Consider the following 72,089-nt stretch of genomic DNA (forward strand, 5'->3'; position numbering starts at 1 on the left):
AAATTTTAAACTTATTGAAATTGACACACATAATAATTAAGGATAGCTTGGTGCTACTGGGCCTCAAATATCGAGCCTGGAACCCATAGATAATTATTCTGTCCAATTATAAAATGAATTATTTAATTTATTATAACACACAAAATTCTAAAAATGTTGAAATTGACACACATAATAATTAAGGATATCTTAGTGCTAATGGGCCTCAAATATCGAGCCTGGAACCCATAAATAATTACTCTATCCAATTATAAAATTAACTATTTAATTTATTAAACTAACAAAATTTTAAAAATGTTGAAATTGACACACATAATAATTAAGGATAGCTTGGTGCTAATGAGCCTCAAATATCGAGTATGGAACCCATAGATAATTACTCTGTCCAATTATAAAATTAATTATTTAATTTATTATAACACACAAAATTCTAAAAATGTTGAAATTGACACACATAATAATTAAGGATAGCTTGGTGCTAATGGGCCTCAAATATCGATCCTGGAACCCATAGATAATTGCTCTGTCCAATTATAAAATTAATAATTTAATTTATTATAACACAAACACACAATTAATATTGTTTGAATTATAGTAGACGACATAGACTTGCCGACTATGCATCTTGGACCAGCCGCGGATCAGGTATTAGTGTTATAGGGCGAGCATAGGTCCTCCTATGTATGGGAGGGACATCTATTGGATCAGACTCTCCGCACTAGGAGACCGGACGACTTGTGGGACTTTTTGAGAGGGAGAGTTTTCCATGCCCGCGTAGTCCATCGCCTGCGTGCTACGGGCTTCCTTAGGATTTTTAAGATTGGGCGGATGCAGCTCGACTTGTCTCTCATCACGGCATTGATAGAGCGGTGGCGACCGGAGACGCACACTTTTCACCTGCCCACTAGAGAGGCCACCATCACGCTTCAGGATGTTCAGGTTTTATATGGGCTGCGTGTAGATGGACTGGTTGTTGCACTGCCCCAGAATATGAGAGTTATGACGCATCCCCAGTATTTAGATTTGCTGGGGTAGTACACTGGTTTCAGACCACAGGGTGAGGCTGCACTTAGAGGGGCAGTCGCATTTCTGTGACAGTTATCAGAGAGCATATGGAGGTATTGCACCCCGATATTACCGGCGAGACAGAGGATATCCATATTGACCGGTACACGAGATTGGCGTTGTTCCTTCTTTTTGGGGGTGTCTTGTTCCCGAACACTTCGGAAAATCTAGTGAGTATGCGCTTTCTACATCATCTGCAGCAGCTAGATAAGTTACCCCAGTACAGCTGGGGTGCTGCTGTTCTAGCATACCTGTACAGGAGTATGTGTCGGGCGATCATGGGCACCCAGGTGGACATATGTGGTTTTCTGCCGCTTCTACAAGTGACAGCATTTTCGAATACTCTGTTCATTACTCTGAATTCTATATAGTCAAAATGACTCTTAAATTTTACGTCAACCTTTTATCTTAGGTTTGGGCCTGGCAGCGGATCCTGCCATTGTAGCCACCTCTACCACCACTAGAGTCGGGTGTAGCACTTCCGTTTCTCCCTCTAGCTACGAGGTGGGTTCTTCGGCGTGGGAACTACCGAGGGACTCATGCTCATCATAATCGCCCCCTTGTCAGGGATGTGTTAAATATGTTGTGGCTGGACAGGTAAATATGTACCTAAACTTACTTGTTATAAATTCACTTGTGTTGCGCATACTCACTTTTATGTTATTATTTCATAGTTCATCTGGACGCCATACAGCGACGAGTTGCTAGCTCATCTGCCCGATTATTGCTCAGTCGACCGACTACTTTGGAGCACTTCCGTTCCGATGATGTATTCCGATATGGTGGAGCATCATGCCACAGAGCGTGTACTTTGCCAGTTTCACCATCCCCAGGGGATACCGGGGGAGCCTGCATGGGTGCCTACACATTATCAGCGGGATGATCGTACCAGGGTGGACGATTACTTTGTAGGATGGCTAGAGGAACATGTCCATATTTGGGACTAGAGAGAGGACTTGATTCCGCCACTATCTTCACAGATCCACGAGGCGACTATTGAGCTATATATGTCATGGTACTGCCGTCACACCCGACTGATGATTGGGAACCCCATTCATGTATTTGGCGATCGGTACAGACCATACGTCGGGAGGCACGAGGCACTGCTATGTTTTTGTAGCTTATTAATATCTTATAATTGTGATATAGCGTTATTTAATCAATATTATAAATGTTGCGCAGGCTATTGGGCATCACATGTTCTACCAGTTGGGACAGGAGATGCAGCAGCATGGCGACAATGCTGCAGTCGTTGAGTATGGCTGGCGGGTGGAAGAGCTGGCTCTCCAGACCCTACAGCGAGCCAGAGATGGCGCGAGGTTGGATCACAAGGCTGAGTATGCGGCGCCAGAGGAGTACCATCAGGGTAGGCCTGTCCCACAAGGTAGGGGTAGGGCACGAGCCAGGGCTGCCCCACGAGGCAAGGCTGTCCCACGATTCAGGGGTGCACCACGGGGTCGCGGGGGACGGCGAGGAGGTGGTCCCCAACAAGGGGGCGTTGAGGCACCTGTCGACCCACCTGTTGAGGCATATGATGAGGATCTTGGAGATGATCAGCTGGGTTATTTCCCTCAGCTAGATGAGCCTTCCAGCAGCATGTCGTCGTACAGCCTTCAGCTGTCTCTGCTAGCATCACAGGTCACCCTGTCAGATACATTGTTGATCAGGGGTACATTTGACGGAGATGTTGACCAGTTCTTTTCAGGCCCATTGACCACAGCTGAGGATCGGCCGACCCGAGACGTGGATGGCGGGCGCAGGTTGAGTTATGCCTCATCCCCGGCGATTGATGTGGATCTACCACAGGCACAGGTATGTTTGTATTACTGTAAAATTTCAATTGGTTTTCTTTTCCTTAATGATTTGCCATAAATTAAATTTTAATTTTCTTATTAAGGCTTCGTCGCAGCCCATCACGGAGGCCACTATATGCGATGATGAGGACACCACAGATGCGTATACTCAGAAGGCCGACGAGACCATGGTAAGAAAATGTTTTTGACTTAACACGTACAATACTAATATACATTTTCACATGCTATGGTTAGTAATTGTTTTGTAGCTTGCTGACGGCCCGATGGCCCCTTCTACCGATCCTGCCAGCTGTACTGTCGATGCTGCTGCACATCCTCACATAAAGAGGCGACTTGATGATGATGATCCTGATAGTGTACCCGGGCGACAGGGAATGCGACTCAGGCCAGCATTAGCACTGAAGCACACAGGATGCGGGACTCATTGATTTACTTTTGTTTGTATTTTGTGTAAATACTACATTATGTAAATAATGGCAACAATTCTATTTTAACAACAATTTTATTTTAATTGCATTTGAACAACAATTTTATTTTAACAGTACAACACAAATACAAACATAGAAAACCTAACACAACACAAACAGTACAACTAATGAAAATACTTGACAAGGGAAACATAAAGATACATTACGACGCTCAACACGTACATGCCATTATTTAGTCGCGACCGCCTAGTATTCTCTGCTCTAACCACTTGAGTTGGTCTTCCAACTTTTTTTTTCTTCTTCCACCTCCTTGAGTTTCGCCTTGAACTCCTCAACTTCTTGCTTGGATTGACATTCTCTTTCCCGGTACCTTGTACACAAATTATGAAGAAAATACAACTAGCCTTTGTAGTATTCCTGCTGACAGGGTTCATCAATCCATACCTCAAAATTGCATGTAGGCTCGTCGGGTTGCCTATAAAACTTGTTCATACACGCCCAGTAGCGGCGTCCAGCTTCTTCCCAACAATCGTACATCATGCATTTTTTTCCGCACTCGCACCTTGGGACATAAAGGGGTTGTTGAGACATTTCTTAAAGAGAAACTTTGTTTTTATGGAAATATTTGCTATTGGTTATTGTTAAGCATAGAAAATAACTAGAATGCGCCCGTTATTTATAGGCAAGATTTTGCATAAAACGTAGTATTATATCACGCTTTACATATACAAAAATATAGTATTATACTACGCTTTACATATTTAATTTTTTTGAAACGAAACAGCTTTTTCGCAGTCGTTTCAGCTTTTTTCAGAACGACAAGACAACTCACAAATGTAGTATTATACCACGCTTTACATATTTAATTTTTCTGGAACAAAACAGTTTTTTCACATGGTTTTCAGCTTTTTCAGAACGACAAGACAACTCACAAAATGTAGTATTATACCACGCTTTACATATTTAATTTTAAGAAGGATAATAAAGGATGTCTTGATTTTATAGTTTTTTTTTAATTTTTAGATTGGTCTTCTTTACTAACACCAATAAGTTTAATATTTGAACAACCATATCAACATCCCAATTCAAAAGGTCGTGTTAAAAAATAAGATGTAACAAGATTGTGGAACATAATTTTATTTGATAGATATTGCAACATACACAAGTACAGACACATATTACAAAAAACAATACGAAAACAAAAGACTAGGTGCTTCCTTGATAGTTGGGTACATTTGATGAACTTGCACCAGGAGCTGGATTACCACCGCCACATACACCACCTGAAGGACATTTACGACGGTCGTGTCCTGTTTGCGAGCATATGCCACATTTACGCGCATAAACGGTGTCACCAACATTCATTTGGTTTCGTATACGCGTTCTCTTTTGCACATGCAGCTTGCGCAAATAGTCCTTGTTACACACCATCTTAAAAGGTTCCGGCAACCAATAATGCTCAGCACCAAATGGCTGCAACTGCCCATTATACGTGTCTACTTATGTAGCAACACTATATTGCCTATCAATATAGTTGGTTGCCCCTAAACCAACTTGTTGAAAGCACTTCAAGGCATGTGCGCATGACATGTGTAGATGGTCCATTTCCCACATGAACACAACCTGTTGGCTTCATTCACCGTTTATAGATTATTCCCCCGGTGTCCGCGGATAGCGGTCTTAAGTTCAAAAACACCCTGGTCGTGATCGTACTGTAAAAATGAATGTCAATGTGCTCGCCTCATGTACCTTTCAAATCTTCTCATCGGTATTGACATAAATTGAACACCCCTGTCCATCAATGCCGATGCATCTCCATGCCTTTCAACAAACCTCTCCGCACTCTGTTTGAATTTCATGCGGACCATGGCAGTGACAGGAAATCCACGGGCAGATTTCAACAAGCCGTTGAATGACTCCGACACATTTGTAGTTAGGGCTCCCCATCGTCTACCGCCATTAACATGCAATGTCCACATGTGAAGCTCATGTCCCATCAGCCAAGTATAGGCTCATGGATCTAACTGCCAGATCGCTTCCATGCGCCTCATGAATTTGCACTGCTGGTGCTCAGTTGCAGCCATCCACATTAAATCATGCAAGGCCTTGTCAGGATATTTCTTCTAGAAATTGGCCTTCAGGTGCCTCACACAGTAAGGTGGTTGCATAGGGTTCCTGCCATTCAGGCAAGTGTCGTACAGAACTTAAAATACCATCATGTCGATTAGATATTAGACAAATACCTGAACGCTGTTTGACAACGTGCTGCTTCAAGTGGTTCAAAAAAGGCGTCCACGTCTCTTCACTTTCGTGGCACAAATGGCAAAAGTTAGTGGAAATATTTGTCCATTGGCATCTACTGCAACTGCAATCAAACGCTTAATATCATACTTTCCATAGACATGAGTACTGTCTATGGAAATTACAGGACGACAATGCACAAAACCATCAATTGCTGGTTTAAATGACCAGAACACATAGTTGAAAATATATTCGGGTCTATTCAGACTCCGCTCATGCCTCCATTCAACAACAGTTCCGGGGTTAAAGTGTTGCAGTGCGGCCATGTACCTGGGCAGATTTGAAAAAGACTTATCCCAATCGCCATAAATAAGTTCAAAGGCACGTTTGCGACCGAGATATGCCTTTCTTTTGGTTATAGTACAACCATACTCCTGGTGGACGGTTGTAATACACTCTTTAATCTTGAACCTAATGGTCACTTCCAAATATGGAATCAAGACAAGAGAAATCAAGTCTACATCCAGATTGAAATAATTCTCATTGAATGTGTCCATTTCACATCTGTGGGTGCTAATAAATTTACCCATTTTCCACAAACCTGATTTCTTCTTGCTGGCACGCAACATCCAGTGACAACCCATAAAGTCTCTATGGCATACAACCTTGTATACCTCCATAGTTGACTCACTTACTATCATCTCACGGCACTCTCTTATACTGTAGATTTTTACAGCCCTAATTAGGCGAGCTTTATCAGGAAAATACATGCCCTTTGCAAGCACCGCTAGTCTAGACTCATACCACATCACTGATCGAAATTCATCATCATCCCTTGTGAGGGCATCCACGTCTGGCATACTTGGCAAATTATCAAGATAGGGAATATTCCGCTCATGAAATGGTACGTGAGACTCGTATACTCTTGGTCTAACAGGAGGTGGAGGAGCATGTTCCCTCGTCAACTCAGGTTCGACATCCACTTCCTCCTCGTCATCATCCTCATCATGGAAGGGTGTGTCATCTCCAGACTCATCGGCATTGTTGTCATAATCACTATCATCTTCATGACTCTGCGCATCTTCCAAATCACGAGTCAGTACGTCGTCTTAGGACAACTGTGTGAGGTCAGGAAAATCAAGTTGCTCGTTTTTACTACACAAAAAGAACAAAATGATAAGATACCCAACCAGATAAATACTTTACATATAGCTATATCACTTTACTTACAAGTTGTACTATGTTGACGTTCCATGATGGATATTTTCTTGTTGGTGATGACTCCCGGATGGACCACCATGGTCCAATACGCCAGAACTACGCATATTCCAACTAGAGGTGGGGTCATAACTTGTAAAATTCATATATGGACGGTACCCCCTATGAAAAATAAGAGCGTTAATACAAATCCAATTAAAACATAAAATAAACATCGCTAAAGCGTAGAAAAATTGAAGTTTACCAGTCGTCTTGTGGATTATATAAAGTCGAAAAATTATTTTGTGGCTGCTCATTCGCCGGTGGTGACAAGTTTAAATTAAGGCAAGCTCTTTTATCAGCAATCTGTCTGGCAAAAACTGCTCCAGAATAACCATCCGATGACTGGGGGTTATCCCTACTATGCACACCCTCATTATTGGGAGCGTCTTCAACCTTGACGTATATTTCCAATAATTTTATTACAATAAATTCCCTGTATTCATCCAAAATCCGCAAAAAATCTCTAAGAGTTTCATCATCTTCGATGTTAAACTCAGAATAATAAGCAAACCCCTGCGGAGTCACTGAATATGGAAATCTACCGGTTACTTTAAGGTTCACCGAACGTTTCCTCACACTCATTTTTTTACGTAACAACGATACCAATTTATCGTACTCCATTGTAAGCGGCAATTTAACATGACACTGTGGAGGTGAGCTATACCTCACAGAGTTATTCTCCAGCACAACCTCACCCCCCCCCCCCCCCAATATAATGAAACTCTTATTTTTGGCTCTTCAGACATTATAAAAAAATGCTTGATAAGAAGAAGAGAGAAGTATGAACGGAACTTTGAAAGAAAGTTTTGAATGGATTTTCATAAAAATCAAACGCCTTTAAATAAGGCAAGTCCGAGCTTGGGGTGTAGAACTTTTTTTTATGTAAAATGCAGTATAATACCACGCTTTATGTATTTGAATTATTGTTATGTCAGTTATTCGCAGAGCACTTATTGGTGGGTCCAAAAATCAGTGTAAAATGCAGTATAATACTATATTTCAGTGCAAAACGTAGTATAATACTACGTTTTACACTAAAAACAAATATTCTCTGCAGTCCTGCAGAACTCTTATTATTGGTGGGCCCAATTTTATAGGGAAACACAGTATAATATTGTGTTTTTCTTAAACGCAGTATTATATTGTGTTTCCCTTAAAAAATAATTTTTTAATAAAACGCACTATAATACTACGTTTTACTTTAACGACTAACTTTTCGGTACAATATAAAATGTAATATTATACTACATTTTATGTAGAAATGTAACTTTTTTTAATTGTATAAACGTATTTTATGCCTAAAAAGACAATATTTCAGTTTTGGACTCGTGGTGTACACACGGTGTAAGTAAATTTTTACTTTGTTAAATTATGGTGACAAAAAGGACCATTGTTGGGGAGTGAAGGTGTTAATAATTGGAACAGGTCATAGGCGGCAGCTATGAGTCCGCCACATGGTGAGATGCTGAAGTGGTAGTTGGCCTATCCATGTTACAGTCGGTAATGGCACAACAATCAAATTTTGAATAAGATTTAAGCCATGGACCAAAGACTTCTAATTTGAGAGTAAGCACTGTATAATTTTCTTCCTTTTCTTCTTTAGTCTATTGTACAGAACATTTTAGTCTTTGGTTGTTGGTTACACGGATGGAACATGTGGTTAGTTGAGGAGGAAAATTAGATGATCTTTTTTTTATTTAAAAAAAACGAAGTATTAGAGGGGTTGACTGTTGAGGAAGTCAATCATAAATCTTTAAAATAATAATGTTTTACAAATATATTGAATTGTACGAATCGTCCGCATAAAAGTGCTAGAGTGGACACTTTTATTTATGTATACGGTGGAAATCGACGGTTCGATTTCACGGGCATCAAGGCATTTCGAGGGTTTCCAGTGACTGACTCCGAGAATTCTTCATGGTCGACTTCGAGACAGTTCGACTTCGAGGCAGTATAATTAATGACTGGTCCCGAGACATTGCGGATTACAGATCTCGTCAGATCAGGGTGGAGTTCCCAAGGCACGTGCATATGACTGGTCAAGTCTAGCAGACTAGTCCAACGAATCAAGGAATTTAATGGCTGTACCAGCCCCAAATCTTTGTAATTAATGCATTTGTACTATGTTGGGATTCTCCCTCTTATATAAAGGGGATCCTTATCATTTTGTAAATATCTGTTGCCCAATACTAAAGGCTCAAGAACATTCTCTCTGCTTTCTAACATATTCTCTTGATTTTGTTACTTCATTCATTGCTCGTATTTATTGTGTTCTATTCATTGTTCATCATTTATTGCTTATTATTGGCCATAAAGAGATGTCTTTGATTTATTTATAATTGTTATTCCCTGTCAACTACCCTCGATAGCTCCCAGCAGAGCCTCAGACTCGACCCCGAGGTCCCCGAATAGGCAAGTTCGAGGCCCCTATTGGCAGCGATTCGGTTTGATTAACACCTCGTTCTTAAGCTCTTATTTTGTTTCTAAGTCTTTCACATAGCATAAACTGCCTAACAACTAGCATAAAAATAGATCACGTATTTTTAGAACCACTAAATCAAATTTAACTATTATTACCATTTTTACGGTAAACAATTCACTTATTGTAATTTGATTTGAAAATAACACTTCATTCATTACAAGTTGCTTCATCATTAGAAGTCTGCTTTTATTTATTTATTTATTTATTTATTTATTTATTTATTTATTTATTTATTTATTTAGGTCTATAACATGGCTATGGCTTAAGGGCTTGATCGCCTATCTTGAGTTTGAATGTATTTTAATTCATGCACTTGAAATTTAATCTAGATTTTGAAATTGAGCTAGTGTGTGAGCCTTTGATTATGGCCAATATTTATGTATCGCCTCGCAAAATCTTGCCCATATGCGAGCTTGCCCCATGTTTAATTGCATGCTAATTCACTTGTATTACATGTTTATTATTGAGAATAATGCATTTGATATGTTGGAAAGGTGGTATGGAAAGAGTAAAGGGGAAAATGTCTAAAGTGAAATAAGACCTAACTTTATAACTCTCAATGTAGAAAGAATTTGGCTATAGTGTCTCAATAAAAATTGCATATAATTTCCACCACTAAACTGTTTGTCATTTGTACTTTCCTATATAAAGTTACTTGCTATTTTATTAGGGGTCGTTTGGTATGAGGTATAAGAAGGTATAGGGTAGTATAAAAATTTAATACCAACTTAATATTTTGTTTGGTTAGCAAATCAAGTATAAGTTATCCCGGTGTTAATTTTAACACCAGGATAATTTATACCTTATAGAGGGTGGGTAATTAGCATTGGTATAACTTATATCTTCTTCTTAGAAATTATGCAATTGTCATTCTTAATAAAACATACCAAACAATGAATAAACAACAATCCTAGCATAACTTATCCCGGCATAACTTATATCGGCATAAGCCGTATTCCAACCAAACGACCCCTTATAGTGTATCCAACTTACGTGAGAATCGAGAGCCGTGCAGTTGTGTACCATAGGGGTGTATAAAGGAAACCAACAAATTGCACCAACCCGATAATCTGAGTCAAACCGAGAAAAAAAAAATCGACTGTAGTTTGGTTTGATTTGGTTTGGTGTTGGAAGAAAAAAACCGACCATAATTGGTTTGGTTTGGTTTTAACTAAAGAAAGTCAAACTGAAACCAAACCAACTCGACATTATATATATAGAAATTTTAGATATATTTAATATATAAATATACTTATTGTGATGTAATTTATAAATATTTCTTAAAAAATTTCATAATTTTATCTTTTAAGGTATTATTTCAAGGTTGGACTTAGAACTTTTGAATGTTCCAATAAGTTTTATAGTCATTAACATTAGTATATTAAATAATGCTAGCAAAAGCCCAAACCAAAACCAAATCAATATTAATGCTAACAAAAAACATTCAATTCAATAATACGAACGGGAATGTATTAAATATCTATTTTGTTTTACAATAATTTAGATAAAAATGCATAACCTATTTTTATTTTTTCTTTAGCGTTTAGTCATGTAATTAATACTCCCTTATTAGTCTACTTATTTTAGCATGACTTAGTATTTTTAGATTATGTTTATTTTTATTATGGCTTTTTAATTAGCAATATTTATGTTACACAATTTTATTATCTTTATTATTGAATATTCTAGGATAATGCCATGAGACATCTCATATTTTGTATTATTTTCTTGTAAAATACTTTATATAGTTGTATCTTACTAGGATTAAAGAAATATTTTGAGCACAATTTATATGTTTTGTTCTACGAAGATTTTACCGGAAAAAAAATTCAAAAAAATCTGAATAACCCGAAAACCCGAGAAACCAAGAGCGAAAAACCCGAGTTTTATTAATTTGGTTTGGTCTTTAAATTTAATAACCCGACACAATTGATTTGGTTTGGTAATTGTAAAATCCGAACTAACCCGACCTATGTACACCCCTAGTGTACCAGATAGAGCCGGCGGCTGTTGGAAAAATAAACTCACATAAATAATATTCACGGTATATAATTATAATAAATGCGAAACACCAAGATACAATAATCAACAGTGAGATTAAAAAGAGTATGAAGGACGCCAAAATTTTTACGTGAAAACCCTTATGAATAAAAAAAATCATGGCCTGAAAGAAATAATTGATTTCACTATATCAAGAATTTTACACTTTTTGATACCTACTACACACTCAAAAAAAAATTACCACCGCATTACAGTACTGCTCAAACTCTCTAGTTTATTTCGTTGAATATTTTTCTTTTTACTTTGTAAATTGTTCTCTTACTCTTTGTATTTGGTGTGTATTATAACTGAGAGGACATGCACCTATTTATAGTGCTAAAATTGCTTCATTGATTTCAATAAAGACATTTAATGGCAAAAGTCAAATACCACATTATGGAACCAAAAAATGATTTGCCGTACAAATCTGATTTACTATTCACTTATTTGGCTTGACATTTCAAAATCAAAGGAAGTTGTCTTCCTTTCATATGGGCATGGGTCGGATCGACAAACCTTTCCCTCCACTCTCATGTTTCTGAAGGATGTATCTTTAATTTCTTGAGTCGAGAGTCTATTAAAAACAACCTTTCTATCTTCGGAGTAGGGACAAGGTCTGCGTACATATTACTGTCACGATCCAAAATACACTAGTCGTGATAGCACCTAACCCAACTCAACCCGCTAGATAAGCCAACTAATCACTATCCAGCCTCAATAACGTTAATAAGTCAATTAAACATAAATAAATTATCTGGATCTATTACATTTCCGAAGGACTGGTAGTACAAATCATGAGTTTCTAAGATTAGAGTTTACAAAACTGATATGAAGAAAATACATCTTCTGTTTGAAAACTACATAAACATAATTTTATAGTCTAAGGTTATCGTGAATAAGAGGCAACTACAGCAGGAACGCGGGTACGCCTTTAAATCCAGCAACCATCGAACGTAGCAACATCGCAATTGGGATCTGCACGCACTATGTAGGAAGTGCAGTATGAGTACAACCGACCCAATGTACTCAAAAAGTAACAAACTTAACCTCAGGTTGAAAGCAGTGACGAGCTGGTATATAGGTCGGGTCCAACACAAATAACCAACAGTAGTTCATATAGTGTACCACAGATAAACAAAGAAATAGCTCAGAAATAAAGTGCTAAGTCTTTTCATAGTTTTCCGAAAACAGTTTCACTTTGCAAGTATACCAATGAAAGTTCCAAATCCTCTACGACAATCGTTAAAGATTTGAGTAAGTTTTGAAAACTATAACTTTTTCCTGAAAATTTTTTCCACAATAGCTAAACATGTTTCATTCCCTTTTTTTTTTCAAATAACAAGTGTGAAATACTTCTCTATAACCACATATCGATGTATGTAAAAAGTCATGAATGATGTGATACCGTACAACACGAGGAAAAATGCATCTCTATGCATGTGTACCATATATGTACCTCAAAGATGAATCATGTACTCATACTTTCAGAGTACTCATCCTCACCACATCTCACTCAACCACTCGGTACTGTATATGGCCCATACGGCCTAGGAAAATCTATCCTGGAACATATACAACACTGACTATAAGTCGTCCAGTACCGAGGATAAAGGGTAATTCAACCCTATGGATAAATCCATCTCAAGGTATCAAGTACTTCGGATAAATCCATGCCCAGGGAAATCCATCCCTCAATAATATATAAATTCTCAACCACTCAGTACCGTAATGGCCCATGCGGCCCAAGGAAATCCATCCCGGAACATACTCAACAATGACTAAATGTCACTCGATACCGAGGAAAAAGGGTAATCCGTCCCTGTGGAGAAACCATCTCCATATATCAATACTTCGGACAAATCCATGTCCAGGGAAATCCATCCCTCAATAATATCATCTGCGGTCACTCGTGGTGTGTAGACTCCGGAGGGGCTCCTTTAGCCCAAGCGTTATAACAAGCCAACCAAGGCATAATCAATAATCTACTGCGGCGTGCAGCCCGATCCCATAACTGTCACTACTAATCAGGCTTTCGGCCTCACTCAGTCATCAATCTCTCCAGTCTCACCCACGGGCTCACAATGTCATAAAAACTAATCCGGAACAATGATATGATGTATCAATAAGAAACAACTGAGTCTGAGATATGATATGAATGCATGAATGTGATTGAGTACGAAATATCAATGAATTCAATAAGATGACAACAAGAAACGACCACTCTAGGTCCCAACATTATCAGCATAAAGCATAAACACAATATCTAGCATAATGTAAACTCATTTATCTTATCACATGGTGAAAATACAGATATCAATAAAAATAGGGCCACTATTCAGAGCCATGGAAACAACAGAGTCACAACTCACAGGGTGCACGCTCACACACCCGTCACCTAGCATGTGTATCACCTCAACACCAATCACATACCACATAATTCGGGGTTTTATACCCTCAGCACTAAGTTTAGAAGAGTTACTTATCTTAAACAAGCGAGTACCGACACCGAGCAAGCCAAACGATGCTCCAAAATTCCCATCACGCGCGTTCCATCCTCTGAATAGCTCTAAACTAATCAAAAACAAATCAAGTACATCAAACAATGCTAAAGGAACCAATCCCAATCGAAAAAGGTCGAATCTTTAATCAAAAGCCCAAAATCGGCCAAAAAGCCCAATCCGAGCCCGCACCTCGGAACCCGACAAAACTCATAAAATTCGTAAACCAATTCAATTACGAGTTCAACCATACTCGTTTCACTCAAATCCGACTCTGAATCGGTGTTCAAAACTCAAAAAATCATATTATGAAACTTAGGCCAAAACACCCAATTTCTTCTTTAAAATTCATCAACCAAAAGCTAAAATCGAAGATAGATTCATGAAATATAATAAAAACCGAGTATAGAATACTTACCCCATTTCATATGCTGAAAAGCACCTCAAAAATTGTCCAATTCCGAGCTCCCCAACTCAAAATATGTTAAATGTACAAAATTCTCGTTTTAACAATGTTCTGCCTCGTTTTCTATGCTAAAAGATCTCAAAACTTACTTTTGATACCTCCAATGAATTCCTTGTGAAATTTTAGTCAAGTTAGGCTCTTGAATCACTCCATTTGACCTTATATTGAAGGAGATATGTTGGTTTCAATATTTGGAAATAGTGCAGATTTTTAAATACGCAGCAGTGACAATTTCGTAATTAATCTGAAAAATCTGGCAACCCAATTCTTAGTAAAATGACCATAAAATCCTTATATGATGTCCAAATTTGACGATTCTTTTTGCTATGGCTCCGTAATTACAATACGGATCTAATGCTTTAATAAAAATAGAAATTTAAGCTCATTTGTTCAATGTGGTACCATTTATGGTTGAAGAAACGACGTCGAAACATAAGAAAAACAAGCGCAACACAACCCAAACCTATCCAAAACTCATCTAATCCCCTAGGGACCCCGTCTAAACATACCAATAAATTCCATATCATAATACGGACCTACTCGAGGCCTCAAACACATATAACAGTATCGAAACAACGAAATGCACCTCAAATCAAACTTAATGAACTTTCGACTTCCAAAAACTCACGCCGAAACATATCAAATCAACTCGGAATGAACCCAAATTTTGCACACAAGTCCTAATACATCATACAGAGCTACTCGTGCCCCCAAACTACCGAGCAAAGTGCAAATGCTCAAAACGAACGGTCGGGTCGTTACATTCTCCCCCACTTAAACATATGTTCGTCCTCGAACGTGCCCAGAGTTGTTTCAAAAGCCATCAAATCACTGTGCAGCCTTACTATGCACATACTCGGGGGTGATCCTACGTCACCCTATCCCATATAGATCTGATAACACAACTTGACTGAAATTTCTTAATCCAACCTAGCCCATAAGCCTTCGAATCCAATTTTCATATCCAAAATTTTCTATAAGATCAGAATCTCGCATCTACACACTGTATAAGTCTGAACAAGCTGTATCAAGCTATAGCTATAACTCAAGATGAAATCACATGATATATTATATAACTCAAACACTCATAGGATAACTCCTAATCACAATAGCTACTCAAAACAACACAATACTGGTAATAAACCTCTTATCAAACAAAGCCTCGTTCTAACACCTTCATATACTGACAATGATGAAAGAAACACACATAAACTCATAACCATTCGTAGACCAACAAGTTGTGGAACTCTTTATCCTTTGATAGGAACTATAGCAAATTTCTAAGCCGATCAACATCAATATCCTTCCAAATATGTCGCATTCTGATCCGATAGCACCCACTCTATGTACGATGACCTCGTCCCATCTAACATAATCACTATAGTGACATGACACATTAATACAGTCTATAGCCGCAACTCATGCAATCCGTTCACCAATAAGCAACATTCCAAATGTACTCAATCATGGAAAATGACTCAGATGAAGGAACTATCTCGCAAGCTCAACAGGTACCGCCACAAAGCAATGCTAAGAACCTATCACACACCGTATAACCAAAACATACGAATCTAACACAAAGGATCATGTCTCAACATAACTCGTCTACAATGCGTGACCCATCCAAATGCTGCTCCATATTATGTACCTCGAACCACCCTGCTCAAAATCAATAATCGCACAAAATTTGACATCAAGCACCCAAGGTGCATTACCATAACCACGGAGAGCAAATAGCACAATACCACAATCAGGAAAGAACATAGCCAACGCGCAATCAATCATGCAATACCCAAATACTCATCTCGCTCAAATTCCACTATAAAGCTCAAATAGAACCGCACCATATGTGCATATAACCAATGAATCAAAACTCCTCGTGGCATAGAAGAGTAACTCATAGATTTTCAGAATACGAATAAGCTCAACAACAACCAAATGGCACACCCCTCAGCAATAGCAGTATGGAGCCAACCAATCCGACTTGGTGTAGAATGCACATCCTAATTGGGCCTACCAATGGACCTCCAAATCAACTCTGGTCACCCACAAATAGATAAATAATCCTTCGAAAGTCCACAATGACTTAATTATAACACATACTATCACTTGTCTAGCTTTAGCCACACTTCACAGTCCACAACCATGCAATAATCTGCTCTTGAGAGCTCCCAGTCTCCAAATCCATAAAACACATGAATCACCATATCTGATCCTAACTCCACCGCCTGAATGTCTAACACATCTCTCATACACGATCATCCCGCGAGGAATACTTCTATAATTCTTCGGTGCCACAAAGCAAAATTTGAACACCAACAGTCGATCAACTAGGAGAGTGCCGCAATACCAATGAAGTATCCATAAATCAAAACACATCCCCTCTTCTGAAATGTATACTTTCATCAAGCCATACCAAATAGTAATGTTATTTACCTAGTTATCTGAAACTGTCTATGTTGCCTAAGGACTCATGACCTCCCCTTCAAAACTGAACCGTGATCTTACACATGAAAATCTCAATCCTACACAACACATTGATTATACTATGCCATCATACAAAAAATACGAGAACTTCGTAATCCATTCCGAGTCACAAGAAACTACTCACTCAATTAGCTAAGAACATTCCATTTGATTTCATCCGGAGAAAATCACTATACATAATATGCTCCTCACGCCAGTAGAAAATATACATCTTAAACCGTGGTAGAAACCATCGAGAACTCTCTGAAACCCATTTGCGCATAACCAAACGATCAGAACTGAATATCTCTAACTCAACCAAGCCACGCAGGCCACCAAAACACAAGAGTACCGCCACAAAACACCTGTAGAAACTCACTACCTCATAAGGACCAAAAGAGCCAATCGCATCCATTACCATGCCGGTCTAACCTACTACCAAGTTGTCCTATTTATCCTAGTTCCTTCGGAATTACCTTCAAATTGATACTTCTCCTTGCCATAATACCACAATCCTCAACCAAGACTCACCACATGAGACCCTAGCATAAACCACACCACCCTAAGGCTCAAAAGCCGCTGAATGCTCTCTTAATCACCATAAAAGTACCATAACCGAGATACCTACTCTGAAGTGACCGTCTGCGAATCTAAAGCCATTACCTTAGCCTTCCTGATACTAATATATAGAATCAATAATGATATAAAAATGCCACAAGTCCTGACATCCTCCATTAAAAATATCAGTTTCTAGCCAAATACACATCTTAAAAACTCCCAATTGCCACGCTAAAATCTTGGATTCATTTGAACCATTCTTGAGAGTCTTCCACTATACTCAAATCTCAATTAGACTAACCAAACAGACCGAACGACCGATGCCCCATTAGCACTCCAACACCCAAGAAAGTAATTCCACCTTAATCCAACCAAATAAATTCCTACTCCATACACATTACATCCTTTACCAATAACAACTCAAATCATTCCGTGATTCTTATATACTCATAAAGTTTACCTAGAATTTCCTTCACTCAAGTCATCCTCAATCTCACCCTCTGCAAAACATAACTCATTTACAAGTATACCTCAAACCGAAACCAATGCAACACATAACAGTGAAATCAACTTATCAATAGCGGACTCCTCCACTTGGCTCAAAGCCATAGATCAAAACACACCATAACTCCCAATGCCCATACTTTATTACACCCAAAATATCGTTGTGAGATTCAACTAAATCCTTCATAAGTTCATGCAACACAAACCATATAATACCTCAAATCATTTGCAAATCTCGTATTTATCCTCGTAACAGTCAAGCCCACTCTCATATGCGATCCAAACACAAATTGCAACACATATTTCACTGGTAAAAGAGAACTCCCAACAAACAATCATAGGGATCACACAAACCTCAGTATACCCGGCAGGATATAGCCCACATGCTTTGCCTCAAACCGACCTCTCTCTATACCCTTCCACGGTCATAAACATTACGCAATCACTTAATCTTCCTAAGTTTGAACTCATATCACGACATGAAATCTAGTTCATTCCTCAACTAATCAACATGAAAAGACCCTTCAACACACCCATAACTCGGGACTATACATTAAATCAAGATGGAAATCAAACAACAAATAGTTCTTTCTACACTCCAGGCAGACCCTTCTCGTCACATTCAACAATATGAACACATCTTGTAGTCACATCATACTCATCACATAGCCATCTAGCCATAAATTCTACGAATAGGGACACTGTCGGACATATAAATCCAAAAGTATGTGCTCACACAATCAACACCTCTATGCTCAAACCACAGTTAAAACCCGGCCTCAAGTCCTCCAGATTGGCCCATCATCAGCATACCAAAATTACATCTCGCACCTCTTCTATGGAATCACATGTCGTCGATGTACAACTGATACCGAGCGATCATATGCATATATGAATGCGTGAAAAGAATTCAAAGAGTTACGCTTCAAGCTGAATCAATGCCGAATGATAAGGAAAGAAATATGGGAAGTATATCCTAAATGTCTTGTAGCCTCTCGAAGATAGATATGGACGCCATCATATGGATCCGTAAGACTCTACTAGACACTTGCTCATGACTTGTAGAACCTATGAACCTAGAACTCTAATACCAATCTATCACGACCCAAAATCCACTAGTCGTGATGACACTTAACCCAACCCGCTAGGTAAGCCAACTAATCACTATCCAACCTCAATAATGTTAATAAGTCAATTAAACATAAATAAATTATCTAGATCTATTACATTTCCCAAGGACTGGTAGTGCAAATCACGAGCTTCTAAGATTAGAGTTTACAAAGCTGATATAAAGAAAACACATCTTCTGTTTTAAAAGTACATAAACAAAGTTTAATAGTCTAAGGCTACCATGAATAAGCAGCTACAGCAAGAACACGAGTATGCCTCCTTATCCAGCAACCATCGAACGTAGCAACATCAACAACCGGGATCTGAACACACTGTGTAGGAAGTGCAGTATGAGCACAACCGACCCCATGTACTCAAAAAGTAACAAACCTAACCTCAGGTTGAAAGCAGTAGCAAGCTGGTATATAGGTCGGGTCGAGCACAAATAACCAACAATAGTTCATACAGTGTACCGCAGATAAACAAAGAAATAGCTCAGAAATAAAGTGCTTAGTCTTTTCATAGTTTTCCGAAAATAGTTCCACTTTACAAGTATACCAATGAAAGCCCCAAATCTTCTACGACAATCGTTAAAGATATGAGTAAGTGTTGAAAACTGTAACTTTTTCCTGAAAATTCTTTCCACAATAGGTAAACATGTTTTATTCCCTTTTTTTTCAAATAACAAGTGTGAAATACCTCTCTATAACCACATATCGATGTATGTAAAAAGTCATGAATGACGTGATACCGTATAACATGAGGAAAAATGCATCTCTATGCATGGCATATGCATGCTAATGCCATGTATCTCAGAGATGAATCATGTACTCACACTCTCAAAGTACTCACCCTTACTACATCCCACTAAACTACTCGGTACTGTATATGGCCCCGGGAAATCCATCCCGGAATAGATACAACACTAACTATAAGTCGCCCAGTACCGAGGATAAAGGGTAATTCAACCCTATAGATAAATCCATCTCCAGGTATCAAGTACTTCGGAAAAATCCATGCCTAAGGAAATCCATCTCTCAATAATATATAAATTCTCAACCACCTGGTACCGTATATGGCCCATGCGACCCAGGGAAATTCATCATGGAACATACTCAACAATGACTAGACGTCACATGATACCGAGGAAAAAGGGAAATCCATCCCTATGGAGAATTCCATCTCCATATATCAATACTTCGGACAAATCCATGTTCAGGAATTTCCATCCCTCAATAATATCATCCGCGGTCACTGGGGGTGTGTAGACTCTGGAGGGGCTCCTTCAGCCCAAGCACTATAACAAGTCAACCAAGGCATAATCAATAATTTGATGCGGCATGCAGCCCGATCCCATAATTGTCACTCATAATTAGGCTCTCGGCCTCACTCAGTCATCAATCTCTCTAGTCTCACCCACGGGCTCACAATGTCATAAAAACTGACCTGGAACAATGATATGATGTATCAATAAGTAATAACTGAGACTGAGATATGATATGAATGCATGAATGTGGTACGAAATATCAACGAATTCAATGAGATGACAGCAAGAAACGACCACTATGTGTCCCAACATTATCAGCATAAAGCATAAATATGATATCTAGCATGATGTACAACTCATTTATCTTATCACATGGTGAAAACACAGATATCAATAAAATAGGGCCGCTATTTAGAGCCCTGAAAACAACAGTCACAACTCACAAGGTGCACGCCCACACGCCATTCACCTAGCATGTGCGTCACCTCAACACCAATCACATACCACATAATTCGGGGTTTTATACCCTTAGCACTAAGTTTAGAAGAGTTACTTATCTTAAACAAGCCAATTCCAACACCGAGCAAGCCAAGCAATGCTCCAAAAATCAAATTACGCGCGTTCCGACCTCTGAATGGCTCGAAACTAATCAAAAATAACTCAAATACAACAAACAATGCTAAAGGAACCAATCCTAATCAAAAAAGGTCAAATCTTTAATCAAAAGCCCAAAATCGGCCAAATAGCCCAACCCAGGCTCGCATCTCAGAACCCGACAAAACTCACAAAATCCTCCACTCAATTCAAATTCAACCATACTAGTTTCACTTAAATCCGACTCCGAATCGGTGTTCAAAACTCAAAAATTCATATTATGAAACTTTAGGCCAAAACCCCCACTTTCTTCTTTAAAATTCATCAACCAAAAGCTAAAATTGAAGATAGATTCATGAAATATAACCAAAACCAAGTACAGAACACTTACCCCAATTCATATGCTAAAAATCGCCCCGAAAAATTGTCCAATTCTGAGCTCCCAACTCAAAATATGTTAAATGTACAAAACCCTCGTTTTAACACTGTTCTGCCTTGTTTCTTGTGCCAAAAGATCTCAAAACTCACTTTGATACCTCCAATAGATTCCTTGTGAAATTCTAGTCAAGTTAGTCTCTTGAATCACTCCATTTGACCTTATATTGAAGGAGATATGTTGGTTTCGATATTTGAAAATAGTGTAGATTTTTAAATATGCAGCAGTGGTAATTTCGTAGTTAATCTGAAAAATCTGGCAACCCAATTCTTAGTAATATGACCATAAAATTCTCATACGATGTCCAAATTTGATGATTCTTTTTGCTATGGCTCTGTAATTATGATACGGATCTAATGCTTTAATAAAAATAGAAATAGAAGTTCATTTGTTCAATATGGTACCATTTATGGTTGAAGAAATAATGTCGAAACATAAGAAAAACTAGCGCAACACCACCAAAACCTATCCGAAGCTCACTTGAGCCCCTCGAGATCACATATAAACATACCAAAAAGTTCCATATCATAATATGGACCTACTTGAGGCCTCAAAACGCACATAACAATATCAAAACGACGAAATTCACCTCAAATCAACCTTAATGAACTTTCGAACTTTCGACTTCCAAAAACTCACGACGAAACATATCAAATCAACTCGGAATGAACCCAAATTTTGCACACAAGTCCTAATACATCATACAGAGCTACTCGTACCCCCAAAATATCGAGCGAAGTGCAAATGTTCAAAACGGCCGGTCAGGTCGTTATAATTACTCTCCAGACCCCACATGTGGGATTATACTGGGTTTGTTGTTATTGTTGTTAGAGATCATGTCGACAAGTTCTTTGTAGTTTACATAGCTCAAGCTTGTCTCTCAATATTACCTTGGTCAACATATATGCATAATTTTCACTCGTGACATCCATATGTTTTGTTCCTGCATGATACATTAAGTTCTTGCTCAAGTCTATTGCACTTTGACTGCACAATAGATAACAACTCCTTTTGATGCATTTCAAGTTCTTGAAGAAACCGCTTGAACTATATGGTTTGCTTGCTAGCTTCTGTATCAGTAATATACTTTGTTTCAGTGTTGAAAGTGCAACACATTTATACAATTTAGACTACTATGATATAACTCCCCCTAAAAACTTAATTAGATATCTAATAGTAGGTTTTCTATTATTAGGATCACCAACCATATCAGGAACTATATAGCCTTTCAAGACTGGATCTGATGTCCTAAAACACAAGCATTCGTCCGAGTTTCTTTTAGATACCTCAATATATATCGACTTTACAACTTCTTAATGTTCTTTCTCAGGATTATCAAGAAACCCGCTATAATATCGATATTATAAGTAATATTAGGTCTGGTACATACCATTGCATACATCAAATACCCGACGGCAGAGGAATATGGAGCTTTAGCCATGCTTTCTTTATCTTCCTTTGGTTTAGAACATATTATTTTCTTTAAATTCATATGACCAAGAATAGGTGTGATATTTAGTTTGGTATTCATCATGTTGGAGCATTTAAGCACACGTTAAATGTACCTCTTTTATGACAACAACCTTTTATTTGTCCTATCTCGAACAAATCTATTTTTAAAATTTATCGTGCCGAATCCAAGTCTTTCATTTCAAATGACTTGGATAAATATTCATTCAACTTAGCAATCGACATATTATCTTATTCTACAATCAGCATGTCATCTACATATAACAACAAGATGATAAAGTTATTGTTAGAAAAGTTCTTATAGTATACACATGGATCTGAAAAAGTCTTTGTATATGTTTGATTTTTCATGAATGAGTCAAACTTCTTGTACCACTATCTTGGCACTTGTTTCAACCTGTAAAGACTCTTTTTCAATTTGCACATCATATGTTTCTTCAACTTTACTTCAACACCTTTTGGCTGCTCTAGATAATTCAATTGTTTATGGCTTAAAATATAAATTCAATCGCATAGCCTATCAAAACAAAGATATACACCAAATTCAACCAAAGTCACGACCTTATTACGAGAATTGGCAAATGCAAGGACGTCCATAAACTGCTAAATACATACCCCGATGGATACTCTTTTGTAATATTAAGCGTTTTGAGGGCACTTTGATATTTAAATTTAAAATAGGAGATGTGGGAAGAGATGGCAGTAAGAGCAAACTAACTGCAAATTAAGGGCCACATAGTGTTGATCGAAGTTTAATTGCTATCAATTGTTGAAAATTCTTAATGTTAGTTTGACTGCCCGTATGTATTACTAAAGAACTAGGTTCTTTACCGTATTCTTTAAGTGTAAAGTAAACAAGGAATAAAATGAACACAATAATTTTTACGTGAAAAATCACCCGTCTTAAAAGGTGCAAAAATCACGACCTACCACGTAGGATTTTCAGGTCCAACTCCACTAGAACACTGAGCCAAAATGTATCAATTACAAGACTATAATTAAATACTCTCCAGTATTACTACCACTCCTTTTTGATTCACAAGTTACTATAACTTGTAAAGCAAAATACTTACTCCAACTCACTGATTATTTATGACACTTGATTACAACTCAGTTACCTACAACACATTTACTCGACTGACTCAGGAAGAATACAAGACCAGTACTTAGCACAAGTGAACAACTTATGACTTCTTAGTTGATGTGTAAAAGGATAGTTAGAAATCCAAAGTCAATCCTATTTAAAACACAACTTGAGATCTTTTAGGAGTCTTATTCATAGTCAGCTTCCTCTTTGATAGGACTCCTGCTATTCAAAGGATTCACGATTTTGGACTTTAGTCTCTAACTGAAGTATCTATATCTTCTTGAGAAACGACCCTTATCACTTATAGTAGCCATCTTCCACCAAACTCGGACCGGGTTAACTTTGAGATAAAGTTACTATATATTAAAGACGTACAAGTATCACTCAGGAGAAGCTGATTCTTCTTTCGAGGAACTGGTTCTTTAGAACAGTTAAGCAACTACATTGAGGACTTGGTTCTTTGAACATTTAGTCATACTTTGTTAATCATCAAAACTTCAATACTCAAAAAATTCCCCCTTTTTGATGATGACAAACTTTGTACACAACAGAACCAGATAATCACGTCAAAGAATCCGATAATCACAACAAGAATTATTGACAAACATGTATGTTCACAACATCTTCCAACCTTATCATCAAAGAACCAGATAATCACAACAAGCACTATTGACAGATATGTACATCTTCCAACCTTATTTTTACCGATTTTGTCATCATCAAAAACATATCAAAAAATGTTAGACATTAAGCACATATAGTATAAGATTCAAGGCCAAACAAGCGACAACACAAGCTTAAGAAAGGGCAAATGAACTAGGCTGATGAACCAATATAGTACAAAGCAATAAAGCAGAGCAATATGAGTCATTAAGTAGTGCCAAAAGAATCCCAAGGCCTTGTCTTCATCATTAGAACAAAATAAACTAAGCATACTGCAAACTACTCAAGCTAAGACAAATGGAACAAAAGATAAGACAACACTAGAATAGAAAAAGAACTAAGGACACTTGGAAGGAACAGGTTCAAGGATGAGAAGCGGGAGAGGTCAAAGCTTTCTCAAAGATGACAATCTGTTGAAAATGGGCCTCCCTATCTCTCCTGAGCTCTTCCCTGAGTTGCTTTGTTTTCTTTCTCAGCTCATTACTGTCATCACGAAGCTTGGCATTTTCTTCAACAACGAACTCCAACCTCTTATTGAGTTCTGCAACCCTACTGCTCCTAGGAAGAATAGCAGATCATGTGGGTCCTCTAGCCTTGACCTCCTCATAGTCACACTGCTTGAGGGTAACAACAACCAAAACATCATTGTAGGTTCCAAACTTAAGCTCGAGTAAGGAAATGTTAAGCTTGTCAAACAATTCAGTCACCATGAAACCATATGACAAAGCATGTTTGAGTTTGGAAGTATCTGCAGCTCTTCCCATGTGCTAAATCATCGGGCTAGGAAGATTAATAGATCTAACAGTGTCAAGCATCTCCATCACAGCCATGTCCAGTAGAGTAGCTTCATGCCTTCTCTTAGACCTCTGAAGAATGCAGGAGTTGACAAAATGAAATAATAACTTGTGGAAGGGAGTCATATCAATCTTGTACACTTTCTGGGAGCATCTAGTTCGAACTTTTGGGAGAACGTCCTGGTGACCACAATGCCAGTGTCAATATCATTGTCTATGGCTGGCCACTTCTTTTTCAAGTAATTGTCAAATCCCAATGATGAGGTATTCAGAAGCATCCCCAGCTCCTCAGCATCAAACTCCATGTCAAAGTCCTCTACCTTACTCTTGACTACCTTCCAATCAAATGTGAAATTTGCATAGAACTCCACCACAATAGGAACACATACCGGAGGGGGGGGGGGAATATTTGACAAACATGTGCTTACACCCCTGTAGCTCAAGTTTTTCAACCTATTGAGCCATCCCATTCTAATCACTGTTCACAAGATTCTTCCCATGCACTTTTCTATTCCTGAATTATGTGAGTCGATCAACTACAACTGGCACATTCTGTCTTGTCTTACCCCTAACGGCCCTTGCAGAAGAGGTAGCAGGTTTGGTAACTTTGGCACCCCTTTTCTTTGATGTAGTAGACTTTGCTAGCAAGGCAAAGTCAGATTCATCTTCTTCATCCACCTCAACAATAGGTTCAACAATTAAAACCTTCTTTTTTGGCTTCTTTACACTTCTGGACTTCTTAATGATTTATGCATCATCAATCTTTCTTTTACTCCTTGTGAGAGGATTTCTAGCAGGAAGAACCACTCCTTTCCTTGTTGAAACTACCGACTTTGTAGCTTTCAGAGTGGTTTTCCTGGACTTCTTTCATACCTCAGATAGTGGCATATCATCTTCATCACTACTAACTTCTTCATCTTCAGTGAAAGGAGTTAACAAAGACCTAGGGTCTTGAGCCCTTATCTCTTCACTAATTTCTTCTGAAGGGGCTATGACAGTGTTTCCAATTGTCATAGAACCTTCAGATTCCTCGCTCATATTCCCCTCTTCTTCCTCACCCTCGTCATCACCTCCTTCACTCTTTCTCACTTTTTCTTGATCCTCGCCCTCACTATTAGAAACCTCCTCTTCTTTACTCTGATTTTCTTCTTTTGCAGAATCATTAGCCTGTTTACCTGTCTTATCCTCTATATCACTCTCCTTGTCATCTCCAGATGCTTCCTCATTCTCACTCTTTTCTTCTTCATTGGCTATGTTTTGAGCATCATGTTCCTCATGACTGTTCACAACTCCTTCTTCTTTTTCACCTTCATCTTCTTTCTTGTCCTTATTCCAAATAAAATCAATGTCATCATAAGCCTCCTTTTGCACCGGTTCTGTACGTTTTCCCCCCTCAACCACAGGCTCCACAGCCATTGGATCTACCTTATTTCCCAGATCCCTGCACCCTTTTCTAAAGTAAATTTCTCTATGAGTGGCTTCTCACTCGTGGGTGGAAGAATATCTAGGGGTGCAACATCTATAGCAGACTCCAAAACATCTAATTTAGAAGTAGGATGTTGCACCTTATCAGTAGTGACTGGCACTGATTCCCTTGAACCACAGATTCCTTAGCTATAGTGTCACCCTATGTAGCAGCATCAGACACTTTCTTGATGGATTTTCTTGGAGTCACTTTGACCTTTGTTTTAGAGTTATTCTTCGCAGGAATCTCAAGTGCCTAGGTAGTTGTTTTTAAAGGAGGGATTATTGTGGAGGTAGGAATGATAGGAAAACATGAACAATAGGAACAAAGGATGATATAGTGGAGGATATTGAAGGATAAGGAACAAGTGTCATTATGGGTTCTCTTGAAGGCTTGGCCTCTTTCTTCGATTTGGGCTTCAAGATTTTGGGTTTTGCTTTAGCCTTGGTTGATGATTTAGCTTTAGAGGGTGTTTGACTGGCTTTAGGCATGATGATTAGATGGGAGACTCGAAGAAGAGAAGGAGAGGGTTAGTGCTTTATAATTACTTTCAATTCTTGCTTAGGATGTAAGAGAAATAATGAGGTTAGAGAAGCTGGTCATAAGAGCCTTTTAAAGGCATTACCCCCGATTTGATTAGAAGAGAGAAAGTGACCGAATTTGAGTTCTAACGGGACTTTTACAACAATTACTTTGACTTTTAAGATTTTTGAAGTAATTGATCTCTAATTGCACAAGGATTCCCCCTTACGCTTTGAGTAGAAGATGATTAGAAGTGATGAAAATGGAATTAAAAGTCTGAGTGTAGCAATATACGGTCCTAGTGACTTAAGATAGTATGGCACGTACCCGAGTCAAAGAACCAACTCTTTAGTAACTCCTCATTCATTTCTGCAATAAAGCTTTAGCACTTCATATTAGTATCATGCAATACAGTTATCAGCCAGATTTTCTAAGCAAGTGTGAGCTTAATACAAGCACAAAGCTAAATCAAACACATTGTACTTAATTATATACATCTTATTATGCCTTTTCTAGCCAATCATTGGGATTCAACTTAGTGGGAGGAGTTGACTAGACCTAGTTCTTGTCTCTTCCTTTTAAAGTGATCCCTACTCAGAGCTTCAGTAAAATTATTAGCAATTTGATCTTCTGTTTTACAAAAGTTAATTGAGATATTCCCCTTTTCAACATTGTCTCTGAGAAAGTGATGTCTAATGTCAATGTGCTTGGTTCTCTTGTGCTGACATAGATTTTTAGCAATGTCTATCGCATTGGTGTTATCACTGAAAATAGGAACACAATCAATAAATATACCATAGTCCCTTAGATATTGTCTTATCCATAGTAACTGAGCACAACAGGCTGTTGCTGCCACATATTAAGCCTCAACTGTAGATAAGGCCACTGAGTTTTGCTTCTTGGTTCCCCAAGACACCAGACAAGTACCTGGAACATGAGTTATTCCTGAAGTACTTTTCCTGTCAACTTGAAAACCTGCATAGTCAGCATCAGCATAACCAACTAGATCAAAGTTGTACCCTCTGAGATACCATAGACATAGGTCAAGAGTACCCTTGAGATATCTTAGTATCCTTTTGATAGCCTTCAGGTGAGATTCCTTGGGATTTTCCTGAAATCTTGCACATAATCTCACACTAAACATTATATCAGGCCTGCTTGATATGAGGTACAATAGTGACCCAATCATTCTTCTATATAGTTTCTCTTCCACACTTTTCCCTTCTAAGTTCAATGGGTGTGTCAATAGACTTAGAGGAATCCATGTTGAACTTCTTCAGCAGTTCTTTGATATATTTCTATTGATGTATCATGGTTCAGTAGGTGTTTGCTTGATTTGCAGCCTCAAAAAGAAGTTCAATTCACCTATCATGCTCATTTTGAACTCATTTCCCATCATCTCAGCAAATTCCTTGCACATTGCTTCATTGGTAGCCCCAAAATAATTCCATCCACATATACTTGCACAACATAATATTCTTCCCTCTGCTCCTAGAAATAGAGTGTTTTCCACCTTTCCTCTTACAAAGTTGTTGGCTAAGAAGAATTTTGAGAGCTTTTCATACCAAACTCTTGGAGCCCGTTTCAGTTCATAAAGAGCTTTATCCAGTTTGAACACATATTCAGGAAATTTTTTACTTTCAAATCCAAGTGGTTGTTTGACAAACACTTTCTGGGTAATCATTCAAAAAGGCACTCTTTACATCCATCTGATATAAAGTGAACTCCATGTGGCAGCAAAGGCTATCAGCATTCTTATAACCTCCATTCTAGCTACATGTGCAAATGTCTCATCATAGTCAATGCCCTGCTCTTGATCGTATCCCTGAACCACCAGTCTAGCCTTATTCCTTGTGATATTTTCTTGTTCATCCAACTTGTTTCTAAACACACATATGGTAGCTATGATAGTTCTGTTTTTGGGTTTCTATACTATGTGCCAGACCTTTCTTCCCTCAAACTGATTTATCTCCTCTTGTATGGCTATGAACCAGGTTAGATCATTTAGAGCTTCTTTGATGGTCTTAGGTTCAACCTGTGAGAGGAATGTTGTGAGTGCATATAGATTTCTTAGAGAAGACCTGGTTTGCACCCCTGCATTTGGATTAGAGATGATATTCTCAAGAGGATGTGAGCTTTGATGCTTCCATGGTCTGATCCGTATACCCAAATAAGATTCACCCAAGGAGTAACCCAATGGAGCAGATTCAGTAGGTGTGGCTTCATTAGTCTGGTGAGTAGTTAGAGTAGTTCATTCTTCTTCTTGTTCCTTATGATCACTGTCAGTTTCCTTGTAGTTTTCAGATCTATCTTCATCAGATTCCTTTGTATCTCCATCACGAGTGAACCCTATGTCATAATCTTCATCATGCAGACTTTTCTAAACAAAGTTTTTAGAATTATCAAAAATAACATTAATATATTCTTCCACGCATAGAGTTCTTTTATTAAAAACCTTATAGGCCTTACTATGTGGAGAGTAACCCAAGAAAATTCCCTCATCATTTCTGTCATAACTTACCTAGATCTTCTTTTCCATTATTATACACAAAATATTTGCACCCAAAGGCTCTCAATTGAGTGATGTTGGGTTTTCTTCCTTGAAGTAACTCATAGAGAGTTTTTTCAACAATGGGTTTGACCATACTATCTATTTAGCAGGTAGCAAACAGTATTGATTGCCTCAACCCAGAAATTCTTAGGCAGTCCAATGACAATCAACATGGTCCTTCCCATGTCTTCTAAGGATCTATTCTTTCTTTGTACAACTCCATTTAGTTGTCGAGTTCTAGGTGCAGAGAAATTATGGTCAATTCCATGTGAGTAACAAAACTCAAGGATTTTTGAATTTTCAAATTTAGTTCCATGGTCAGTTCTTATACTTAAAACGTTACATCCTAGATTTTGTTGAATCATTCTAACAAATACACAGAAAACATCAAGGTTTCATCTTTGGATCCCAAAAACAAAGTCCAGGTATACCTAGAAAAGTCATCAACAATCACAAACACATACCTCTTACCTCATATGCTCCTTATTCTCATTGGTCCACATAGGTCCATATGAAGGAGTTGCAGAGGTTTAGAGATACTTACTAATTTTTTAGATTTAAAGGATGACCTAACATATTTTCCTCTAACACAAGCATCACATACCTTGTCAGAAGTGAACTCAACTTTAGGTAGCCCAAGGACCAAGTCCTCTGCTGCTAACTTGTTGATTTAAGAGAGACCGGCATGTCCTGGTCTGCTATTCCATAGCAGTAGATCATCTTCCACTACACTCAAGCATGTGTGCTCACTCTAGGGAAGTGACAAAATCGATATCCTGTAGACATTTTTATGTATCTTACCCTTTAACACAATTTCATCAGTATCAAGCTTTGTGACAGTGCAAAATTTTTGAATTAAATTTTACCTCATTTCCTTTGTCGCACATTTTAGAGATGCTAAGAAGATTGTTTTTAAGACCTAACACATAATACACATATTTTATAGCATGATAGAGTGACTTGCCAACCTTGCCAATACCTGTTATCTAGTCCATTTTCCCATTTCCAAATGACATACTCCCTTCTTGGAAAGCTGTCAGTGAGAGGAAGTGTTTCTTTTCTCCAATCATATGTCTTGAGCATCCACTGTCTAGATACCAGTCCTGATTGTTCCTCTCACCTTATCCTGAACCAAAATTCATAAGTTAGTTTTGGGAACCCAGACAAGCTTGGGTCCTTTTTTGTTTGAGAAAGGATGAATCAGACCCCTTCTTGCTCAGAAGGCGTGAGGATTAGAAACTATTTTCTTGTTAACCTTGATCCACTTAGTATGGACAGGAGGATTAACCTTTGGCTCCTCTTCCTTCTTCACCTTTTTGGCAATACCAAAGATTTTTCTAAATTGAGCATAATTAATGCAGGACAAATGTCTCTAAAGTGTCCTACTCCTTCACAATGGGTGCACATGTTATTATCAGAAGTTCCTACATACTTTGGGTCAAAATCAGGGATAGATTTTCTGTAGCCGATTCCAAATTTGTTAGAGCTACAATTTTCATTCAGCCAATTCAAGGCATCAGAAGATTTATGCCATTTGCTTAGTCTAGAGAGTTCATAATTGGTCTTTTCTAGGTTTTCATGCAGGACTTTATTTTTACATTCAGCATCATAAAGATTATCATTTGCAATTTTTAATTCTTTTTCAAGTTTATCCTGTAGATCACTCATTTTCCTTTGCCATGTATATCAAGAGACTTTTCATTCTCAGAAGTAAGAGCAAGAACCTGGTTCTTAAGATCTTTGACATGTTTCTCTAAACTAGCTTTGTCAGACTCATGTTCTTTGATATTAAGTTTGACACAAGAAATGTTGTTTATTAGCTGATCATTTTCAGTACTCATTTTATCCATTTCATTCATTAAGGTCACAACTATGGCCATCAATTTTCTTTGACATAGCATGAATATTTTCATTCAAGTTAGATAGACTTACCTGGTTTTCTTCATCTTCAGCTTTTGAATCACTCATGACCATCATTCCTATCACTTCTTCCTCTGTTTTGGATTCTTCAATCACTATCAATGCTACTTCAATTTTTTTATTTCCAAAGTCAGTTTCTAAAGTCCTCAATATATCATGAACAGAGATGCAAGAGAACACTCTGAGGAAAGTGTTTCTAGATAGGCTCCTGTAGAGAAAGTCCTTTCCTTCAACATTTTCTGAACTAGCTAACGATCTTCCTCATCGTATTCCTCTTCTCTTTTGTTACACCTGTTTCCTTCACTGTCCTATTTGTTTGGGAGAATTGGTACATGACACCCATAGGTCAAATTTAGTATCCTGAAGAAATGTTTCCATACGTAGCTTCCATTCATCATAGTGGTGTTCATCAAACAAAGGGGGTTTTTCAATGTGCATTTCAAGATGTACTAGGGGTTTTGTCTTCACAGCTTGGTATTCATCAGTCACATCATAGAGACTTATTGCCTCATCCTCATTTTCTTCCTCTTGATCACTTCCACTGTCCTCGTATGCTGCCAAGAATATCTACTTCATTGCTTCAGTAAATCCTTTGCCTAGGATTTTTCCTTTGTTGGAACCCTTTTCTCTTATCTTCTCCCGTTTCTTTTTTTTTAGCTCGTTCTTTCCTCTGCTCAATTTTCTACTTTGGCAGACCTTGGCCATGTGATCTAGCTTGCAACACTTGTAGCACCCATCATAGTTAGCTTTGTCGATCTACTTGGGCTTATTAATGGTCTGTCTCTTAGATGCATTTTTGAATTCTTCATGAACCTCTTGAACTTGGTAAACATTGCTAGATCAGGATCATCATAGTCAGATTCATCATCCTCAGAGACTTTATGAACCAAGGCCTTATCCTTCTTTGGTTCTTCCTTGCGCATTTTTATCTTTCTCATTTCAAGAGTTTTAAGTTTCCAACCAATTCATCAAGTGAGATTTTGACCAATCCTTGGCTTCCTGAATTGTAGTGACTTTTGATTCCCATGAAGCTGGAAAGATTCTTAGAATTTTTCTAACCAACTCTTCTGAGTTAAACACCCTTCCAAGTGATTTCAGTTCATTGGTTATTATAGTGAACCTAGTCATCATATCCTGGATGGGCTCAGACTCTTTCATGGAGAAAAGCTCATAGTTTCTCAATCCTTGATCTCTTTAATTGGTTTGTTTCTTCATGAACAGTTTGGAGTGCATCCCATATTTGCTTCGCATTAGAGCACACAAAAATTCTATTGTACTCATCAGGACCAAGTCCATAGATAATGATTTTCTTAGCATTTGTATTCTTCTCCATTATTCTGAAATCTGCTGCAACAAATTCGGAAGGGTCCTTATGAACTGTTTCATTTTTTACATTTTTTTTTGTAGGAATCAAAGTACCTTGGTTCACTATGGTCCATAGCTCATAGTCTTCAGCTGTCAGGAAGTTTTTCATTCTTGCTTTCCACCAACCGTAATATTTTCTAGTGAATAGGGGTGGCTTGGTAGTTGATTGTCCTTTATTAATTCCGAGTGGAACACTCATCTTACTTCTTTGATCTCTTTAGATGTTAACCATGTAAATGAGAGAACCTGCTTTGATACCAATTGTTAGTTTGAGTGCCCGTATGAATTACTAAAGAACTGGGTTCCTTACCGTGTTCATTAAGCGTAAAGTAAATAATTAATAAAATGAACACAACGATTTTTACGTAAAAAATCACCCGGCTCAAAAGGTGCAAAACCACAACCTACCACGTAAGATTTTCAGCTCCAACTCCACTAGAACACTGACCCAAAATATATTAATTATAGGACTGTAATTAAATACTCTTCAGTACTCCTACCACTCCTATTTGATTCACAAGCTACTCTAACTTGTAAAGTAAAATACTCACTCCAACTCACTAATTGTTTATGATACTTGATTACAACTCAATTACCTAAAACACATTCACTGACTCAGGAAGAATACAAGACCAGTACTCAACATAAGCGAACAACTTATGACTCTTCTATTGATGTGTAAAAGGATAATTCAGAAATTCAAAGTCGATCCTATTTAAAACACAACTTGAGATCTCATCACAAAAATTGGAAATTATTGTGGCGGTTATATTACGATTGTTCCAAATAATCGCCACAAAATCTAATAAAATGGCGTTTTAGCAGTCGCTGGATTAGAAGTTTTTTTATAACGGCGATTATTTCATATTGCGCCGGTTAGAACCACCAAAATGTTTTAATCACAACATTTTAATTATTCCCTCAACAGGTTTTAGTATTTCCCCCCTTACAATTTGAGACCCTCTCCAGAATATTCCAAGTCTCTCGTATCTTTTCCCCCAATAGGCAACGAACTCCTAATTTTTCAACTTCAGATTCTTCTATTTCTCCCAATTACTTTCTCCGGCTAGAAGAATCGAGATTCAAAACACAAAAAGTACATAAAATTCGTGTAGCAACTTCAATAATCTTCAGGTAATGATGCATATTTAGTAACAAAAGTTCTTTTCTCTTTATTAGGGTTCATGCATGTTTGGAAGTGTAGCGATTTTCCCCAATTCTGTTCTATTTTTTTTTGTTCAGTCCGATAATCTATGATTTATTCAGTTAATTGAATATATAACATCAAAATAGTAATCTATTACTAGAAAAATGGGCAACAGAACGAAAATTACTATTATTAGAAAACATTATTGTTCTAATGGTTTCAGTACTTCTTTCTTTTATTTTTAGTTCATTTTTTTGTTATTTTCTGTTCAATTTGTTTGGTGTTTCTTCAAAGATTTTGCTACTTTATTTTATATTTCGATGGCATGCACTTAATTTTGATATTTTAAGTTGTTGTTCTTGCTAATATTAACCTCAATATTATATATGGGCTTGATAGGAAGCCGAGGGATCAAAAACTGCTGGTGAAGCTATTGGGATCAACGTCGATAGTAAAATATTTGATAGGTATAGCTTGTTTTAGTTTAATTTTGTACTTTTTTTTTGAAGGTAGATTGACTATTTCTTAGTGTTGAGTTACCTCTTATCAGTGTAAATTAGTCACAGACCAAAATTAATTTTTGTTATCTTATGAAATGATGTTATTTCACAGGTTATATTTTTCACATATAAGCTTTTGAACTAACTTTTCTGTTTTGATATTGTGATGTTATCTTATGTTTTCCTTTCTAGCCATGTCAATTGATAAATCTTGGATTAGCAAACCATGAAACACACCTGAATATGTAGATGGTCTAAGACAATTTTTCGATTTTGCTTTTGAGCACGGGTCAGTTGATGGGCGTGTAATTAAGTGCCCTTGTCCAAAATGTGATTTTAACAAGTGGCAAAGAAGAGATGTAGTTGAAGGGCACCTGATTCTTAAACCTTTTCCGAAAAACTATAAATTTGGTATTGGTATGGTGAAGAATCAAATGCAGCAGTGCAACAGACTCAGAGCACCCATGTCATAGAAGATACTTTACAGCCCCAAGATCCAATGAAAATTATGATTACTGATACGTTTGGGTTCACCAGGAATAATAGCAATGAGCATGGCGTGTCTTCTAATCATATAAATAGAGAAGAATTATTTGATGTCAAGTCTTTTTGGATTCATAAGGACATCTCAAAAATAAGAAAGTTTTTTTTGCTGATGTTTTACTGCTTAATTTGGAATATGCTCATTCATTTTATAGCATATAAAAAAAAGCAGTTGATGGGGAGTGGCAACAGGTCACTTTTGTTAGCCAGTAGAATCGAAGTTAAACCTTTTATTTTAAGTTTTTACTCTCTTTATTTGGTTTTACTTGATCCTTTTGTTTGTATTTGGTATATCTGACGATCAATCTGCTAAAGCTAAGGGAGTTGCAAAAAGTTAGTTATATAACTTTTTTAGATTTGGCCAGTGCTATGTGTCCTTTGTTATATTGCTTTCTGAATACACTCCATAGCCGTGAATTGTAGGACATCTGTTCTTTTTTCTTTTTTTTTGCTTTGATCCCTCAAGTGAAATAACACAAATAATAGTAATCAGTAAGTTATAAGACATTGAAAGCAAGTTGCCCAGCCCACTTAGATATTTCTCAGCAAAATATCCCTACCCCAATCCAACCAATATCCATGATCAGATTTTTATGAGACAAATCAAAACAGAAAAGACCCCATATTGTAGTATAGCTAGCTAAACTTTCACAATTTTGATTACTTATTCAATTTTCCACAAATAAAAAGTATGGAAGATGAGGATGTTTCAGAAAGCTTCAATGAGTGGCAGCAAATCCCATCTCCATATTCAACTACTGGCGAAGATCAGTTAACAACAGAAATGATGTAGATGTCACCACAGAAGACTTACCAATTAACAATGATCCTCAATTGTTTCAAGAACCCTTTAACTCAGCAGTTTATGCTGCAGAAACTACTTTGTCACTGCCTTATAGTGATGATAATAATGAGAAAGCTAAATGACATTTGATATATTGCTTAATTTATGTTCGTCAAATTTTATAGGAAAGAATTGAAGAAATTCGAAGGCAAAGAGCAAAAAGTCTTGATGAACCTTAACCAAATGATGCACTTGGCATAGGCTTGGGTGTATTTTCAACTCTATCATTCAAATAGACATCTGCGAGAAACCATCATTGTTATGTGGGTTCATCTAGTACTACCGCTCCAACTCCAGAGTAGAAGCAAGAGATGACAGATGTGAAATCAAAATTAAATGCACTAATTAGCTTATATGAAAGGAACATAGGAAATATCCCTGAGGAGTTTGCTCACTTATTTTTCACTCCTCCACAGGTATAAGTTCCCTTTCTACATTAAAATTTTAGTTATTTGCTTTTCTTATGGTTCTTTTTTGATATAAAGTGGTTTCTCTCTTGGTTTTATTTGAAGAATCGAGAAAATAATGTTATGTTCTAATTGTTTTGAGCATTTGATTCATTCAAAAACTTATATAGCAGTATATAGGTCCTATGGTCCATGGGAAGGTGTATGTCTTTCCCTTGAGACTATTAGTAACTTGTTTTGTTCTGTGGATTCGGTCTTTGATGAGTTATAATACATCCGATATTTTCATTCAGCTTCTATTTTTTAATATTTTTATTATGTGCAAATTGCTCTAGCAAGTTGGTAACTATTGGTCTAGCCAGTTATAAGTGAAGATTGATTCAACAACTACTTGTTAAATTGCCTTTCTGTAAGCATGTGTAGAGAGAGTTCTTGCTTTATGTCAACTAATTGAAAACAGTGAAGGCTTGTGTATGGAAGGAGTTTGTGAATATTGATCAGTTTGTGAAGAATAACATTAAATCGCATTAATGTACTGTTTGTTGGTTAGAGTGCTGCTGCTTGAGCTCTCCAGCATTTCTGTACCTTGTTCTTCATAATCCTCTGTGTCTTTCAACAAGAGATTATTCTGCAGAATCCTCAATAGGGTCCACTTGGGAAGATTGCAATTGCTCTGATAAGCATATTGAGTGTAATACGAAATGCAAGACTAGAAGAATTTTAAGTCCAAAGTCTTTTTCCACATGTATAGCTGCATAACTCTTTCAACACTTAGAAGTTCTCACTACTTCAGCACACCAATTATAATTTTAGTTATTTGCTTATTGACTGTATTTTTTTCAGGCACCAGATTTAGAAAGTGGTGCATCATCAACGATTGAACCAAGAAGATCTTTAGATAAAAAAAGCAATGATGATCGTCCAAGTGTGAATTATTGATTTTTTGTAGGATCCACTATTAATCTTTTGGATATTACTGTTGAAATACAATTAATAGTTTGATGATTTAATTTTGGTATACTTGTGTTTTATATAATGAATATTTTTCTTATTTAATCTTCTATATTGGTTTAAGTTGATTATGAAGTGTTATAGAAGTTTCAACGCATTGCATTCAATAAATAAGATTGTATATGTAAAATAAATAAATTATGGATGGATACTGGGGTTACTATAGCAGTTTTCTAATGCAACCATGGCGGCTTAAAGCCGCCACAATAAGAAAAACAAAAAGGCGCATTAACCACAATAATGTAACGATCCGACTGGTTGTTTTGAGCTCTAGCACGTCGTTCAGTTGTTTGAGGCCTTGAATAGATTCACTTCATGTATTATGACATGTACGTATTTTTAGAATTAAATTTCGGGAAGTTCGGAGTTGATTTGGATGAAAAATACTAAATACAGAAGCATTAAGTTGGAAGAGTTGACTAAGGTTTGACTTTTGAGTAAACAACCTCGGAATCGGAATTTGAAGGTTCCAATAGGTTCGTATGATGATTTCGGACTTGGACGTATGTTCGGGTTGAGTATCGGGTCGCTTGGGAGCATTTCAGCGCTTATTGTGAAAAGTTGAAATTTTGGACTTGTACGTAAAGTTTGCCGTCATTTTGGATATTTTGATATGTTTGAGTTCGTATTGTGATTTGTGACTTGTATGTATATTTTGGCGTCATTTCGGAATATTTTGATATGATTCGGAAGCGTTCGGCGAAGTTTGGAAGTTTAAAAGTTTAAAGAAGGATTTTGATCGTCGATTCTTAATTTTGGTGTTGTTTGGTGTGATTTAAGGATTTGAGCAGGTTCGTTTTGTGTTTTGGGACTGGTTGATATGATTGGACGAGGGCCGTGGGCCTCAGGTGTGATTCAGAGTGGTTTAAGACCATTTTCCCTATTTTGCAACTGCTGGTGCAGGTGTTTGGTGTTGTTCTTCGCGAACGTGAAAGGTCTCACGCGTTCGCGAAGAAGAATCTTTGGGCTGAGGATTTTTGTTCTATGCGAACATGACACAGGGGTCGCAAACGTGGAAGAGGACTGAAGCATGCCTATACGAATGCAACACAGTGGCCGCGAACGTGAAGAAGGAAGGGAGTTGGGGGCCTAGGAGTGTGAGGGCAGTAATTTTGGCCTTCGCAATCGCGAGTGGGATTATGCGATCGCGAAGAGAAGCATGCCTGGGCAGAATGGATTAAATGCGGGTCTTAGTCCATTTCTCTCTCATTTTTCATTTGGTTGGGCGATTTTTGGAGCTTTTGGTGGGAAGATTTTTATCATCTATGTCAAGGTATGTAATTGTCTCATATTGTGAGTTAAATACAAGGTTTATATATGGATTTGAACATGGAAATTAGTAGAAATTTGGGATTTTGGTAAAAGACTTATAATTTGGAATTTCAGAATTTTGACCACGAGATTGGACATGGAATTAGCAATAAATCATATACTTGAGTTCCCAATATTATGGGTAAAGTTTATCTTCAAAAACTTTCGGAATTCGGGCACATGGGCCTGAGGGTTGACTTTATTGACTTTTCGAGTGGAGTTGGAAATTGTTATGAATTGATTAATTATGAGTATTAGAGTACAATTTTATTGGTTTGCACCTTGTTTGACTAGTTTTGGAGTGATGAGCGTCTGTTTGAGGTGATAGAGTGGCATTAGAGCCGGTTATGGAACTTCGGACCAGGTAAGTCTCCTGTCTAACCCTATGAGGGGGAAAACTACCCCTAGGTGATTTATTTTATATGTGCTACTTGATGCGGGGGTTATGTACGCACGAGAAGATGAGAGTCCCTGTACGTAGCTAGATTCATGTTATGTCCGGGTAGACGTAGGTTCCCGCCATGCTATAACTCTACTATTTGAGTTTCCTAAATCCTTTATTTTACGTGATGACTTGAGGCTAGACTTGCGTAGAGTGATAGACTTGCTATTGTAGTGATTTGATGTGCTACTTGATTTTGCCATAAATGTGCTTCCCTTACGAATTCCTCCGGGGTAGCAGGTTTTCATCGAAAAGCTTCCTTAAAGTTCATAACTCACATGTTTATTCGTGGGAAGGGTCAAGGACCCGTTAAAGCTTTTTATTCTAATAGGATCGGGCCGTTTGCCTCGGCAGTATAATAGATACATCTAGGATTCATGTTGTTCGACCCTCGACAGTGCACACATTATGATAGGATCGGGTCATTCACCACGACAGGATTATGTACCACTCTCATGGGAGCGAGCCGTTCGCCTCGACAGTAAAATAGATGTATCTACGGTTCGTGAAATTCTACCCTTGATGGTGCACACATATTATGATGGGATCGAGTCGTACGCCTCGACATTTCTATAAATACTTCTATGGAAATCGTGCGTAATATTTGACAAGAAGACAGCGAATCTGTAAGTTTTTTCTTGATTTGAATTATGGAGACCTATCTGGGGAGGTCCTTTATATAATTACTCCGGTTGAGGAGGTAACTGCTAATTGAGAGCTTGAGTTTATTGTTGAGAGGAGGAGCGTACCACATATTTATATTTTTTTATTTCATTTATTTACTCTACCTCACATCTGTTTACTTTCTACTGTATTTGATTTATTAGACCACTAGTAAGTGTCGATGTTGACCCCTCGTCACTACTTTCTCCAGGTTAGGCTAGATACTTACTAGGTACACATTGATTTACGTACTCATGCTACACTTATTGTGCATGTATATACATTTCTGCTGGTCTTTTGGGCGCAGAGCCGTGGCTATTGCGGGGACACTATTTCTCATGTCTAACTTGTATTCCACACAGATATTGTATTTTATTATATTTCCTAGTTGATACTCATGCACTTGTGACACTGAGTTTTGGGGTTTTCTACTGGATATTTAGTATGGTAGTTCACATAATTATTATCATTTCACCCTGTAAATTCTATTTCACTATATTTAATTAATGTTAATTATGATTTCAAAAGTAATAAAATGAGTAATTAAGCTGATAAATCACAGTTGGCTTGCCTGACGGTGGCGTTAGGTTCCATCACAACCTATAGTGGATTTTGGGTCATGACAACTTGGTATCAGATGGTTAGGTTCACTTAGGTCTCAGGAGTCATGAGCAAGTCTTGTAGAGTCTTGCGGATCGGTACGAAGATGTTTGTACTTATTTTCGAGAGGCTACAGGGCTGTTAGGAGCATTTCCCTTTTTGATTCCTCGTCGTGCAATTTGATTATGTTGAGGCTTACGCCTTCATTTCCTCTCTATTCATTCTTATATGATGTGGAGTGCTTACTGTCAATTGAGCGTCGAAGAGTTGTAGTTGTACTGCATACGTGGTGCAGGATGTTTTTCCCTGCGTATTCAGGCAGGCTATCATCATCGCCTTGTGAAAGGATGTTCTGTCATTCCAGCTCAATATATGTACTTCCTATGGTTTTGAGGCTATGCACAGATTGCTGTGATGTTCAAGCGTTGTTGTCGCACAATGTTAGTGTTATAGTAGGGTTCTTATTTATGTGTCGAGGCAGTGAATAACTTGAAAGAAGGATTTCTCAGTGCATGATTTAGAGGTTCGGCATTTAATTCCAGCGGAGGGAAGGCAATCGGACTATAGATGTTCAGGTTTTAGTTGATGGAGTAACGAGACTTGATGTTTTCGAGTGTGATGGAATTCTCTTTGTGATGTGGTGTCATTGTCCTTATTTGAACGCATTAAGGTTCATCGGTGTTATGGTCTTCTTTGAATTGCCCCGGGGGAAAGGTGTGGTGAAATAGTGCTTGAGAAACAGTTGTCAGAGATGGCGGCGTGTAGTGATTTTGGAATCAAATCGGTGTTTCTAAATGTCGATGGCTCGAGAAAGATGATCATCGATGAGGCTTAGAACTGGAAGCAATTTATTCGTTATGGTGCTACAGAGATGGGTGTTGATTTGAGGTAGCAATTGGGTAGCGAATGATGAGGAATGACATGATGGATAATGACTAAGCCTAACTGGGATGGTGGCTACTCTACCGAGGAAGATTGAATATGACAAAGAGGAGTTACTTGAAGTGAAGAGGGGTGTGAAAAATGATTGTCGATTTTGGATGCACATGACTTCGAGTTTGGAATGTATCGTCGGATTTTCAGTTGATGTCAATGGGGAAGGAACAAACTGGTACAGATGGTGGGTGAGCATGGGCTCAAAAAGGTTTACTGATTTTGTGATGGTTGTACCCAATGCGGCGTCGTTGGTAGATGTCTGTATGGAAATTTCCATAGGGGGCTTTCTCTTGTAAGTAGGTCAGCGATTGCATAATTTCTGATGAAGCTTCTACGTGGAGTTCTACTTACTACCTAACGGGAATTCGAGTAGGCAATTATGGCTGATAATTTGGGATGTTTTATGTAGAGTTTAACAAAAGATTTTGGGAAATTTGGCGGCTGACGGAGCGAGATCATGGTGATAGAGAAGGAGGAATCCTTGTGGGTTCTACATTATGTGATGGTAGCTTAAAGCTAAGTGGGGTAACCCCCCCATCTATGATTGGATTGCGTAGTTGTCTGCTTGTGCGGTTTCGGGTTATCAGTGCATTGGTGGATTATTTATGACTAAGAAAAAGAAAACATTAGGGATAATTCGAGCAAAGAACTTGATGAATGTGTGATATGTTTCGCCTAACCATTTAGGTGCAGGTTTTGGTAAGGGTCAGAGTTTATTCTTCTGTTGGATGTGACATACAAGGAAAAGACTTCATCTGATTGCTTCTATGAGGGGGTGATCATGTACTAGCAGAATGTTGGAGTTTTGTTATATTCGGGACCAGTTTAAAGCAGGTGACCCTCAACAACGGTCCTAGTGGGTTCAAGAATTAAAGTGTAGTGCTTAAGGATTTCGGGTCCGTTGTGTGGTTAAGGATCGAGTTCTTGCAATTTATTATGAAAAGGGACTTGGAGTGTTCTATGTTGTCATCGGATTTGCGGTGCAGTGTTGGAGAAAAGGAAGAAAGCAGTTTCAGATCTGTAGAAGGCCTTGCAGAATGGGTGTACCAGTTAGAGATGCTATTGTGCGCTTGATGAGGGTATGGGATTGTTAATGGGTATTGAGATGATGTGGTATCGTGATTCGGGTCACTCGAGATGAGTGCAGATTGAGTTCGTTATGTTTTGAATGGAGCTTTTATTATTTCTAAAACAAGTCAAGAGTAGATTGGAAGAAGTTGGTCCCGTTAGTGATGGTTGAATCAACATGATTGTGGCAACGATCAGTTCCTTCGGTGTGCAAAGTTATTTATATGGTTGGTGGTTGTACATGCGGTCTTGGCAGCCACCATAACTTGACAAACTTGGGAGGTACTTTGTCACGACCCAAACCAATGGGCCGCGACGGGCACCCGGTACCTTACTCAGCCGAGTACCAACGTAACGTATCTCTCGTATCATACTATTATAGGTAAATAAGCCGGAGAGGCTATCGTGAGATAAGCATAATAAACATGACATAATACTTGACATAGAACAACGCAACCTAATATAAAAACTTACATACGTGACATTCGGGCCTATAAGGCCAACATGATCATTTGTAAACTCAAAATATAGGGCGACAATTCCATACGAGTATTAGTATAAATGACATCTGTCTACAAGCCTCTAAGGGTGCATAAGTATCAGAAAGGTCGGGGCTGGGCCTCGCCATACCAATCAATACATGTCCTAGTTATACTGACCAAATAAGCAACTCCAGAGCAAATGGAGCGCAACAACATCTTCCGCTGAGCTGATAGCCTACTTAGAGGACTCTTAACCTGTCTATCGGAACCTGCAAACATGAAATACAACGTCCCCATGCAAAGAGGACGTCAGTACAAATAATGTATCGGGTATGTAAGGAATAAAAATCAGTAAACAATATACATGAGAGAAACATGGAGTAAAAGACTCAACATGTAAGTCTGGATAACTCTGGAAATCGTGAAATACTTATAGTGTCATACATATGTATATGAATGTCATATCGTGCATAGGTACATGTGTCCATAACATCATCAAGCCTCTGAGGGCATCCCATCATATCATCTCGGCCATTATGGGCAAAATCATCAACGTATACCAGTTGATCAGGTGGTGGTGCCTATATAACACTGTAACCTTTTTCCATATTCCATATACATATAATATACATATATACGTGTATATAATGCCATCTGGTCATGGGTCAATGTACATGTATAAATGTATATAATGCCTCTGAGGGCATCCCATCATAAGACCATTATGCCTTTGAGTAATATCATGAAGTAAACTTTTTTTTTTTCAACTTACGTATTTTCTGAGACCCATGAATAAATGATATAATAATAAGACACATGGGAATTCAAGAACATAGGCACCTCTAATACTTCTATGAATAGAGTCATTTATGGAAGTTGTGCATTTGCTCGTCAATTATGGCAACACGTAACAGCGGATCGAAGTAGGGAAAAATCCGTATGATATTCTTGAGAAAAATTGCATCGTACTCCCTTAGAATAGCAAAATCCTGTTGCTATTATGCTAAGAAGTCTCGTATGAATTTTGTTTCAAGAGAAATCACATTACTACCATTCAAATGCTTGTATGAATTGTTGAAGACTCCCTTCCTCATATTGTAGAGATATAAACACCTCCTTAAGTGATTTAGAGAGGCTTTTAAATCTTAATTGGTTTGGGCCCCATATGTGTGATGACTAAGACACCAATCTCTCTTAATGTGCCATCTTGACTTATGAAATAAGACTCATATTTTGTAATTTAATAAAGACTTGTGGGCTGCCACATTAAGGGGTGATGTCCCCTTTTAATCTTATCCACCAAATAGTTAATTAATTTGTTAATCTCCCACTAAAATCAATAATTATCTAATTTTATATATCTTACTATCATGGTCATGTGGTACATTGTATGATACTAGTCCATAAATATGGGGTATTATAGCTTGGACCATATTTTATCTCAAAATATCAAACTTCGATGAAACTCATTTTTTTCGATTTGCTTACCCTCTCATCTTCACAAATATACTTTTCACTTGTTTGAAATAGCATAATACTTATAATCCCAAAATAATCTCATTCCTAAACTTACGTCGATTAACTTACGATGTAACTTTAACGTACAAAAATTTAGAATGTAACATCTCATTTCCGAGCTTATATTAATATACTTATAGCATACTTTCATGTAATAAAACATAGGGTGTAACATATTTGATTCAAATGGCCTCATCGTGTAAATGGATTCCGGAAGAGTTACGACAGTTTAGACCACAACTTGAGGCTTGTATTTTCTGTGGTTATGGGAATTTGGTTACGTGTTGCAATGGTTCTTCTGAATGAATTAAGTTAAAGGAATCTAGCTAATGAAGTGTTTATTCTACTAGTAGTTCATGGGTTATGATGAATTCTTGTACCCTTGTATAGCGGCACGATAGATGAAGTGAGCGGCATGGGAATTGGAAGTTGAGAATCAAGGTCGGTGTTGATAAGAATGTCATGAGCTCGGATGAGCCGAGAAGAATTCAGATGTTCAGAGTAAGCTGACATTTTCTTTAGTGTAGCCTGAGAGTGGTGTTCTGTGGAAGAGGCATTCTGTATTAATTTACGGATTCATGATTTGCTTTACAAAATTAGTATGGTTGGTGGTATGGATGTGTAGACTTTACTACCTGGCGCGGAAGGTCGTCGGAGCGTATCCCGGGGGGAATTCGTATAATTGTGCCTATGTGACTCTTCTCTCCTCTTTTTCCTACAGTTTTAGCCAATCTCTAGGCCTCACCTTGTAAACATACACAGAGCTTGACAAGATGTCTCTCTGGGCATCTATAGGTATAATGAAGTTCTTCGTTTGGTACTTTGTTGAACTTACGAATATTGCTATATCTTACTTCATGGACCCGGTTATCCATCCGTATGACTTTACTACATCTAGGTAGGTCATACTGTACTTACTGAGGTGCGCTACCAAATTCCAGGTTATTCTTGTTACTTATCCTATATGTATAAATCTAAGTCCTTTAATGCTTCCTCATTACTGTTCATCTTAAGAATGACGACCTAATCTCATCTTATATTTTATGACTTTTGTCCATCCATTATTGATTCACCTCAATATTGATCTACAATTTAACACTGATAACTTGAAAATTCTTAGGTAATCACTAGGGCCCATATTGCATCTAGGCACATTTGAAGTGATTTTCCAGATCCATATGGGGGCGATACCATACTTCCATAACTGTATTTCATAGCATCCCAATGTGATTCACCTTACGTGGGTATTTTAATCTTGTGCCGTCCGTGAAATCTCTTTTTTTTTAAATCGTTACTCAATCAAAGGCCCAAACTTCATCCTTTATCTATTACAATTACCCCTTATCATTCCATCTTTTCTAAATGCTATTAGTTTTAGAATCCTTTGAGTTTATTCAAGTTATACTGAACTTTCTATAACTTAGAGAAACCATTAGCTCTCTTATTTTCATGGGCTTAATCTCGAGGACTTATCCATTCTCGTCATCTTCTCACTTGCCTTTCCTTATCCTTACACATGTCTTCCTAAAACCTTGTCGTTTTACTATACTTTAGTTTGCAACCTATACATATCTATTTATACTGCTCACAACCTTCCTCCAACTTGCTTGCACCATAGATTTCCTTATGTTCCAAGCGAGACATCACATCGTCTCTAACTCTTCTTTATTCTCTTGACTAGATCTCTCGGTACCTAGAAATCATAGGCTGGAAGATATGCCACTGATGATGCCGCTATCAATATTGAATCCCAGCACTTCTAGCCTTCTATTCAAAGTATGGAATATTCATAACATTCTCTTTACCTTACATGACTTAACATCTCGCATCACATCTTCTATCTCTTTCATGATTTCCCTTCCACATAGGTATAATTCACATCTACAACTTGAAGCTCTATTATAATACTTGCACCTCTGGTGCATACACAATCCAGTGGGAGCTTCATACTGACTTTTTATAAGTCAGGTACTCTTCTAACTGGCTTTATTTTAGAGCCATTATAGAATAGGGTTGTTGTACTATCTCTCTTATACCTATGATGTTAAGAGTGATTCCACAATGTTCTCAATCACGATTTCTATAATTCTCTAGGTCTAATAATCAAACTCCTGATTTACTTAGTTGATGTAACTCTTTAGTTTCCTCTTACCTCTGATCAGCCTTTATGTAGGTTTAAGCTATCCTCCGATATGCGGCTCCTAGTATTAATTATTACTTTAGCGTTTCATGGACGCTATAGAATATCCATGATACAATCTTTTAATAATTCAACCTTTATCTATGCCCTGGGTTCAATTCTTTCTTCTAACTTATACCGAAGTCTTCTACGACTGTATGAATGTATATATATATGCTGCAAGGATAATACTCCGAAACCTTAAGTGCGTTCGTAACATAACTAACTCTGGATCATCGATCGAATAATTCTTTTCGTTCCATCTCAGCTTTCTTTAAACGCAGGCAATTACTTTTCCTAGTCTTGCTGCCCCATTGTTGCGTGCATACTTAGCTTATCTTAGTTCCCACGCATGCCAGAATGTTTCTGCAACTTAAATGGTCTCGAATATTACTTTCAGATTTTACTCCCTATTCATTAGCCGCGGTATGTGCCACTTTCTTATGGGGTGCATACAATGTTGTTGTGAGACTGTTGTTACAAAACCATTTCCTCTGTAGGTCACTGTGTTTAGGTTGAAGCCGTCTTTCTTATTTCCTAAGCTAGTCTTTTGTTGTAGTTCTTAGGGAGGATTCTCTGACTCTTTTAAAGTTGCAAGCTTGTTATATTATATACCCGAAGAAGATTTCGATATTCTTACTCACCTATAAATATCCGTAGTTACATACCTCTGTGTGCTTGTCCTCGTGCGGTTGATTTTGAACTGAAGTTTTGACTCTCTTCCAAGTGACATTCTATTTTATTTCTATAATACTCATATGATACCTTTAAATACCCCAACTCCTATCTAAATATTTCTCAAGGGTTCCGATGTCATATCTGCGAGATTGAATTCTTCATGTTGGGTTTCACTATGTTTATCTTGCATGATCTGCTGATTTGTCTGTAATCTCTTGTCTAGCCATGACCAGGCTCTTCCTAAATCAACTACTAACTACTTGTTAGCCCATTCTCATATCAATATTCCACGTAATATTTCTTGGGTTATTTTCTTTGTCTTAACTTACGTCTCGCACTGGCTCCTTATCCATCAATAACATCTCGGGCAGGGAACCTTACTTCCTCTCCTTAACGTCGTGTTTACATAATGTTCTGGAATCATAACATATCTGTAGGATTTGAATGAGAGCAATCTCATCCCTTTCTCATTTATTATCGCATTCTTCCTTTACCATTTCATAGCTACTAGAACCACTTAATTCTGAATTAATGCCACATCGCTCCATATTCCACTCTTTAGGGAAGTACTAAGGTTTAGTGCTATAATGATCTACTTATAGATGTTTTACCTCTTCATCGATGGCGTCTTTTCAAATCATCGATGACCCTTACTCGCCTTACGATAATCCTTCTATACCAAGGATAACAAAATTCATTACTCACGAGGGTGACACCTAGTATAACTGGCAGACATAGTTCCTTAAACTTAACTTTGCTCACATCGGTTGCTCTTAGGGAAGCGTCTTCCTGAATGACCGTTAAAAGGTTGTTCTTCTTTTATCTATTCTATTATCGCCGAACCACAATTTCTAAAATTCTCATGATTCCGACTATTATCAAATCATTCAGTCCCAAATTCATGTTTAGTTTATCTTGTCCACCCATCCATACTGATTTCTAATACTCTGGGGTCTAACTTTTCCTTCTGGTAATCACGCTAGAGTCACAAACTTATTTCTCGAAATGAGGATATGACTTTATGGGCAATACTCTTTTTGTTGTCTCAAGGTCTGTCACCCCTCATACTTTCCTTCACTTGACTATAGACTCTATAATACTGCCATTTTTTATCTACCATTGTCATCCATGTATCACATCTTACTCATCATGCTTAATTATCTCTCTTCGTATCTCCCTACTAATATTTCTATCTATCACCTTATTTTGAAAACTTCAACAAGACATTCTTTTGCTTTTAACTCTCATTTGCTCCATCCACTGGCTCTTCAGGTTGCCTAACAGTCTCTCTCTACTAGGGATGGGAGCAACACTAAGGTAATATTTATCCTAACACTAAGCTAGTATTCACATTTAAGATGTAAGTTTCTAGAGTGCACCTCTGGGTGTCTCATAAGGAGATCTATTAGCATATTTTCAATATCCTTTTGAAATGTCAACTAACATAAACAATCCATCCACCATTTTGGGTTACTCTAACCCCCGTCAGATCCTCATAACTCGTCCTTCTCTTAAACTATATCTGTTAGCCCCAATAGGGCATACCCGAGATGGGTGTGGCCAATTGTACACACCTCTGTTATTATTGAGGGTAACTCAAAATGCTTATATTTCTCAGCCTGATTTGTAAATGCTGATAATCTTCATTAACTGGGTGCCTCGTATCCATCTTCACCTTGCTTCTTTTAGTTGTTGAAACTTGTATTTACCTTCTGATTCCCTCGTTGTTTTTTACCATAAGGGTGGATAGATATTCTTTCCATAAGGCTTCTTATCAAGAAGCTTACACGTCTTAGTACATACATGTTTTGCTGAAAACTTCACATTTATCCATCATAAGAATGATGCAAAATCGAGTTCCTCTGATTCAACTCTTCCACAGCCACATTCAATCTCTTACCAACTGTCTTTTGAATGTAGGTATCGTTGTCTTATAAATATAATAGAATTTAGGAATTTGAATTCTTACAAGTGAGCACTATCACACGATCTAGAGTAAGAAGAAAGAGTGATAGTCCAAAATGCCATGTAGCCTCCTACTTATAAGTGTGGTGCACGACACACCCATAAACAAGACTCTACTAGACACGACTTGTAGACTCCCTAGGACAGAACTACTATGATACCACATCTGTCACGACCCAAACCGATGGGCCGCGACGGGCATCCGGTACCTTACTCAACCGAGTATCAATGTAACGCATTTGTCGTATCATACTATTATAGGTAAATAAGCCGGAGAGGCTATTATGAGATAAGTATAATAAACATGATAAAATACTTGACATAGAACGACACAACCTGATATAAAAACTTACATACGTGACATAAGGGCCTATAAGGCCAATATGATCATTTGTAAACTCAAAATATAGGCCGACAAGGCCATATGAGTATCCGTATACATGACATCTGTCTACAAGACTCTAAGAGTACATAAGTATCAGAAAGGTCAGGGCTAGGCCCCGCCATACCAATTAATACATGTCCTAATTATACTGATCAAATAAGCAACTCCGGAGCAAATGGAGCGCACCAACATCTTTCGCTGAGCTGATAGCCTACTTAGAGGACTCGTAACTTGTCTATCAAAACCTGCAGGCATGAAATGCAGCGTCCCCATGCAAAAGGAACGTCAATAAAAATAATGTACCGAGTATGTAAGGAATAAAAATCAGTAAATAATAGACATGAGAGAAACATGGAGTAAAAGACTCAATATGTAAGTTTGGATAACTCTGCAAATTGTGAAATATTTATAGTGTCAAACATATGCATATGAATGTCATGTCGTGCATAGGTACATGTGTTCATAATATCATTTCGGTCACTGTGGGCAAAATCATCAACGTATACCAGCTGATCAGGTGGCGGTACGTATATAACGCCATAACCTTTCCTCATACCCTATATACAACAACAACAACAAACCCAGTTTGATCCCAATATGTGGGGTCTGGGGAGGGTAGTCTGTATGCAGACCTTACCCCTATAAATGTATGCAATGCATGAGAAGTATGTCAATAAAATCTTTCGGAATGTCATAAGACCATTATGCCTTTGAGTAATATCATGAAGTAAACCTTTTTTTCAACTTACATATTTTCTGAGACCCATGAACAAATGATATAATAATAAGGCAGATGAGGATTCAAGAACATATGCACCTCTAATACTTCTATGAATAGAGTCATTTATGGAAGTTGTGCATTTTGCTCGTTTAATTTGTGTCGTATAAATCATGCTGAAAGGAAAGAAGGGATAGCCTTACCATACCTGAGTCGATTCTCTTGACAATCCTTCTAACACATGTCAATTATGACAACACATAACGGCGGATCGAAATAAGAAAAATTCGTATAATATTCTTGAGAAACATTTTATCGTACTTCCTTAGAATCACAAAATCCCGTTGCTATTATGCTAAGAAGTCTCGTATGAATTTTGTTTCAAGATAAATCACATTACTACCATTCAAATGCTTGTACGAATTGTTGAAGACTCCCTTCCTCATATTATACAGATATAAACGCCTCCTTAAGTGATTTAGAGAGGCTTTTAAATCTTAATTGGTGTGGTCCCCACATGTTTGATGACTAAGCCACCAATCTCTCTTAATATGTAATCTTGAGTTATGAAATAAGACTCATATTTTGTGATACGATCAGGACTTGTGGGTTGCCACGTTAAGGGGTGATGTTCCCCCTTAATCTTATCCACCAACTAGTTAATTAATTTGCTAATCACCTACTAAAATCAATAATTACCCAATTATTCACATAATTATGAATTATCTCAAATTACTTAAAATACTACTCACTTTTAATACATTTTATACATCTTACAATTATGGTCATGTGGTACCTGGTATAGCACTAGCCCATAAAGATGGGGTATTATAGCTTGGACCGTATTTTATCTTAAATTGTCACACTTCGATGAAACTCATTTTCTTCGATTTGCTTACCCTCTCACCTTCACGAATTTACTTATCGCTTGTTTGAAATAGCATAATACTTATAATCCAAAAATAATATCATTCCCGAACTTACGTAAATTAACTTACGACGTAACTTTAACATCGTCTCATTTTTGAGCTTATATCAATTTACTTATGGAGTACTTTCATGTACAAAAAGATGGGGTATAACATATTTGATTCAAATGGCCTCATCATGTAAATGGATTCCGGAAGAGTTACGGCGGTTTAGACCACAACTTGTGGTTTGTATTTTCTTTAGTTATGGGAATTTGGTTACGTGTTGCAATGGTTCTTCTGAATGAATTAAGTGAAATGAATCTAGCTAATGAAGTGTTTATTCTACTAGCAGTTCAGGGGTTTTGATGAATTCTTGTATCCTTGTGTAGCGACACGATAGGTGCAGTGAGCGACATGGGAATTGGAAGTTGAGAATCAAGGTCAGTGTTGATAAGAATGTCATGAGCTCGGATGAGCTGGGAAGAATTAAGATGTTCAGAGTAAGATGACATTTTCTTTAGTGTAGCGTGAGAGTGGCGTTCTGTGGAAAAGGCATTGTGCTTTAATATACAGATTGATGATTTGCTTTACAAAATTAGCATGGTTGGTGGTATGGATGTGCAGACTTTGCTACCTGGTGAGGAAGGTCGTCGGAGCATGCCATGGGGGAATTCGTATAATTGTGATGTGTTAGTCATCCTATGGTTGGAGATTTGAAACATGTATGGAAATTTTGGCACTAGCTCAAGTGGGAGAGGTTATGACTTCGAGGCGCTCTATTCCTTTATTGTGGACTGTGGGAGTTTGTTCTAGATTTGATGACTAATCTTATGTGTCATGAATAGGGTTATTGTGGATCCTCGAAAGGTTATTAGCCCAGTATGGGATAAGCGGAGTCAGCTTGAGGTCCGTTAGTAGATTTACATCAGATCAGATGTGTTCATTCAGCATAGCATTTCTTATGGAGAAGTCTTCAAGCAGGATGTTATTCCCGTCTTCAACTATTCCATGTAATACTCCATTATGCCATGTGGGTTGTGATATGGCTTGATTATTCGCACATGTGTTGAGGTCCCGTGTAGCTTGTGGTATTATATGAGCAGGATGGCTCTCGAGATGCAGGTTATTTATCGCACCTTAGTTGTGCTTGGGTTTCGTAGCGTATGGCGCTATCCGTCTCCCTAAGGCTGTATTTTTGCACTTGGCATGCTTGTGATTGATAATCGATATTTCGTAAGTATAAGCATTTCGGCTTGATGGGTGTTCCCTTATTCACTGTTATATATGGATCGGGTGGCACACTGCCACGGGTATGTTATTTGGATCGGGTTGAACGCCGTAATAGTATCATGTTTGGATCGGGTTGCATGCTGCAATGGTAACATGTGTGGATCAGGTTGCACGCTGCAATAGTGAGATATTAGGTACGGTTCCCTATATCTATTCTAGTGTATTTGTTTCTCATTCTTGCAGAAAGGTTCATGGCATCCGTTTGATCATTTTATTCGTTACGCGGGCCGGGTAGTTCTTTTTCCAGAGTTCGTTCTCCCTTATGTGTCATAATCAAGTTGTATCTTGTTGGTGCATTGATGGCATCATATGAGATTTTGGTCAGTGTTTGAGTTGACTTATTGCCGAGCAGCTTGTACTGGGTGAGACTGTATTATTGGACCTGAAATTGGTACGATCAGAGCTATGTGGGGTATATTAAAGAGAAATATCATTCAGTTCAAAAATGAGATAATGGTTCTCGTCAGGTGGAAAACCCAATAATTTATTATTTTGGCAGGTGGTTATGAGTTTATATACATCTTTTTTGTTGTGGCAGTATTGCGAGAGTTGGAACAGGTCTCACATGTGTTATGAGGCGTATTGCAGGCATCAGATTTGTAAAATTGTAACATTGTGGTCGGAGGATGTTATTATGGGCATGCGAATTATGCGGTGCATGGTGTGATTTCGGCAAAAGTGCATGATCAGGTATGAGTTCAGTGTGTGGAGATCAATATGATATTCGTATGGTAGAGATATTCAGAGATTGGAATTTGTTTCTAAGGCGTATTGACTAAATAGAAGGGAGAATGATCAGTTTGGCTCGGTTTGATGTGCTAAACTGGGTGGTGGTGTCACAGGCAGGTGCACAAGGTGTTGAACATCGATTTTGGACAACTACGGAGCAGTACTTAGCACATTTGAGGATGAAAGTATGTTTAAGTGAGGGAGATTGTAACAACCTGAATGGTCGCTTTGTGCTCTAGTGTGTTGTTTAGTGGTTTGAGGCCTTGAGTAGCTTCGCTTAAGGTATTATGACTTGTACGTATGATCGGAATTGAATTTCGGGAAGTTCGTAGTTGATTTGGATGAAAAATTCTAAATTTGGAAGCTTTAAGTTGGAAGAGTTAACTAAGATTTGACTTTTGAGTGAATATCTTCAGAATCGAGATTTGAAGGTCCCAATAGGTTTGTATGATGATTTTGGACTTGGGAGTATGTTCGAGTTGAGTATCGGGTCGCCCGGGAGCATTTCGGCGCTTATTGTGGAAAGTTGGATAACTTTGGAAGTTATAGAATTTCATAAGTTTGGTTTGAAAAGGACTTTGGTGTTATCGATGTTTGTTTGGGGTTCTGAGCCTTGGAATAGGTTCATATTGTGATTTGTTACTTGTACGCAAAGTTTGGCGTGATTCTGGACTGTTTTGATATGATTCGGATGCGCTCGTCGAAGTTTGGAAGTTTGAAAGTTCAAAGAAGGATTTTGATCGCTGATTCACAGTTTTGGGGTTGTAATTTCAGGCTTCGAGCAAGTTTGTTTCATGTTTTAGGACTGGTTGGTATGATTGGAAAGGGTCCTGGGGGCTTCGGGTGTGATTCGGAGTGGTTTCGGACAATTTTTCCCTGTTATGCAACTGCTGGTGTCTCGTCTTGATCTTCGCGAACGCGAAGGGTCTCATGCATTCGCGAAGAAGAATCTTTGGGCTGAGGATTTTTGTTCTACGTGAACACGACACAGGGGTCGCGAACGTGGAAGAGGACTTGAGCATGCCTGCGTGAACGCGACACAGTGGCCACTAATGCAAAGAAGGAAGGGAGTTGGGGGCCTAGAAGTGTTTGGACTTCGCGAACGAGGCTGAGTGACCACGAACGCGTAGAGGGATTTTTGGAGGCAGTAATTAGGACTTCTTGATCGCGAGTGGGCTTATGCGATTGCGAATAGGAGCAGGCCTGGGCAGAATGGATTAAATGTAGGACTTAGCCTGTTTCTCTCTCATTTTTTATTTGGTTGGGCGATTTTTGGAGCTCTTGAACGGAAGATTTTCATCATCTATGTCAAGGTAAGTAATTTCCGCATTTTGTGAGTTAAATGGTTTATATATGAATTTAAACATGAAAATTAGTAAAAATTTGAGATATTGGTAGAAGACCTAGAATTTGATATTTTTGGATTTTGACTACGAAATTTGACATGGAATTAGGAATAAGTCATATACTTGAGTTTGCAATGTATAGGTAAAGTTTATCTTCAAAAATGTTCAGAATCCGTGCAAGTGGTCTCGAGGATTGACTTTATTGACTTTTTGAGTGGAGTTGGGAATTGTTATGAGTTGATTTATTATGAGCATTAGAGTAAATTTTTATTGGTTTGCACCTTGTTTGACTAGTTTTGGAGTGACGGGCGTCGGTTTGAGGTGTTAAAGTGGCGTTAGAGCCGGTTATGGAACTTCAGAGCGAGGCAAGTCTCCTGTCTAACCTTGTGAGGGAGAAAACTACCCCTAGGTGATTTATTTGATATGTGCTATTTGATGCAGAGGCTATGTATGCACGAGGTGATGAGAGTCCGTACATAGCTAGATTCATGTTACGTCCCGGTAGACTTAGGTTCCCGCCATGCTATAACTGTACTATTTGAGTTGTTCATTGCCTTATAAATTTTTTATTTTACGTGATGAGTTGAGACTAGACTTGCATAGAGTGATAGACTTGCTATTGCAGAGATTTGATGTGCTACTTTACTTAGCCATGGAATAACTTTACTTCCCTTAACAATTCCTCCCGCATTGTACATTTTTATCAAAAAGTTTCCTTAAAGTTCATAACTCACACGTTTATTCGTAAGTGGCGTCAAGGACCCATTATAGCTTCGTATTCTAATGGGATCGGGCCGTTCGCCTGTGCAGTATATGTCATGACCCGGTTTTCCCACCCTCGGGAGTCGTGATGGCGCCTACTCGTGAAATCTAGGCAAGCTGAGTGTTACAGATTTTATTACCCTTCTTCCTTAACCATTTAACAATTCCAAATTTACATGGTGATCAACAATGGAATAACCATAATAATAAAAGAAATGCGGAAGACGAAATCTGATAATTTAGCTAAATACTAGTACAAAATCCATCATACAACTCTACCCAGAATTGGTGTCACAATGTCACAGACCATCTACGAATACTACAAACAGTGGTCTGAATGGAAAATACAAGTCTGTCTCTGAAATACATAAAAACAGAATGGAAAAGATAGAAGGGGACGCCAAGACTTATGGAAGTCTGCAGGACTACCTCGGGTCTCCGCTGGACTGAGGCAGCAACCTCACTGTGGTCCAAATGCTCCAGCACGGGGACCTGCACACAGTGCAAAGTGTAGTATCAGCACAACCGACCCCATGTGCTGGTAAGTGTCGAGCCTAACCTCGGTGAAGTAGTGACGAGGCTAGGACAAGACTGCTAAGTAAGACCTGTGCAGTATAATCATGTACAACAAATAATAGTAACAAAAACTAGAAGTTAAAGATGGGAAGGGGGAACATGCTGCGAGGAATAGCAAGTACAAACAGAATCTCAGTAGAGAAGCATAAGGAACACCAAAATTTCATATCAGCAAGAATAAGGAAATCAATAACAAGTAAACGGCATCACCCTTCGTGCTTTTACTCTCATCCTCACAATAATAATCAATAGATTCGGTACAACATCACCCTTCATGCTTTTACCTCACATAATCATGGCACGACATTATCCTTTGTGCATTATCGCTCATATCATGGCATGGCACCACCCTTCGTGCTTTTATATTCACAATATCGGCACGACATCACCCTTTGTGCATTAATACTCACTCACAAATATCATGCACGACATCACCCTTCGTGCTTTCCACTCTTCCTTACTCAAGCAACAATCACAAAGCAATTCGGGCAAGGGAATCATAAAATCACAATAGAATCCCGACAAGGGAATTATAGTATAAAAATAATATCCCGGCAAGGGAAACAATATCATAAGCAATAACATCCCGGCAAGGGAAACAATATCATAAATAATAACATACCGGCTAGGGAATCAACAATATCTCTCATCTCGATTCCACAATCGCTTCACAAAATAAATCTCAACTTGATCCATTGCTCAACCATGGTCAATTACCAAGAATACTTTCATAAGCCTTGTTCAACATTGATAATCATCATATTAAGCATGGACAATACATAACCGAGTCACATCAATCATAATATAAGACTCACGGGCATGCTTGACACCAACGTATAGATACTCGTCACCACTCCTATACGTCGTACTCAATCACTTAACACATAGCAAATAAGACCACAACTCCTATTTTCTCAAGCTAAGGTTAGACCAAACATTTACCTCAATCCCACGAACACAATCAAGCCTCAACTACCGCTTTACCTCTTGATTCCACCACCAAACCGCTTGTATCTAGCCATAATTTACTTAATAACATTAATAAATGCTAAATAAACCAATTCTAATGCATTAAAATAGGTTTTCTAATGATTTCCCCAAAAAGTCAAAAATCAACCCCGGGCCCGCTTAGTCAAAACCCAAAGTTCGAACCAAAACCCGATCACCCATTCACCCACGAACTCAAATATATAATTTATTTTAAAATTGGAAATCCCCAAAATTTAAAATCCTAAGTTCTACCAAAAAACACCCAATTTCCCCATGAAAACCCTTGATTTTGACGTCAAATCATGTAAAAAGATGTTATAGATTGAAGAAGATGAGTTAGAAATGACTTACTAATGATTTGGAGAAGAATTTTTTTTTGGAAAATCGCCCAAGAGAGCTTAGTGTTTGAGAGAGTTTGAAAAATGAAGAAATTTCGTCTAAGTTATAATTTGCACAATTGTAGATATCACATTTGAAATGTCAGGTTCGCAAACACAAACTCGCAAATGCGGCCTAGGCTTCGCAAATGCGAAGGTCGGCCTGCCCTGCTTTCTTCGCAAATGCGAACTACCGTTCAAAACACTCCGCGGCTATCCAAAACTCACCCGAGCCTTGGGGGCTCCAAACCAATTATGCACGCAAGTCTAAAAATATCATACGGACTTGCTCATGCGATCAAATTATCAAGACAACATCAACAACTATGAATTAAACCTCAAATTCATGAAATCACTCAAGAACATTGAAATTTCTATTTTCTTAACTATAGGTTCATTTTATACCAAACGAACTCTGATTCTTACCAAATTCCACAGATTCAACCAAATTATTATTTTAAACTTGTACCAGGCTCCAAAACCAAGATACAGGCTCGATACCATCATGAAATTACATCAATTCACTTCTAAATGCCTTTATATTTTCCAGAAAATAATTTTCTTTAAAAATTCTTTTCTCGGGCTTGGGACCTCAGAATTCAATTCCGGGCATACGCCCAAGTCCTATATTTTACAACAAACCCTAAGACCGTCGGATCACGGGTCTGGGTCCGTTCACCAAGAATATTGACCAAGGTCAACTTTAATTAATTTTAAAGGCCAATTTTCTTATTTTACTTAGTTTTCACATAAAAGCTTTCTGGAAACGCGCCCGGACTGCGCACAAAAATCGAGGTGAGAGAAAAAGATGTTTTTAAGGGCTTGGAATACAGAATTTACTTTCAAAACGAGTGATGACCTTTTGGGTCATCACACTATAATAGATACATCTATGGTTCGTGTCTCTTGATCCTCGGCAGTGCGCACATTATGATGTGATCGGGCTGTTCGCCTCGACAGTAAAATAGATGCATCTATGGTTCATGCCATTCGACCCTCGACAGTGCACACATATTATGATGGGATCGGGTAGTATGCCTTGGCATTTCTATAAATACTTCTATGGAAATTGTGCGTAATATTTGACAAGAAGCCAGTGTATTTGTAAGTTTTTCCTGATTATAATTATGGCGACCTGTCTGGTGAAGTCCTTTATATAATTACTCCGGTTGAGGAGGTAACTTGAAAGCATCCTAGGAAGCTCAAATCTATTCAAGGACAAGGATGAAGCTTTGGAATCTCAAAGATGGCCTTTAACAAGATCTCAAGCTAAAAAAGTTGCAAAACAAATTCATTGGACTTCAGGAACATGCTATCATAACTGCTAAGTGAGAGCTTGAGTTTATTATTGAGAGGAGGATTGTACCATGTATTTATACTTGTTTATTTCGTTTATTTACTCTGCCTCACATATGTTTACTTCCTACTGTATTAGATTTATTGGATTACTAGTATGTGTCGATGTCGATCCCTCGTCACTACTTCTCCGAGGTTAGGCTAGATACTTACTGGGTGTGTATTGATTTATGTACTCATGTTGTACTTGCTGCACTTATTGTGCAGATACATATATGTCGGGTGGTCTTTTGGGCGCAGAGGCGCGTTTATTGCGGGGATTCACCGTGAGCTACATCCCGTGTTACGATTCGCAACATGCAGAGTCTTCATCAAAGTTATTTATATTCTCATGTCTAACTTGTATTCCACACAGATATTGTATTTTATTATATTTCCTAGTTGATACTCATGCACTTGTGACACTGAGTTTTGGGGTTTTCTACTGGATATTTAGTATGGTAGTTCACATAATTATTATCATTTCACCCTGTAAATTCTATTTCACACTATTTAATTAATGAAAATTATGATTTCAAAAGAAATAAAATAAGTAATTAAGCTGATAAATCATCCTTGGCTTGCCTGACGGCGGCGTTAGGCGCCATCACGACCTATATTGAATTTTGGGCCGTGACAAATAAAATACGACGGTTTTCAAACGTAATTACGGTGTTTTGCCTTGAACCGCCATAATATAATTTTGGCAGATGGGATTGTGGCGCTTTTAAAAGTTCTCCTTAATGTGTATTACGGCGGTTGGAAACGGCCATTCTATGTTAAAATAACCGCCGTAATAACTCTAATTTCTTGTAGTATCTTCTAAGAGTCCAATTCATAGTCAGCTTCCTCTTTGATAGGACTCCTACTATTCCAAGGATTCCACACGCTTTTGGACTTTAGTCTTTGACTAAATTATCCATATCTTCTTGAGCAACGACCCTTATCACTTATAGTAGACATCTTCCACCAAACGCGTACCGGGATAACTTTGAGATAAAGTTAATGTCTTGTACAAACGTACAAGTATCACTCAGGAAGAGCTGATTCTTTCTCCCAAGGAGCTGATTCTTTAGAACAGTTAAGCAACTATGTTGAGGACCTGGTTCTTTGAATATTTAGTTATACTTTGTTATTCATCAAAACTTCAATACTCAACACTTAAAGATGAGAAAATCGTAATTGTTCAAATTTGAAATTAAAATTTAATAATAATTAAGCTAAACTTTGAGGTACAAAACGAATTTCACCTTGAAGCGTCATATGGGTCAAGTAAATCATTAAATTGGAACCGAGCTACACAGTACTTAATGACAAATTAACGAATGATAGAATGAAGAGAAACTTTATTTGATAATAACCAAAATTAACAAATACTTAAGTACAATATCCAGAGACCATATTCAGTACATTATATGATGATTCATTTTAAAATACAAAAGGGCTACCAATAGAATCACTGCATGAAGAAACCACCGAGGGAGAAAAGCATAGAAGTTCCGATCAAAGCACCAGAAATAGGCAAAGAAAAACCAGCTCCAGCATTGGCGATGGCGCCGATGGCATTCCAACTTCCTGTGCTGAGGCTGCAATGGCAGCGACCATGACAACGAGCACGAATGCTTTGACAATGTTAACTTGCGCCATTTATATATATTAGGTTTGGTATATACCATTGCATACATTGAACACCCGAAGGCAGAGGAATATGGAATTTTAGACATGCTTTCTTTATCTTCCTTTGTTGTAGGGCATATTATTTTGCACAAATACATATGACCAGGAATAGGCGTGGTATCTGGTTCAGTATTCATAATGTTGAATAATTCAAGCACACGTTCAATGTACTTCTTTTATGAAAAACATAACCTTCTATTTGTCCTATCTTGGACAACTCTATTTTTAAAATTTATCTTGACGAACCCAAGTCTTTCATTTAAAATGAATTGGATAAATATTCCTTCAACTTAGCAATCAACTTATTATCTTATCCAACAATCAGCATTGTATACGGTGAAATTGGAGAGGCCAATTTCTCGTTGTTAAGGCATCTCGGAAGATCACCTCGAAGGCTCGAAACAACAGACCGAGTACCCTCCCTCGAGGGTCATCGACAATCGGACTCAGGATAGCAACGACCTCGGTAATGGTAGAAATGGGAAGCTCCCTAGGCGCACAACTAGGACTGACATAGCCTAGTGGGCTACTCTAAGACCCGAATCAAGGTGCCATCTAGTTGTCACATCTCTGTATCTTTGTAATTAATGCTTTTTGTACTATGTTAGGATTCCCCTCCTATATAAAGGGGATCCTTATCATTTTGTAGAACCCTGTTGCTTCAATTGCTCTACACGAAATATACAAGAACATTCTACTTGCTCTCTAACATATTCTCTTGATATTATTGCTTTCATTTATTATCTTCATATTTGTTCATCATTTATTGCTTATCATTGGCCATAAAGAGCCTCCGTTAATTTTATTATAACTGTTAGTCACGATAAATTCTATGTCTCACATACACAGCATCAACTGCCTAACAACCAGCATAAAATAGATCACGCATATTTTTAGAGTCCCATAAACAAATTTAATTGTTATTACCATTTTTACGGTAAACAGTATGGCTCCCGCCATGGGGCTAATAATAGTGATTATTTTCTTGCTAGTTTAGCTACACAATGCAAGTTATCTTTCATGCTTTTTCTTGTCCAAGATTTTCGATTTCAAGTCAAAATGTCTAACTTGGTGAATGGAGGTGAAAACAACAATCTTGAGGACCATGGTGAAAACGGTGTGGATGTTCCAGGTATTGGTGTGCCACCACAAAACCCTGGGAATGCACCAGAACCAACCCCCATGGACGCGGTCTCACGCGACGCCCAACGGGTCGATATAAGCTCGCATACCGACAGGAGCGTGCGTCAGGGAGATCCACAAGAAGCTCAGAAAACCCTGACCAGGGAAAAGGGTGAGGTTAGCCTTCATGTTATTTTTGAAATGTTACAGGCACAACAGCTAGCTATTGCTCAGCTACAAAGTTACCAGAAAACCCCTAGCACCGGGGACTTCTCCCCCAGCAGAACAGACACCGGAGAGATCGAGCAATAACGGGTCGATGGCCGATCCCGTCATTGTGAAAATGCTCGAGGACCTCACCAAAAGGATCAAATCGGGCGAGAAAATAATATAAGCCAACGACAAAAAGGTTGAAACCTACAACTCCAGGGTCGACCAAATTCTAGGTGCACTATCGGTCCTGAAAGGTGTGGATTCAAAGAAGTTCATACAATGGTCGTTCCCAGAGGAAGTGGCCCCGAAACCCATTCCAAAGAAGGTCATAATGCTAGAACTCCCAAAGTACAACGGTACCTTAGACCCCAATGAGCACGTTACTGCTTACACTTGCGTAGTAAATGGCAACAACATAAAGGACGACGAGATCAAGTCCGTCCTATTAAAGAAATTCGGGGAAACACCCTTGAAGGGGGCCATGATGTGGCACATGCCCTTCTATCATAGACTCATTTGCCATTCTAACTCCATAGACTCATTTGCCATTCTATCAGACTCCTTTATAAAAGCACATGCCCCTGCCATCAAAGTAGCAACGAGGAAATCCGACGCCTTCAAGATCAATTAAAGGGAGAACAAGATGCTACGAGAATTCGTATCTCACTTTCAAATGGAACGAATGGTACTACCACTGGTGTCTGACGACTGGGCGGTGCATGCCTTCACTCAAGGTCTGAGTGAGCGAAGCTTGGTGGCTTCGAGACAGCTGAAAGAGAATCTGGTCGAATATCCTATCGTAACCTGGTCGGACGTCCACAACCGATATCAGACGAAAATTAGGGTCGATGATGACCAGCTGGGAGCCCCCTCGAGCTTAGTATACCCAAGAAGGCTCTTAACGAATGAGCCAAAGCCAAACAAAGAAAGATATCAGCGCAACCCACCTCGCAACGATCGAAGGATAGATTGAGGATAGAATCCTCGGGGACTCATCAATAGAGATGGGTTCGATAGGAACGCGGTACCAATAGAGGCACCTCGCTTATTAGAGTACAACTTCAACATCGATGTGTCAGACATCGAGTTCGCCATTGGTAAAATCAGAGATGCCAGGTGGTCCAGGCCTATATAGTCGGGTCCTTCACAAAGGAATCATAACTTTGTGTGTGAATTTCACAACACGCATGACCACAGGACCGAGGATTGCCACTAACTCCAAGAGGAAGTAGCCAGACTGCTTAACAAAGGTCACCTCCAGGAATTCCTCAGCGACCGAGCCAAAAATCAGTTCCAAGAATGAGAGGCGAGCAAGAAGAACGAAAAAAATGAGCCACAACATGTCATCCACATGATCTTGGTTAGCATCGATGCCCCTCAGGAACCCGTGATGAGAAGGACAAAAATATCCATCACCAGAAAAAAGCGAACCCGGGGGTATATACCCGAGGATGCCCTCACATTCAGCGAAGAGGACACCGAGACCTTGTCTCAACCTCACAATGGTGCACTGGTAATCTCTTTCCTTGTAAATTCTTTTCAAATAAAACGTGTACTCGTGGATCCAGGTAGCTCGGCCAACATTATCAGGTCGAGGGTGATAGAGCAACTCAGACTGCTTGACCAAATCATTCCCGCAACTCGAGTCCTCAATGGATTCAATATGGCAAGTGAAACAAAGAAAGGAGAAATCACCCTCTCAATCACCATGGTCGGCACAACCTAAAATGCCAAATTCCATGTCATCGAAGGAGACATGAGGTACAATGCCTTGTTTGGACGGCCATGGATACACTGCATGAGAGAAGTACCGTCCACTCTACACCAAATGATGAAATTCTCGACAAAGGATGGGATTAAAACCGTCTACTGGGAACAACATGCGGTAAGGGAAATGTTCGCGGTGCACATCATGGCACCAACACCAATACCTCCACCCGCGAAAGAGCCGAAGGGTAATCAAACTACACCTTCGATTAAGCCCGATTAAACAAAGTGAAGGACTATACCACGTCCTTATCTCGAGTAACTAGGACATATCGGTCCTTGAAACATCGCCGCATATCCCACACTAAGGTATAACCATCCTCCTTTTCATTTCATATTTCATACTAACCCTTGTGCAGACGCCCGACCGAAGCAGTCAAAGCGCTAACCCAGCTCGAAAACCTTAAGGTTTTAAAGCATTAGTTGCACTCTTTTCCTTCGATCGAGTTTTTATCCCGAAAAGGGTTTTAATGGCAAGGTTTTAATGAGGCAACACTTATATGCTACCTAAGAAAGATCCAAAAAGTATTCAATGCTTCTTTTGCAATCGAACCTGAATACTGCGGGGCATCCCCCGGAAGGTCATACACTCAAAAAAGCTAAGGAATGCCAAATGGGGTCCCAATAGAAAAACGATGTACTGGGCCAAACAGTCGAACGAGCCGTGTCTGTATAGCCAGACCCCCGACGGCGAAAACATGTACACTTATACCAAATAATTGAAGAATATCTTTTATCAAAGCATCTCACACTCCAAAAGAAGCTCGGCACCTCCGCAAAAATGACTTCTCTGCCAAAAACGTCCCGAATACTCGAGGACTGGCGTCAACAACTTAACACATGAATGACCTCCGATTCGGGACTCCAAGCTCATAAGCCCTCAATGAGGCAACATGAAAATCACGAAACGTCTCCAAGACTGAAAGTGCTCCGAATATTCCGGGAGTGGCATCAAAATATCAAAAAATGCACAACCTCAAGGTCGGGATCTCCAAAATTGTAAGCCCTCAATGAGACAATACGAAATTTACAAGTAATGACTTTCGAGCCAAGGTATCCTCGATGACTCGGGGACTGTCGCCAGTCGCCATTCATTAAAAAAACCGAGGCCGTAAGACCCCGACCGGGAAGACTCGATCTCGTAAGACCTACATAAGGCAACAACTATATCTGTAAGACCTCAAGCAAGGCATGAACCACACTTGTACCAAGTGACAACATTTGTAAGACCTCAAGCAAGGCATGAACAATACTTGTACCAAGTATCCAAAACTGTAAAACCTTAAAGGCATGAAAAACTTGTAAGACCTTGCTAAATGCATAAACCCGATCTCAAAGTTTTGGCTATATATCGAACTTGTAAGACCCTTAAAAAGACATACCCTCGATATAGACGCCGAAACTATCTCACTCGGGACTCAAAGGTGCGATATAGACGCCGAACTTGTGTGACTCCGGTCACACGGCTGTACCAGCTGAATAACGCGACTCAGGGACACCCGACCATCGCTACAAAATCACATGCCTTTAATTACTTCGAATCTACTTAGAAAAGAACCGGTTAAACAGGATACCCTCGATACAGGTAAAAGAGCTTCGACCATGTCAGCTCCTAAATATTGGCTTTGAGATACTCATCCTCTGAGCCAAAACCTCCCGAGGTGCTCGATCATCACCATATAACGACTTACAATCGAGGTTTTTTATTAAGTCGTCGAAGAGTTAGGCAAACACTATTTCAAAAGTCCTTATCGAGGGAAAAATAAAACCCACTTAAATGGTCGCACCGACCGAACGCATAAGAGCCATTGTTGCCAGCCTAATGAGCCTCAGGGCCAAAACAGTTAACCAAATATGCATAAGGGCAAAAGCGTAAGATCCATTAATGCCAGCCCACATACAGCATCGGCCCAAGGCATAAGAGCCATTGTCACCAGCCCACACTAAAAGGTCGCATAGACCAAAAGTGTAAGAGCCACTATTGCTAGCCTAAATTTCGGCCTCTCGAAGGTCAAATAAGCTCGAGTCGATGCCTGACTCGGGGACTGAGCCCGAAACGGTTGGCCTAAATATGCCTAAGAGCAAAGCATAAGAGCCATTATCGCCAGCCCACACTAAAAGACCACATCGACCAAGCGCGTAAGAGCGTACGGGCCAGCCTAATGAGCCCCGGGCCACATCACGACTCTAAGGATTCCTAGCAATGCAGAAACCAGTTTGCCTGGCCAAATTCAAGATAGAAAAAGATAAGAAAGAAATAAAGCCGAAAGGTTTTCTTTCATACATATATGCGAAAAAACGCAATCTCTATCTACAAACATGCTTTGAAAATACTACATACAGATGGAAAAATCTATGCCCCCCGAGGGGCTACGGCATGCCGGCCTCATCTTCTCTTTCTTCAGCATCGGGCAAAAGCAACCAAGCACCACGCTCGGCCGCCTTCGCTCGTGCCAACTCTTCTGAGAGGGTAAAGCCCCTAGCACGGATTTCCTTGAGGGTCTTTCTTCGAGATTTGCAGTGAGGGTATTTTTCAAACCTCTCTTTGAGGTCGAGGATCCTTCTCAGCTTAGCTTGAGCATCGGCAACATCCTTTAAATAGATCATCATCTCCTGATCAGCCTTAGTTTGACTCATTGCAGCTTCAGCCCGGACATCAACAATCTCATCCCTGACCTTCAAAAGCTCGGATTCGAGCTTCGCAATCATTTCTATCTAAACCGAAGCATTATCACGAGCTAAGCAAAGTTGAGCTTCAAAAGCAGGAACTTAAGCTAGAGCGTCCTTCCCCTCTAAAGCCTGAGCCTCCGCCCGAGCTTTTAGCTCATCATGATCATGCCCGGCCCATCCAACTTCATCCCGAAGGCGCTCCAGGGCCTTCGCCTTTTTCTGCAACTGAAACAAATCAAGTGTTATCTTCGAAAACTAGAAGGCGGAATGCACGCTCACCCGGAATAGAAAATTACCTGCTCCTTCAAGTAGCTCTCATAATTCAAGCTCTGACCCATCTCATACCACAGGTATACCAACTCGACCTCCTTTTCATCACAAAAGATCCTAAGGGATCTCTCCTCATCTAGAGCTTTCCGCAGCCTGGCTTCGTGACGAAGCAGACCAGACTTAAGCTTGTCGAAGGCCTGCAAAATAAAAGCCAATGAGGAAGGGAAGGAACAAATCTTGAAAGGACTGTGAGAAAACTCACCACAAAGTGAAGATGTCGGGCTTCCGCAAAAGGCCGAGCCACACCTGCTAATCCAGTTTCTTCAGGCCTGAAAGTGTCGACTCTGGTTGAAGCATGGCCGCTAGGTGTATGCGACCCCGGGTTTCTAGTATCTCCCAAAGTACTATCGACGAAAAACGAAGGCGACAACAATGGAGTAACCCTTTTTCCAGAACCAGGAGCCGCGGACATGGCAGGCTCGGACGATGCTTTTGCTCCGAAGCCCTGATCCCGTTTTGCCTTGCTTTGAGCGTCATCGCCCTAAAAATGCATCTCTCTCTTATTGTTGTCGTTCTTTAGCCCGGGGCCTAGCAACGTTTCCTCCTCTCCAGAGGAGCGTGGCATAGCCTCGAAAGGCTCTCTGATGCCTACAACGGCAAGCTTAATACGCATAAATGGAAAACGCCCCTCCAAACGAAGGAAGGGAGGAGAGAGTATAACGCAGTACTCACCATGATGTTTTGCTTCCCATCTTCCCCGGGACAAAGCTTGCCACTTTCGCTCATCACAGGTTTAGTGGGTCGCCAACTTTCGAACCCAATCCGGCAAATCAGGAACGTCACCCGATGCCCATAAAACCGCTGAAGAAAAAGAAAGGAGGGCACGGTTACGAAACAAGTTCTCGCCTTAGGCAAAACTGAGAAGGCACGGAAAGCACCACTTACATATGTCATTATATTCCTTAGGGAATGGCATAAGCTCCACGGGGATAATGTCAGCAGTTTGCACTCGGACAAAGCGACTTATCCACCCCCGGTCTCCATCTTCCTCATCATCAATAATGAACTGTGTGGTCGATCGGCATCGCAAGGTTAGCAGACCTCGATGGTGAAAGGGCCGGTACAACCTAATAAGATGACTGGGCATAAATTCAAGCCCCGTTTTCCTCGTGAAAAATCTCATCATCAACACTATTCGCCAAAATGACGAGTGGATCTACGCCAAGGTAACCCGGTACTTCAAACAGAAGTCGAGCACAACCTTATCAAGGGGACCCAATATGAAAGGATATATGTACGCATTCAGGAATCAATCGGCACGATCCGTGATGCCCTCACCCGGGGATAATATCTATAGCGCTACTTTCTCCCCCCATCTGCAGTCTCTCCTTAATAACTCAAGGTGCTCCTCTCCTATCGAAGAAATAATCTTCAAGGTAAACTCCCGTTGATCCTGAGCATCGGGAGCGGAACTCTCCCCTCTCTGCCAGACAGACCCCGATGTAGCAATCATGGCTATGGCAAGACTAGAAAACTGAAGCAAGAACCTGTGCAAATACTTTAGCGCTAAGGTAATAAAGGGCTAAACGCCGAAATAGAAGAATAACTATCTAAAGTAGTTGGATCTCCAAAGAAGTGGAAGCGACCCTATATATGGAAAGAAACGACAACGACCCGCTTGCCTAAAAGGCCAACGACATCATCGCCAATCCCGAGGTGGTATCCAAACTTGAGGATCTCCATCAAACAAAAGTTAGGCTTTAAAAGGCCAACGACATTATCGTCAATCTCGAGGTGTTATCCGACCTTGAGGATCTCCATCAAAAAGAAGTTAGGCTTTAAGAAGCCAACAATGTCATCGCCAGCCCTAAGGTGGTACCCGACCTCGAGGATCACCATCTAAAAGAAGTTAGGCCCCAGGGAGCCATTGGCATCATCACAAATCTTGAGATGGTACCTGATCTCGAGGACCTACTTCGAAAAATAAGTTAGGCTCCAAGAAGCCTTTAACAACATTGCAAGGCGATACCCGATTTCGAAGGCTCCTCTCAAGAGGAAGAATAAGCGCTTCAAGCTCCGTCCATAAGGTTTCGACGTCAAGATATCATCTAAAATCGGGCAGTCCCTCATCCGGGACCTATTTACAACGCCTTAAGGTTACATACATTAAGTTCAAGACAAGTTTCCAAATGTTCCGAGTCAACCCTCACTCGGGGACTGCTCTCGAAGGTTTAAAGGCTAAGTCTCAATTTAGGGGTTCGAAGCGCTACTTCCATTCAACTCAAAGTAAGGATCCCGACGACTCGAGTTTATCAGATCAATCCAGGTTTGGCCCGAGGAACGACAAATGATTCCACGGGAAGCCATTTTTATCAATCAAAAGTCAGAAAGAATACTCGCTTCTGGGTTCGATATAGGTACTAACCGACAAAGTCGTGCATTCAGAATCTCTGTAAACATAAATGAAAGGGAGTATAGCAAGAATCAAAGAAAAAATTGAAGAAACATATTTGTATTCATAAATATTCAATTACAAAAGAAAACTAGGGGTCCTTACACAGAAACAAAGAAGCGAAAGGGTAAACATGTAGTAAAAGCATAGAACCTAGTCTACTCTCGAAGGTTCTTCTCCGACCGCCACCTCCTCTAGGTTCCCATCTCGATCCCACGGAATAATATCTCCGAGGGAGAAGATGAAAAAGAGGATGGTGATGCAGAAGAGGCAGAAAAAAGAGACAGCCCCCCGAAGCCAAAAGTTGAAGATTCGGTGGGTATCAACCCTACTTGCACGGCTTCTCCGAGTCCTCGTTCCGGGACATCGTGTCGTGCAAGTTTAGCGGCCGGTTGTGCCATTTTATCCCTTGGGAAAAAACCCAAGGGATGAAGTGCCACACCAGGCCAGGGTAGGAGAGTGAGCAGTGGTGTATAGTCTGAACACTCTCCCAAGCAGCGCTGTAGAGTCCAAATGTCCTTCTAAATCGAAAGAAGTCGGCCCCCCTGTATCATCACCTCGAGCCAATAACAACAGCAGTAGCAGTCGTAACAACAACAACAACAACGACAAGAGAAGGCCATCACACAGCCGATAAAAATGCTTCCATGCTATCTTAAAGCCATAAACCCCAAACATGGTGGTTAACATTGGAGGAAAATAGTGAGGAGAAAAGGATGGATAGATGTTAAAAGGCACTTGGGGTAAGAAGATAGCATCGGAAGGCCCCCATTTATAATGGAGATAGTATGGCCAGCAATGCCATCAGTACCTTTGAAAGACGAATCAGCAGGCGCAATCAATGCATTAATTAAAACTGAATCGACGGCGGTACTGTCGCTTTGGAGAATCGGAATCGACAGTGCATTGAATGAAGCCAAAAAGACTAGTCCATTAGACATCTCGGCTATCGCGAAGGCTGGCGTCATGAATTGACGTCATCAATATGACGCCATCATAGGAAGCCCGAAGAATCGGATGTCAAGGTCATTTCTTATCGCTCCTCTCCAAGAAACGCGGGGACTATCTGTATACGGTGAAATCAGAGAGGCCAATTTCTCGTCGTTAAGGCATCTCGGAAGATCACCTCGAAGTCTCAAAACCAGGGACCGAGTACCCTACCTCGGGGGTCGTCGATACTCGGACTCAGGATAGCAACGACCTCGGTAATGGTAGAAATGGGAAGCTCCCTAGGCGTATGGCTAGGACTGACTAAGCCTAGTAGGCTACTCTATGACCCGAATCAGGGTGTCATCTAGTTGTCACATCTCCGTATCTTTGTAATTAATGCTTTTTGTACTATGTTGGGATTTCCCTCCTATACAAAGGGGACCCTTGTCATTTTGTACAACCCTGTTTCTTCAATTGCTCTACACGAAATATACAAGAACATTGTACTTACTCTCTAACATATTCTCTTGATATTATTGCTTTCATTTATTATCTTCATATTTGTTCATCATTTATTGCTTATCATTGGCCATAAAGAGCCTCCGTTAATTTTATTATAACTGTTAGTCATGTTTCAACTGCCTTTGGTAGCTCGTAGTCGAGCTCTAGGATCGACCTCGAAGCCCCTAATCGACAAGCTCGAGGCCCCGATAATTGGCCTAAGGTTTGATTATTGCCCATCCTTAACTCTCATTTCGTTTCTAAGTCTCACATACACAACATCAACTGCCTAACAACCAACATAAAAATAGATCACGTATTTTTAGAGTCCCATAAATAAATTTAATTATTATTACCATTTTTACAGTAAATAGTTTGGCACCTACCGTGGGGCAAAAAAAATAGTGATTATTTTCTTGCTGATTTTGCTACACAACGCAAGTTATCTTTCACGCTTTTTCTTGTCCAAGATCTTCGATTTCAGGTCAAAATGTCTAACTCGGTGAATGGAGGTGAAAACAACAATCTCGAGGACCACGGAGAAAACGGTGTGGATGTTCCAGGTATTGGTGTGCCACCACAAAACCCTGGGAACGCACCTGAACCAACCCCCATGGACGCGGTCTCACACGACGCCCAACGGGTCGATATAAGCTCGCATACCGACAGGAGCGTGCATTAGGGAGATCCACAAGAAGATCAGAAAACCCCGACCAGGGAAGAGCGTGAGGTTAGCCTTCATGTTATTTTTGAAATGTTGCAGGCACAACAGCTAGCTATTGCTCAGCTGCAAAGTCACCAGAAAACCTCCAGCACGATAGCACCGGGGACAGCTCCCCCATCCAAACAGGCATCGGGAAGATCAAGCAATAATGGGTCGATGTCCGATCCCGTTATTATAAAAATGCTCGAGGACCTCACCAAAAGGATCGAATCGGGTGAGAAAATGATAGAAAACAACGACAAAAAGGTTGAAACCTACAACTCCAGGGTCGACCAAATTCCGGGCGCACCCCAAGTCCTGAAAGGTGTGGATTCAAAGAAGTTCATACAAAGGCCGCTCCCAGAGGAAGTGGCCCCAAAACCCATTCTAAAGAAGTTCAGAATGCAAGAACTCCCAAAGTACAATAGGACCTCAGACTCCAATGAGCATGTTACTGCTTACACTTGCGCAGTAAAGGGCAACGACATATAGGACGACGAGATCAAGTCCGTCCTATAAAAGAAGTTCGGGGAAACACTCTCGAAGGGGGCCATGATGTGGTATCACAACCTAGCTCCTAACTCCATAGACTCATTTTCCATGCTAGCAGACTCCTTCATAAAAGAACATGCCAGTGCCATCAAAGTAGCAATGAGGAAATCCGACGTCTTCAAAATCAATTAAAGGGAGAACAAGATGCTGCGAGAATTTGTATCTTGCTTTCAAACGGAATGAATGGAACTACCACCGGTCTCTGACGACTGGGCGGTGCATGCCTTCACTCAATGTCTGAATGAGCGAAGCATGGTGGCTTCGAGACAGCTAAAAGAGAATATGGTTGAATATCCCGTCGTAACCTGGACGGATGTCCACAACCAATAGAAGTCGAAAATCAGGGTCGAAGATGACCAGATGGGAGCCCTCTCGGGCTCAGTATACCCAAGCAGGCTCTTGACGAAGGAGCCAAATCGAAACAAAGAAAGATATCAGCCATACACCGAAGAC

General features: G+C 39.1%; 1 long non-coding RNA gene across 1 annotated transcript; it reads left to right on the forward strand.

Moving 5' to 3' along the window:
- The first annotated feature begins 33,902 nt into the window (after window positions 1-33,902).
- LOC107807705 (uncharacterized) lies at window positions 33,903-37,527 on the forward strand. The gene is made up of 4 exons (XR_001652948.2): window positions 33,903-34,200; window positions 34,613-34,680; window positions 36,226-36,516; window positions 37,351-37,527. It is a non-coding gene; the product is annotated as an uncharacterized LOC107807705 (long non-coding RNA).
- Window positions 37,528-72,089: the final 34,562 nt, after the last annotated feature.

The sequence above is a fragment of the Nicotiana tabacum genome, chromosome 6 (genome assembly GCF_000715075.1).
Source record: "Nicotiana tabacum cultivar K326 chromosome 6, ASM71507v2, whole genome shotgun sequence".
NCBI lineage: Eukaryota > Viridiplantae > Streptophyta > Magnoliopsida > Solanales > Solanaceae > Nicotiana > Nicotiana tabacum.